The 67,551-nt window shown below is 32.8% G+C and overlaps 5 protein-coding genes, 1 long non-coding RNA gene and 1 pseudogene across 6 annotated transcripts; 4 read left to right on the top strand and 3 right to left on the bottom strand.

Moving 5' to 3' along the window:
• Nucleotides 1-7,663: 7,663 nt before the first annotated feature.
• Nucleotides 7,664-10,476, bottom strand: LOC133195050 (ficolin-1-like). Its single transcript, XM_061330934.1, has 4 exons — nt 9,961-10,476; nt 9,396-9,495; nt 8,230-8,394; nt 7,664-7,914 (listed from the first exon to the last, which is right to left on the bottom strand). The coding sequence occupies exons 1-4, from the start codon at nt 10,474-10,476 to the stop codon at nt 7,664-7,666; spliced, it is 1,032 nt and encodes a 343-aa protein (XP_061186918.1).
• Nucleotides 10,477-21,768: 11,292 nt separating this feature from the next.
• On the bottom strand, nt 21,769-27,869 carry LOC133195049 (ficolin-2-like). Its single transcript, XM_061330933.1, has 7 exons — nt 27,841-27,869; nt 27,336-27,615; nt 26,862-26,916; nt 26,099-26,259; nt 23,259-23,358; nt 22,800-22,967; nt 21,769-22,321 (listed from the first exon to the last, which is right to left on the bottom strand). Exons 1-7 carry the CDS (start codon nt 27,867-27,869, stop codon nt 22,077-22,079), a joined length of 1,038 nt encoding a protein of 345 aa, XP_061186917.1. The 3' UTR covers nt 21,769-22,076.
• A 4,146-nt stretch (nt 27,870-32,015) lies between these two features.
• LOC133195048 (heat shock 70 kDa protein 12A-like) lies at nt 32,016-36,945 on the top strand (annotated as a pseudogene).
• Nucleotides 36,946-42,165: 5,220 nt separating this feature from the next.
• LOC133194872 (uncharacterized) lies at nt 42,166-43,713 on the top strand. The gene is made up of 3 exons (XR_009722199.1): nt 42,166-42,210; nt 43,402-43,506; nt 43,696-43,713. It is a non-coding gene; the product is annotated as an uncharacterized LOC133194872 (long non-coding RNA).
• A 369-nt stretch (nt 43,714-44,082) lies between these two features.
• On the top strand, nt 44,083-48,864 carry LOC133195047 (coadhesin-like). The gene is made up of 10 exons (XM_061330932.1): nt 44,083-44,089; nt 44,426-44,617; nt 45,346-45,537; nt 45,724-45,915; nt 46,022-46,213; nt 46,653-46,844; nt 47,333-47,524; nt 47,820-47,984; nt 48,351-48,557; nt 48,692-48,864. The coding sequence occupies exons 1-10, from the start codon at nt 44,083-44,085 to the stop codon at nt 48,862-48,864; spliced, it is 1,704 nt and encodes a 567-aa protein (XP_061186916.1).
• A 4,918-nt stretch (nt 48,865-53,782) lies between these two features.
• On the bottom strand, nt 53,783-58,569 carry LOC133195681 (thioredoxin-like protein 4B). The gene is made up of 3 exons (XM_061331586.1): nt 58,396-58,569; nt 56,599-56,750; nt 53,783-55,938 (listed from the first exon to the last, which is right to left on the bottom strand). Exons 1-3 carry the CDS (start codon nt 58,525-58,527, stop codon nt 55,773-55,775), a joined length of 450 nt encoding a protein of 149 aa, XP_061187570.1. The 5' UTR covers nt 58,528-58,569; the 3' UTR covers nt 53,783-55,772.
• On the top strand, nt 58,567-64,964 carry LOC133195680 (tRNA methyltransferase 10 homolog C-like). Its single transcript, XM_061331585.1, has 6 exons — nt 58,567-58,979; nt 60,103-60,174; nt 61,879-62,104; nt 63,001-63,074; nt 63,279-63,893; nt 64,552-64,964. The coding sequence occupies exons 2-6, from the start codon at nt 60,149-60,151 to the stop codon at nt 64,700-64,702; spliced, it is 1,092 nt and encodes a 363-aa protein (XP_061187569.1). The 5' UTR covers nt 58,567-58,979; nt 60,103-60,148; the 3' UTR covers nt 64,703-64,964.
• The last annotated feature ends 2,587 nt before the right edge of the window (nt 64,965-67,551 follow it).

Genomic DNA, 67,551 nt, shown 5'->3' with positions numbered 1-67,551 from the left:
ATAGACTAGAATTACTTTGTAACTTGAATTATACTTAAATGACCTTCGTTACACACCTTTTTAGTTGACCATAACTTCTCTATGGACAGTTTCTTTGAACCCTTATAGATCCATCTGATTAAAAAGTATATACAATTTACCATTAAATTGATTTTGTCCTACTTCCTGTATTTTCAAGTAAAAATAAAAAGGAAAGGAAAATGTTTTTACAAAGAAACTCAATGGATTTTTTTTCTTTTATATCTCAAATCCTGACTTAAACTGTACGTTATGATCAATTATTTTTTTTTTATTTAGACATGTTTTATTCATTGTAATCAGCATTCTTTCTAAGTAATATCAATTTAAAACTGCATAAATTCATATACCAACGCATTTTTTTTTAAATATTTATATGTTGTTTTCCCGTCATTTAGGGGAAAATGTGGATTCCCAAGTGAATTGCATTCAACGTATCCTAGACTATCATCGGCAAGAAGCTAGCGATCAAGGTGATGACGATAGTGGCCATAACTTAAATATTCCCGATTGGCAGAAAGGACTGGAACGAATTCGGGGTGGTCAAGATCGATATCAGTGTCGTCAATACATGGGCCCTACAAGAGGAAACCAGGGAAGCGTTCAAATCAAAAGTAGACGATCTGCAGAGAGCGGTAGACAACGTTGCGTCGGTTTTGGTGGCTTTGGTTGTAAATTTGAAAGACCTTGTTACAGTCTCTTTTAAATGCTTAAAAGAGAAACAAGAATGTTTTAGGAAAAATCTTTAATAAAATTTATTATGCAAGCAAAGTTGAAATTAACTTATTTGTCCTCTAAATCATTCAAAATTTTCACCGCAACTGAAGAATTATATTTGTTAAAAAAAAAAAAGTTTACAAATAATATAGAAGGTTGCTAACATTTACTTTTCTAAATACAATCTTCTCTTTTTTCTATAGTTTAGGCCATTAAACATTTGAGAATAATCATCTTTTTTCTTTTAGACATTCCTAAATCTGAAGTGATTATCGTTCCCAGTGATTTATATTTTGTAAACGGATATAACGAACTACGATTATAACGAAGCAAAGTTGTTCTTACCTGGCACTTTGTTATAGGCATGACGGTCAATGTAGCCTAGTGGTATGGCTCTGGCTTCGTGATCGGGAGGTCCGGGATTCGAATCTTGTTTGCCGCGCTGCGTCAAACCTAAGACGTAAACATAAGTAGTGGCTGTTCCTTCGCTAAGCGTCCGACACTAAGAAGTATTATGCCCAGATTCTGAAACCATTTTTTGTCACATTTAACTAATACATTTCTCTCATTTTTTAAAATTGAAATATATACTGTTTCCGAAGATCTAAACCATTACAGTAGCTCAGTCTGTAGAGCGCTTGCGGGTCCTTCGAACGAGATCTTAAAAATCGAGGCCCCGTGTCACAGTAGGTTTTGGCATGATAAAGAACCCTCACTGCTCAATGGCCCTGAGTGCCGAGTAAAGGTCTAAATTTGAAGCCCTTCATCGGCATACGTTGATGTCTCTGTATGAATGAAAAATTCTCAAATGGGACGTCAAACAACATAAATTCAATCAAGCAATCGTTAAACAGATGTTCTGCTATAGTAAAATTAACATAAGATTTTATATCTCTTTATTTACTCCACACTAAGATATAAACAGTAGTGAAGAAGAAACTTCAAGCGTACTCTGCAACAATATATTCGAGAAGTGGTGTAAATCAGATGTGGATACTTACAAATTCCAAGGAACTTTTGGAAAATTTGAAATCACAAGATTTTACCAAAATCAACAGCTAAATAACTTACGACTTTTCAACTTTATACACACCCATTCCCCACGATAAATTAAAGTCCAGGCTTTTTGATATCATTGACAGCTGCTTTTTCCATAAAAATGGAACTCGTAAATTTACTTCCCTTGTCATTGGTCATTTGCAAAATTATTTTGTTAAAAAACATTCTGATTGCTCACACAAGTACTCTGAAGTTGACATTAAAAAGATGCTTGAGTTTGTGATTGACAATATCTATGTGGGTTTTGGAGACTAGGTCTTCCAACAATCTATTGGAATATCCATGGGTACCAATTGCGCCTCGTTATTAGCAGACCTTTTTTTGTATTCATATTTTTGTATTTATATGCTGACTGACGTTTTTCATACTAATTGTTAGGCCATTATTTACACACTGAATTGTCGACAGATTTTTCCGTTATTTCCCGATCATGACAAGGAGCACACGGCGGGTGTGACCGGTCGGCAGGGGATGCTCACTCCTCCATGGCACCTGATCCCACCTCTGATGTTTGGAGGTCCGTGTTTGCTCTGCTCCTATTTTGTATTGTTTAATGGACTTTTGAGCTTGAATACTGTTCGTTATCTCCATATATTTCATGAAGCAGAATTTGTCCAAAATCTTATACATGAAAAGAAGAAAACACTTGATGTGGCCTTCAACTCGACATTTAGATATATCGACGACGTATTCTCAATTAACAATGGTTATTTCCATTATTACGTCGATACGATATATCCTGGTGAGCTTGAGATAAAAGATACCAGAGAGTCTGACACATTTGTTTCATATTTGGTTATTTTATTTGAAAAAGACTGTAATGGTAATCTAACAACCAAGCTTTATGATAAACGTGATGACTTTAAGTTTTCAGTCGTCAACTTCCCTTACTTATGCAGCAATATACCTTCATTACCTGCATACGGGGTTTATATCTCAAGATTCGAGTTGATTCGATAAGCAAGAGCATGCTCTACGTATGTACAATTTCTAAAACGAGGTAAATTATTGACAAACAAGTTGATGAAACAAGAATATCAGCAGTCTCGTTTAAAGTCATCATATCGTAAGTTCTATGGTCGATACAATGACCTTGTCAGCAAATATAATTTATCATTGAGTCAAATGCTTACTGACGTTTTTCATACCTATTGTTAGGCCATGATTTACACACCGAATTGTCGACGGATTTCTTCGTTATTTCCCGATCATGACAAGGAGCACACGGCAGGTGTGACCGGGTGGCAGGGGATGCTCACTCCTCCATGGCACCTGATCCCACCTCTGTTGTTTTGGAGGTCCTACAGGTTTCACCCCAGTAATTTCTGAAGATATATTACTTTTTTCTATCAGCCGTTTTCAATACAATTTTATAAATAATGCCAGATTTTTAAAATTCTATCTGCATCACCATTAACTCTCTGTAGCTTTTTACCATTTATCCTGTAGATTTAGATCCTGCACAAGTGTTTAAAGATAAGGTTATTTATTTTCTTGTAATTTCAAACGATGCATTTTATTCAGATTTTTCTGATCACCATAATCAATGTGTTTTCTATACCAGTCAAAACATATAGTCAGTATGATGTCAGGGATATTTGAACATAGAAATAAATTTATATTCATAGGTCATTAGCAACCTAGGAAATGCAAAGCAGAGATAGAGATCATAGAAAAAAATATGATTAACGTAATTTTGTAAATATCAGTAATACTGGACAATGGCCGACTCTGAGAAAACTCGTATTTGTAGCATGTATCAGTGTGCATTCCATTTAATGCATGTGTTTGCTACAACAGTTTCACATACAAGTGTATACACGATATGAAATTTCTATCATAAATATGAATTATTGTTATTTAAGTTACAGTTGATTTTTAACTCTTAATCGGTTACCGAGTCAAACGTTATGTCGATAAACTGATGACTAAACAATATGTTTTGAGTTTCCAGGAATTAGTTCATTTATTCATGCATTCATTCATGCTTCACTTGCAAATAGTGATAAACCTAGTATATATTTAGGTAAAAAAAAGGATAAAATTTTACTAAAATTGGCAGCAGAGTAAGATTCGACCTTATGTTCTGTAATGTAATTTGATATTCGTATTTTATCAGCATATAACTGATTAATACTTTCTATTTCCACCATGGAAGAGTATTTCTTAGTGCGCTCTTTTGAGAAAAGTCAGAAAATGTACAAATCTTGCGGGATTTCTTGGACAATCGTAACAACATGTAAACAATATGTTGATTGTTCCTGAAAAAAAGCCTAACAAATATGCAATTAAGACACTGTATTGTGTTGGACTTAATATGCTTCAGAAGTAGAAACGACAACGATATCAATTTATATCTACATGTATAATTACAGGAAGCTGTTGACAAGTGTTGACGGTCCATCTCCAATACAACGTACATGCCTCGGAAACTTCGTAATTTTTTTTTATCAATGAATGATAAATTCAGGGCTTTCGCACTATCACATATGTCTATTAGTTTTTCTCTATTGGGAATAACTAATACATTTTACATTCAAAATTGGATGGAGGTCGGCATGTTTTGGTTTCTCCGCTAAGTCATGGTTGTCCCAGTCAGACAACCAAACGCTACTCTAATTTGAAGAACCGAGGGAGAATTCGATACATTATACAGGTCTATTGTGTACAATAGCATGGACATGTTTTTATTACATGTACAGCTAGTCAATTTCACTGCCAAAAAGCTGGATATTGAGCAAGAGGTCTATGCCCTTAGTCAAACCGGAAGAGTATATGCTGAAATTCTTAAATTTAAGCCACAGCCGGAGAAGAATTTCAAACACATATTATAACTGGCTGTAGATTTGAGACCCGAGTTTTTGTTCATTAATTCTGGTAATCATATCCTTAAAGTTCAAACTTAATCAGATCATTAATTTTTTTATCTTGCTTTGAAATTCTTAGTGAATAAGTTCAATATAAAGAAAAAAAAATGACAACTACATGTAATTCAATGTTTCCTATTTTTGAAGTCTAATTTTATCTTCTGAAATAAAATTTGATTTTTTATCGAGAAGGGGGATAAAATGAAATATATAATAAAATAGCATTTAAAGGTGCCCAAACTCATATAGTTACATGACGTCTAGAATTTTCCATTTAACAATTGGCAACAAAATCGAAAATGATATGGATATTCCATAAGACTCAAAGAGATTTATGTTTTTAGACAATTTTTTTCTCCGACTAATCCTACAAATAGAAATGTTAGCCTAAGTTTTCTATTGTATATCAAATTCATATGGTTTTCCATGCAGGAAATCAGTTTCATAGTTTTCACCTAAATGAGTCAAGGGTTTATCTTTGTGTACTGCAAGGAGGGACATCTATTCTAAAAACCCTTTTTGGATGTTAGTTTCTGAACTTGATAGGAACGTGCAGGTGGAATTGTTGACAATTATTGCATCACAATAAATGGTTTGCTTGAAAATCTCAGTATTAATAATTATATCACAGTTTTCAATAACAAAAAATGTTCAAAAGTACATTTGATATTTGTTAAAAATAAGAAATTTTTTTTTGACGTTTTGAACATTAAGTTGATATAGGAAAATTACACCCCCTACGAATATAAGACAGAGAAGTTGCCTTATACACATGTATTTATATGCGGATTGAAAAACGATATCAAATTTCCATCATTGCAGCAGTTGCCTCCTCTACACACAGGTATAATTTATAATTTTTTTAAAATACTTGTGAAATTTTGCAAATTGTGGAAATTTTATGTTTAGTATATATTAACATTAACTGAAATATCAAAGAAAATTGTGTTATAATTGAGATTAAGATTTTCATTTTCTTGTTGAACCAGAGTCATTTTGCTCGGCTAGTTTACACAGTTCCCTTGTTTGGACGCTCGCTTCAAAGAAATCTACACGGTAGCTCAGTCGGTAGAGCGCTTGCTTCGTGATCGGGAGGTCGTGAGTTCGAATCTCGACCAAGAATGACCTAAGTCGATAAAAAATGGGTGGTAACTGTTCCTTCGCCATGCCCTCAGCACTTTGAAGTGAAAGTTGCGGGTCCTTCGGATGAGACCTTAAAAACCGAGGCCCCGTGTCACGGCAGGCGTTGGCACGATGAAGATCCCTCACTGCTCAAAGGCCCCGAGTCCCGAAAAAAGTTCAAAATTTGAAGCCCTTCACGGGTATATGGTGACGTCTCTATATGAGTGAAAAATTCTCAAATGGGACGTAAACAACATACAATCAATCAAAGAAATCTATACAGCTTTTTTTAATCACTTCCGAGGACATCATTGAAACATCTTAAAAAATAATTTAACAACGTGGATTATTCGTTGTGCATATACATGTATATATACATAGATTAAGAATATACGCTCGTGATTTTGAAGAAAAAGTATTATATAGGAAGTGGCCGTAAGTGCTGCATTTGCTTTAGTTTGAGTTATTAAAGGAATTATATACAGATATTTATTATTTTGTATTAATAAATATCTTAAAGAGATATATCGATGCATACAGCACTCAAGATATGGACAGGCAAGCACTCAAAACTTCAAATGTGAACCGTAAGTATATTTTCCATTATGTATAAAGACTTTTCAAATGTTAGTGCACAATGGGTTCGATTAGAATATTTAATAAAAAATACAGACATGCAATCACTAATAATTTCATGTACATGATGGGATGAAATATGGCATAACTTTAGAAGTGACTTAGCTCCTGTTTTTTCATGATCCTAAAACTCGATGAAATTTTAGTAAGAGTCTTTTATATGTTTTGTTTGGTTGTTTTTAAAAGTATTTCAACTGTAATATTGAAATATTCTTATGAAATTCAATCATTATGATTTGTCATTTTGATGAACAGGCAGTATATTGTTATGAAAACTGTGTCGGTTCCTCTGTAAGAGATATTGTTTTCACTAACCCAACAAAATTAAATGGTTTTAAAATGATGACATAGAGTTTTGATGTTGCTTGAAAAGTTTATGTTCTTGTCTAGTATTTGGAAACTGGGTTTTCTTACGCAAATACAATACCAAACATTTATTACAGGTATGTCAGATTCATTTAGGAGACAAAAATCAAACAGAAAAAAAGAAGGGGAGTAATGGATTTTTGCGAGACTTTTACAATGGATGGCTTATTTTTACACTAGGGCGGTATATGGAGAATCTTTTGCGATATAAATTTTAAGCTTCACAGTTAATTAAACGATACAATGTAACAATGGGCCCTTTCAAAGCACATATTACGTTGTCTAGGAAGGGAACGGCAACCACCCTACCCTTAACCCCCTCCTTTCCCATATTGACCAAACTCTTGCTTAGTTTTACTTCCAGAAAATTTTTATTCCTTATTTGATTCCTTCAGAAAATGAGAGTGAAAGGAGATACTAACCCTAACTAATAAATAATTTAAGCTATGTAATTCTGCCACCCATCATCTCTTGCGTTGATCCCATTCAAGTTAATCATGATAGGGTCCCAAACAAAATACCTATAACGGTACCACTGTTAAGGTTTTCTTATCTATTATCAATTCCGTACCTCCGCACAGAAAGCAGGTTTAAATGTCAAAGTTAGCCGTCGACTGTAAAAGTCAGTGCTTCTTGCAAAAGTCTACTAATTGATTTGACAGGAATACCAACAGTGTTTTAACAGTTAAAATGTTTCCTTTGATAATATTCGGTAGAAGAAAATAACAATATTTCAGTTGCTTCACAAACAATATTATACAGTATTTAATTTACTGTTTTAATTTGCTTCCTTCTAAGGTCCAATTAAGTTCTTATTTGCCATGAAATTGATACTTCATTTTTTTTCTCTCGCTGTATCTATACACGTTAGTTGTAGATCACGGTCTCCGAACTTTCATTTCGACAACAGAAAGGCTCACGAATCCATTCCAGTTTATTCCGTGCAAATAATCGGACTGTCCAAACTGTCCATTCAGATTTGACCTTTGGCACGCATTGTGCCACCACCCTCCGCCACTAAGCAAGGCACAGTTATGAGCATTGTCCAAATCATTGTCACGGTCCCTGGTTGTAAATTTCATTCCATCTGCGCACTCCGTGCAACTTCCGGTAGAGATGAAAGGATCTCCTGTATGGAAAAATATAATTAACGTTGCGTCCGATCTTGTCTTGGCTTCATGCCAAAAAGATTGAAATAAGGAATTTTGGGTGTTTTTTGGTAAAGAAAAGGTTGGGAGAAAGAAGAATATGAAGACTTCTGAACCAACGAATATACTCAGAATTTCAAGCATGCATTTCAAAATGTTTTAGTGCATGAAAGATCGTTTGTACAACCTATATCCTATACATGGATCACAAATTAGACATGACAAAAGCCTCAAAAATTTAGTCATTATCATTTTTTATTTTATTTTTTTATTTGTTTTGTTTTATTGTTACTCACCCATCATCCCGACATAGTTAGAGGTGTGCAGGGTATAATTTTGTGAGGCATCGTCGATATAGAATGTGTATTCTACAAAGCCTGATTTACCCTGGGCTGTGGTCATATCAATGCGTAGATGTGTGTTACCATACAACGACGTCAACTCGTGTAGATACTTATTACCTACCAATAAATTAAATTCCAACAGATAACAAAAAAAACAGCAACGTCTGATTAAGCAACCATCTTTTTTTATTTCATGTCATGACATCATAATGTTATGAAAGTACAAACAATAAGTATACTAGTATCACATAAGAACGAATATAACCAGTATTTCAAAGTTTGTTTTCTTTAATTCCAGACAAAAATTATGTTTTATATGTGTAACTCCTATCTAATGACAATAATGATAATAGTACAAATAGGACGATGTGGGCTGCAATTCGACCAATTATGTAGGCATCATACTATAATGTACCATCAAACTTATAAATGTTGCACAAGGACAGAGATCTTCTGAAGCATAATCAGCTGCATTTCCTATTAAGAGTTCAACCAAGTACATGTATTTGTATAAAGAACTTTGTCCAAAAAAATTCGAAAGTTAGTTTTCAAATCTATACGTGTCAATACAACGAATTGTCAATTAAACATTGTTACAATAATTTGAAAGCAGTGAAAAAATTGCTTATAAATAACTTTCATGTAAAATACTTTTTGAATCTGAATCATTAAGAAACATAAAAATATTACGCTCTTAATGATGAAACCACGCCTTCCAGCGTGATAGAAAATAGCAACAGTCAAACATTGCTTGACAACAGATGATAGTCAAAAAATGCTGACTGCGCATAATTTATGTGTGCACTGTTCACGGTTATATGTATTGTATAAAACACTCAGTATAATAATTTAATACATATTGCATATAGTTGAAAGTGACATTAAAAATGTTAATGCCTCGTTTGACAATGGTGTTCCTGCGGTGAAATTTTTCAACTTTACTCTCAGCTACCACCTACGTGCAATATTTATGCAATATAATGTTCATTAAGAACAAAGTAAACTATTCGAGTGGGATCAATAGAAACTGCCCTGTGTTACTTCTTTATCAAAGTACAAAGTTCTATGCTATCAAGAATGAATATATTTATCCATCATAATAGTTTCTGTAGCCATACCAATCCAAAATTCTGTATTCAAAGACCCGAAACCGTTTTCGTAGTCTGACCAATTCTTGTCGAAACTCTGACCCCCAGGAGAGGACCGCCTTTGAATGATCTGAAATATAAATTTTACCAATCGAAAAAAAATCTCATCTCTCATCTCAAAGTCTCATCTCTAGTGAATTTCAGGTCAGAGATGAAACGGAAACACTTCGATTTGGACACGTAATCGTATTTTTTTTCTAAATGAATGTTTTGTTTCATTTCCATATTTCTTGATTTTTTTTTAAAAGGGGGTGTTTATCAACCTTTACCTGTCAAACAATATTATTCAACATATTTTTTTCGTTTATCGTATATTTGTAGATGAAGTAAAACATTATATCACCTCAGAATAGCTTTGGTTTGAGTGGGAAGAAAATGCATAGATATTCTGTTGCCTTTGACTAGTATTCTCTGAATATTTACTATCTAAAGCTAATCACCTAACAACCATACAGCGAACCTATTATGGGCAATAACATAGGATTTTTGAACCCAGGCTTCTAGTTACATTCCTCAAATGACATACATTACTTACCGTCCATTTATGACTATTTACTGTATCCATGACACAGAGGACAGTTTTGTTGTTACCTAGCAAGAACATCCCCATCGTCACACTCGAAGTATTTAATGCACAATTGCAGTCAAAACACACGTTTCCACCTTGTGTTTTTGTGGTTTGTGTTGTGGTTGTTGTCTCTGGTGTTGTTGTAGAGATTGCGTTTGTTAATGTGGTGGAGATGGCATCTGTCATGGTTGGCTCTGATGTTATTATGGTTGTGGAGACACTGTCTTTAGTTGTTAGCTCTGCTGCTGTTGTGGTTGTGGTAATGATATCGGTTGTTGCTGACCGAATTGTTGTTGTCATTGTGGAAATAGTGTTTGTGGTTGGGCTAGTTGTTAATGCTGTTGTTGTTGTTGTGATTCTTTCTGTGGTTGGTGCAATTGTTGTCGTCATTGTGAAAATGGTGTCTGTTGTTGCTGGCTCTGTTGTTGTTGTGGTGGTGATTATTGCGCCTGTAAAATTCTGATATAAGATATTCGTATTCATGTTGCCGTTCAGGGGTTTCTCCCTTATGCAGCTTGTGGGTCTCCCAAGTCTGTATATTGGACAAAAGAACTCTAAGTCAGGATTAAAATGTATAAAAATTTATTATTTCTTGTTGTATTTAATTTGCAATATCTCTTTGAATGATTATCCCTATTTCTTGCTCCCGTAGAAATATTATTTCTCTTATTCTTATTATATCTCTCCCAATTAGAAATGGGAATAAATATTCTCAAATGGGAGAATTAAGTTTTAGGGAATTATAAATAAATTTACAAAAGTATTTAAGTATTTCCCAAAATACTGGGAGTCCCTTCACAATACAATTGATAGTTATGGGAGAGTTATTTCACCTCCCAATAATTTCCTCCCAAAGAACAATTCAATATAATTATTAAAAGTAAAAATAAAATATTATCCCAAAATTCATCAACTCCCACTAATCAACTAATGTTCAATAGTAATTACCCAGCGGCTCTCGCTCCCAGACATGCTGGCGATACGAGTTGTAAAGCCCCTCTGACAAACTGGCTATCTGCTCTGGTTTAAATTGACGTCGGGCTCAATTGTCATGACGTCACGACAGAGTGAAAATACCCGCCATCTTTGTTAGAGCAAAGAAGCCATGTTATGCTGCCATGCCGATTGGATCGACGAAAGAAAACATGCACCCTAGGGCGCGGATAATCGGCAACTACTATCGAAAACATTTGTTACTACGGCTGATTGAACTTTGTATACACAAATATAATCGTTAAGAGATGATACGTAATCTGGGAATGATATCTATGTAAGATACCGAGGAATTTCGGGTAACGCTAATTACCGACCTCATCCCAATAATGAACATGGTAAATATACTGGTTTATCATCATAAGATATATACAATTAATAGAACATATTATTTGTCGTCCTAAAGTCCCATATGTTGTAGGGAGTGTGATTTAACTTGTACTACGTATTTCCACAGAAAGTATAACCCATATGTGACTGGAATAATTAGGGGAACCGTAACATTCATTTGTTTGGATTATTTGTAACATATATACATATTTGTAACATTTATATACATGTAAATGATTTTTTTTTTATTCTAAGAGTTCTAGAACGTGCTTGGATTGACGAATGGGTGACAATGCTAGACATATGTACAAGATGTACAAAATAATGAATTATCATCAGAATTCACTGAAGTAGGTGATGTTTCTTCTCAAAAACCATATATAGAGAGGTTTTCAAAAATAACAAATCACTAAAACCAATTCTGAGTTATAAATAAAGATTGATGATATTGTATTAAAAAAATTCATACTTATGTAAAATTTATATCGCTAATCGAAGTACGGATCGGGTGGCGTTGGGAAGAAGGGATCATTAGATTTTATACAATTATGGACTCTTTAGGTGGTTAATAGGGTTTGATATTCAACAGAAAAATAAATTATCAATATTTACCGAAGCTTTCAGGTGAATATCAAACCTTATTAACAACCTAAAGAGTCCATAATTGTTTAATTATACATAGTTGAATATTGATTGATTGTTGTTTAACGTCCTATTCGAGAATTTTTCAGTCATATACAGAGCACCGTATGCCGGTGGGGGGCTTCAAATTTAGACCTTTACTCTGCACCCAGAGCCATTGAGCGATGAGGGTTCTTTTCTGTGCTAACGCCTACATTGACATGGAAACTTGGTATATACGGTTTCATTCGAAAGACCATTAACTTTCACTTCTAATGCCAGGCTCTTGGCAAAGGAACAGTCACTATCCCAGGATAAAACTCTGCCATTCAGTCAACTGAATGGTCACTGAAAGGTCTGGAAAGGTGACTGAATTGAAAAGTGCTGCCATTCCGTTACTTTTCAGTAAACATTCAGTCACCTTTCAGAGTTTCATCCTATGTACCTTTGTTTACATGTACGTCGTAGGTCTGAACGGCGAACGAGAATCGAACTCGGGCCTCCCGATCACGAAGCGAACGGTCCGGTATTGAATAAATAACATATAGAAGGCTACATTGTGACACCATTTTGATGGCCATATTGTGACACCATTTTCATTAACGAACTTCCATCGCATAAAGATTTTATATGTTAAGATTACAATTGATGTCCTCCGTGTTTTCCTTCGGTTATGTAAGTCTTCATTTCCCTTTGAATTGTTTATATAATAATTCAATCTTGCAAAATGTTTTTCCTGAGTATATGACAGACACCTGTACAGTGTATTTATGTATAGGAGGATAAGAATTTTCGCTCTATGGCTTTATTTCCTACTTATTGATAAAAAATTAGGTGCTTGTGTTCAGCTGGCTCCAACTGTCACAACCCTTGTTTACAAGGTTGTTTGAGTCTTAGTTTATGACGTCACAATCGCTGATGCACTCGCAGTACCCTCCGATGAATACAACCTCAAGTGAGATGAATATTATACAATTATGGACTCTTTCTCTTCGCCCCCGTGGTGCAGTGGTTAGAGCCTTTGCTCTAGAGTCACAGAGTAAGGAGTTGATCCTTACGTCGCGGGTTCGAATCCCAGTGCGGGACGTGGAGACCGGTCCTTCGGATGAGACCGTATAATTTGAGGTCATGTGTCGCTGTAGGTGCTGGCTAGAAAAAGATCCCTTGCTGCTCAAATGTCGAAAGTGACGAGTACAGGTCTAAATTTGTAGCCCTCCAGCGGCAACTGATGGCGTCTGAGTGAAAAATCTTCGAATGGGCGTTATACAGACTAACAAACAAACTCTTTCTGTGCTTAACATGGTTTGATATTCACAAAAAAAATATATCAATATTGACCGAGGCAGAGCCTCACTGACGCTCCGCGCACTGTCCTTCGGTGAATACGGCTTCAAATCCACATAATATGAAGTGTTTGAACTGTTTGAATTTGTATAGATTATCTAAGGACAATTAATAGACTACATAATAAATAGTGTCATGAAGTGTTTGCGCTTGTATAGATTATATAAAGGCTGTAAATAGACTACGTAATGAAATGTTTAATAAGATATAATTTTACTTACCCACATTACACGTACTTTGCATTCTATTCCAATATCCTTGTGTACAGGGGTTATCCTGAAAATACAGACCAGGGATAATAGTATTTATGACAAATAAGATTCTTTCTATAAGATATCAAATTTCAAATAGAAAAAGGAATCTGACTATATAAGTATTTACTCTTTTCTTGAATTAGAAAGAGCAAAAAAATTACGCTATCAAATATATATGTAATAAACAGTTTTCAATTGCTGTTTTATACAGCGTTTCATTTTTTTTAATTTCTATTTGGTCAAGGACCAAAGCTAGAGCTTAAGGAAGGGCATGGTGTCTGTCGACCATCCCTCTAGCTCTATATATGTTTGTATGTTTGTCAGTAAACTTTTTTCAAGTGCTACTTCCTATACATATTAAGTCCGAGCTCAGTGGAACTTGGTAAAATGCACACTAGACTTAGATACATTATTCGTTGTTTTGGTTTTTAATTTCAACGAACTATGGTATCTAAAATAGAACTCTCTGCTAAATTCTTTCAAAACCCTTTCTTCACATATTTGTTCTGATTTTAGTAACAGTTGAAACAAAGGTATACTATACTAAGATACATAAAAATATTGTTTAAAATGGTTCATGAAATTTAACATGTGAAATAAGATTCTTTCAAAACGCTACAAATACTACTTGGGTTGATTTATAATAAAACCATGTATACAAGTTTACTTAACTAAAACAAGTCATTAAATTTTTCGGTTGAATACCTTGTAATAAAATTTGTTATTTTTTTCCAGAATGTTTTCTTCCTTCAGTTTTAAATTAAGTTTTAGAATTTAAAATTTAGTGATTTGATTGTAGCACAATTTTTTTCAAGTTTTTAAAACATCAGATACATAGATCAGTAAATGTAGTTCTGTAAATTTAAAGATAAAACAAGAGGCTCGTGGGCCACAATGTTCACCTGAGCAAAGATGGCCCTTCTTGTTCTTCATCAGCAGATTTTTTCCTAAATATTCCAATGTAAAAGTTTGATCAACAAATTGTAGCCCCACCTTAAATTCTTTGATACGCCCAAGGGGTCATGATTTGAACAAACATGTACTTACACTATCTAAGGATGCTTCCGTATAAATATGACTAATCATGACTTTGCTGTCCTTCAGAAGATGATTTTTGCAGATTTTCCCAATGTACTCCTATGTAAGACTTTGATTGCCCATAGAGGCCCCACCCTACTCCTGGGGCGGAGGGGGGGGGGGGTCATGATTTGAGCAATTTGAATAAAAACTATTTGACGATTATGACTGATTATGGCTCTGCTGTTCTTGAGTTTGGTTGAAATTGGCTCTAGAGAAGATGAAATTGTAAAAATGTTACGACGATGACAACATCATCGACAGAAAACAGATAAATTTTGATCAGAAAAGCTCACATGAGCCTTTGGCTTGGGTGAGCTAAAAATTTTCAAATCCAGATGCTACTTTTTTCCCTTTTATGCATGTCTGCAGATCCGTAGAGGTACAGTCTCATCAGAGAATAATTTCTTTTGTTTGTATCTCTCTTCAGATCCAGTAAATACCATCAAATCTCATCACGCAGATGAAAATGAGCATTGTTACATTTTGCTTTTCTCTCTCTCTCTCTCTCTCTCTCTCTCTCTCTCTCTCTCTCTCTGATCTGAGTCTCGATAAAGCATTGGCATCAGTTATTATCAGAAACACATTGCATGACCTCTAAGCTCATATTCATGGAATGGTGTATACCTGAAATCAATAAATCTTTGCTGTATGGGTTTAATGGGCATGCAAATTTCATTGTGGTAGATCATGTCCAAGTTACAACAATCAGTTTACGGTGTCTTTAAAGCTTGCAATTTCAATATCACTTATTGATATCAATTAGAAACATTGGATTGGAAAGTCTATTTAGTGCATATTGGTCTCTGTCCTAAAAATCTCTACGAAAACAACAGGAAGTTTAATGCTTTATTCATTTTTATGTTTTTTTTTTTTACTGAGAGAAATTGTTTTATTTATTTTTATTCAATGAACAATTAAAATAAATGAACAATTAATAGCCACTTGAAAACCATCATTATTTTTCTGCGGTAAGACCAAAAATGATTAATTTTCTGACAATTTAGTTATCTTTTCCCAAATTTATACAACATTAGCCCTTTTAACAATATGCAGTTTTATAGATTATATGAGTTTTATGCCATCAGAGCAGACACAATTAAGTAACACGTAAACACTTCTGCATATCTTCTTGATTTAGAAATTTGCATTTTAATAAAAATAGTAAAAGAAAACTGTTAGAAGATTTTTGTTTTTTTTTTTTCTACTACGATTAAAGTTTTAATGAGTGTTTACGCAATAAATCTCATTATCAAAACTGATTTTTTTTTTTTCGAGTCTCTGATAGAAAGGAAATGCATAGAAATATAACGCAGATCTAGTAAATTTTCATCGCCAATATGAAAGCAATAATGTTGAACGCGAGGAGGTAAATCATGTTTTCCCTGCATACAAAATGTTCATCCGATCGCTGAAAACTTAAAAAGTGTTTTTGTTTTTCCTTTGCGAAACGGATTCTTCAAAAATCATCACCATATAATAATTTGTTAATATTTAGGACACATTATTGCCGAAAATTGGTATTTTGTAAGCAAGTGGATAACTTAAAAAAAAAAAAAACGTGATGGACGACCATTATATTTTCTCATGCTTTACGTTTTAGGCCTATTCATTTAAAGCAAACAATTGTTGCACATCTATTAAATTTGCAAAAGAAAAGTCAATTTCATCAGTGATACAGTGATTTTTGCTTTTCAATAATACACGTACATCATCAGTAGCATAATAAGACGTTATAGAAGAACACGAGGTATCAAACATTGTACGGATAAAAGGAAAGCCTAATAAAGTAAACAGCAAAAAGGAAATCGCGAAGTTCAGAAACTGTTTACTTTTCTTACAGAATAATCAAATATCAGAGACAAATGATAGCGGAAAATATAAGTTTCGACAAATGAAACCAGACATTGCAAAGTTTAACAGAGAAAATAACAAACGTACACAAGTTCTTGAAAAAAACATTTTAAACACATACACATAAACTACCACTCGATAACTAAACCAGAAGTCTCTGATGAGACTGTAGCTCTACTGGTCTGTTTGTATAACAAAAGAAAAGTAGCACTTGGATTTGAAACATTGCAACATGCAACAATAAATAGAATTATGTATCTTAATGTAGTCTACTTTTGTGACAAGTTATATTGAAATCAAATGAAAACTAGGAGTAGTAGCGTTTTGAAAGTATTTCACGGAAATATTTTTAGTAACCATGACAACACCATTCACCCAAATAAAAAAAAACAGAAATACATATTATGTATCGTAGTGTATTCTAACTGTGTGCCAAATTAGATTGAAATCAGACCAAAATTGTAGGAGGAGTAACGTTTTAAAGGAATTTCAAAGAAATTTCTATTTTAAGTAACCATGGCAACACTGTTCATCGAATTCAAAAACCAATGCAATAAATTATGTATCTTAGTATAGTCTTCTTGTATGCCTAATTATATTAGAAGCAGACTAAAACTGTAGCAGGAGTAGTGATTTAAAGGAATTTCACAGAAATTTCTATTTTTAGTAACCATGGCAACACTGTTCATCGAATTCAAAAACCGATGCAATAAATTATGTATCTTAGTGTAGTCTACTTGTGTGCCAAATTATATTGAAATCGGACCAAAACTGTAGGAGGAGTAGCGTTTTAAAGGAATTTCACAGAAATTTATATTTTTAGTAACCATGGCAACACCGTCCATCGAAATCAAAAACCAATGCACTAAATTGTGTATCGTAGTGTAGTCTACTTGTGTGCCAAGTTATATTGAAATCGGACCAAAACTGTAGGAGGAGTAGCGTTTTAAAGAAATTTCACAGAAATTTCTATTTTTAGTAACCATGGCAACACCGTCCATCGAAATCAAAAACCGATGCACTAATTTATGTATCTTAGTGTAGTCTACTTGTGTGCCAAGTTATATTGAAATCGGACCAAAACTGTAGGAGGAGTAGCATTTTAAAGGAATTTCACAGAAATTTCTATTTTTAGTAACCATGGCAACACCGTCCATCGAAATCAAAAACCGATGCACTAAATTGTGTATCGTAGTGTAGTCTACTTGTGTGCCAAGTTATATTGAAATCGGACCAAAACTGTAGAAGTAGCGTTTTAAAGAAATTTCACAGAAATTTCTATTTTTAGTAACCATGGCAACACCGTCCATCGAAATCAAAAACCGATGCACTAATTTATGTATCTTAGTGTAGTCTACTTGTGTGCCAAGTTATATTGAAATCGGACCAAAACTGTAGGAGGAGTGGCGTTTTAAAGGAATTTCACAGAAATTTCTATTTTTAGTAACCATGGCAACACCGTCCATCGAAATCAAAAACCGATGCACTAAATTGTGTATCGTAGTGTAGTCTACTTGTGTGCCAAGTTATATTGAAATCGGACCAAAACTGTAGGAGTAGCGTTTTAAAGAAATTTCACAGAAATTTCTATTTTTAGTAACTATGGCAACACCGTCCATCGAAATCAAAAACCGATGCACTAAATTGTGTATCTTAGTGTAGTCTACTTGTGTGCCAAATTATATTGAAATCGGACCAAAACTGTAGGAGGAGTAGCGTTTTAAAGGAATTTCACAGAAATTTCTATTTTTAGTAACCATGGCAACACCGTCCATCGAAATCAAAAACCGATGCACTAAATTATGTATCTTAGTGTAGTCTACTTGTGTGCCAAGTTATATTGAAATCGGACCAAAACTGTAGGAGGAGTAGCGTTTTAAAGGAATTTCACAGAAATTTCTATTTCTAGTAACCATGGCAACACCGTCCATCGAAATCAAAAACCAATGCACTAATTTATGTATCTTAGTGTAGTCTACTTGGCACACAAGTTATATTGAAATCGGACCAAAACTGTAGGAGGAGTAGCGTTTTAAAGGAATTTCACAGAATTTTCTATTTTTAGTAACCATGGCAACACCGTCCATCGAAATCAAAAACCGATGCACTAATTTATGTATCTTAGTGTAGTCTACTTGTGTGCCAAGTTATATTGAAATCGGACCAAAACTGTAGGAGGAGAAGCGTTTTAAAGGAATTTCACAGAAATTTCTATTTTTAGTAACCATGGCAACACCGTCCATCGAAATCAAAAACCGATGCACTAATTTATGTATCTTAGTGTAGTCTACTTGTGTGCCAAGTTATATTGAAATCGGACCAAAACTGTAGGAGGAGTAGCGTTTTAAAGGAATTTCACAGAAATTTCTATTTTTAGTAACCATGGCAACACCGTCCATCGAAATCAAAAACCGATGCACTAAATTATGTATCTTAGTGTAGTCTACTTGTGTGCCAAGTTATATTGAAATCGGACCAAAACTGTAGGAGGAGTAGCGTTTTGAAAAATTGTTTACAGACAGACGGACAGACAGACAGACAGACAGACAGACAGACGGACGGACGACGGACACCTTACTATCGCATAAGCTCTTCTGGTCTCTGACCAGTAGAGCTAAAAAACTACATAAATGATATATGTTGAAATCAGCATATGCAAAATTTTAAACATTTGTGCGGGAGGGGGATTACTTAATATATTAATTTTTACTTGAAAGTATTTTATAAAGCATAATGTTATAGCAATCACTAGTGACTACGAATTTTTTTTTATCAATATTTTCGTAGTTCGTATCATCAGCTAGTGCATTGTTATCCATTATTTTCTTAACATATAGTGTTCATGATTTATTTATGATCTTACATCTAAACATTGACTTATGTAATTAACATGCAGTGTGTGTTACATGGAATTTGCTACCCTTTAAATAATTTTTTGTGCTAGGTGAACATCGAACATCTATCATGGTAAATATTAATTACTGTTCATAAATTATTTATTGGACCATATCTGGAATTACGTTTACTCAAAATTTCAAATTTAGGATTTCTAGTACGTTTTTATCATGAAGACCATGAATAAGTATTGTTCTAATCCACTTGTTTGCTGTATAGTGATTGTGTATTGAGGTAGAATTTATTTGTTTAAAAGAAGAATTCAAAAGATTCTATTAACGCACAATTTTGAAATCTGTTTGGAGCCTGACCAAAACTTATAATTTCATATATGATGGCATGATGTCGCTGCCAATATAGTGACAAAATGAAGCTTTTCAGGAGATAAAGATTTTAAATCATTTTCTGAACTAAAGAAAACATTGATACTTTATATACTTTATGCCTGTGCCCCTCAATAATAATGTCTTATGTTCCTTTTTACTGAAATTTCTTCCTACGTGCCTCGTATGAACTTGCTACGTATTCTTAAAAGGTTGATTTTTAAATTCTTCACCCTTATTTGCTTTGTGAAAAAAATAAATTACTGTTTCCATTCCAGTTCTACATTAATGGATTTGGAAATAGTCCATATTTTATCAAGCTATTTTCACAAATGTTTTGATAAAAGTGAGGCCAGTGTCAAAATAAATAATTCTAGAATGAAATTATTAATTCTTTGTTTACATATTCTAAATCATCGCATGCATTTCTAAATAGGATAACAGACATGGCAAAAAAAAAATCTTAAAACAAGCATAGAAGGTTATTATCCAGTTGATTCAGTATTTTTGAATACGAGTATTGAAAAATCAAAACACGAGAAGGAAAAAAATCACAAATCGTAATGTATATATTTTTATAGATAAATTTATATACAATTAACATTTTTTCTTCAAAATATTTTATAACCTTACCAGTTCATATCGTTGGCATATGCCTTTAGAGAAATTTAACGACATTCCTGGTCCACTTCCGGCAGTCAGTCGACATTCCGGACTTTGCGCACAAATTTCTATTGCATTGCATTCTGAATCCTGCAAACATTTTGCTGCACAGACACTTTTTGACTTTGTCGATGTTTGATATTTAACGTGAGCAGAATTGTCCTTTGAAACGTCACCAGCGAAATAGAAATGACCATGTTCCATATATCCGCATTTGACAGAAACTAACTGAATGACAATAATTAAAACTGAAAATGAAGAAATCATGTTCTGCTCCCACAATTTATCCCAAAAATTGAAAAAAATATTTCGAGGCGTTATTTCATTTAAAAATGCACTTTAACGCCGATTTTACATCCAATATTTACTTTCATTGGAAGTGCTGAGTAAATCAGTAAATATATATATATATATATAAAAATGACGAACTTGGTAGATTTTAGATATTGTTTTTAAAGGATATTGCCCATTGATTTTAAAGAAAGTTATTCAGAATCAATTCATTCCCAGCGTGTGATGTAAGAGAAATGATCCAAATGCGATTGGCTTTATAGATTTCTATACACAAAGCATGCAAATGACATTTCAAGAACGTCATCTGGAAATACATTTACACCAAAAAATGTTCTGACATTGCAAATAGCTTTCTTTTATCTTTCCTTGAAAATTTGCATTCTAATTACATTACTTAAATTCTGAACAATTGGGTTCTAATTTTTTTCTAACATAAGTGATTATTGAATAGTGTTGCAATGTATATCGAAACATTGTAAATGGAAAAAAAAAAACGTTTTTCTTAATTCAAGTTCATTCATTTATCCATATTGTCATAATCTTGTAAAATTATCATTGGGAAAGGTACATTGTACATGTATACAATACGCTCATGTCGTGTACGTTGCTTATGACCTTAATGGATATGAATATAACATACAAATCTATATCAAAAAAATTATTTTATGGTAAATTATTTGAAACTCAATAAAAGGAAATAAAAATGAGGGTAATTTTTCTTTAATATTTTCCATTTTCCAAAACTATCATTATCTAAAGTTTAAAATTAACATGATATCTGCTATATCTTATTGATAAATAGTGTTGAAATAATAATTTTAAAAAGATTATTTCGTAATTATACCTTTCCGTAAAAATTCATTATCAGTAATTCCTATATCTCTCTCTCGTCATCTATCTTTTAGTTTATTTCTCTACATCTTTGTCCATATATGGAACTGTGTCCTTTCCCTATAAACAAGTTTTAAAACACTCCCTTCAAGAAATTGCATTCAAGTTACTATTATTTTTACTTAATTTACTGATGGTCATTTCTAATCAACTTCCCCTGGAAAATGAATTTAACACTAATCTTTAAACATACATGTATTTCAAAACAAAAGTTTTGAGACTTATGAGTGCTAGCATAACAAATGTCGCACAAAACGGGCATGGCAAAAGAGATGTGACTCATAAAGTTTATACATATTTTACACGTGTACTCACTACCGCAAATTTTGCATTCCTTGAATTTTTACTGTGAACAGACACGACTAAGAAAAACTTTACCATACACAGACCATTTTGACAGGAACATTGCTTTAAACAGTACACTGTAGCTGATCTGTTACGAAAGCGTCAATATGATAATATATAAAATAGTATAAAGTAGTAGAAGTTCAAATCGTTAACATCTTGCGATCTCAAAAATAGTATTTCTAAAATGTCTGCCAGGTCAAGGATTCCTAACCCTCATTTCGACATAACGAAGGTTAGTGATGGTATCCCAATTTACGCCGAGCCGATAGTCAGATTCACCAAATCGTCCATTCAGGTTTGACTTTTGACAAGAGTTATGCCACCAACCGCCTTTGCTTACTTCTGCGCAGTTTCCGGTTCCGTTATTATCGTTGTCCCTATCTTTTGTTGTGAATTTCATCCCGTTCGCGCATTCTAGACAGACTGGTGTAAATGGGTCCCCTGACAAAGATTGAAAATATATTTTGTTACACTTTTGCACAAAAATTTTCTTTTGATTTTCTCTCATGCACAAAAGAAAGTGCTGACATATCAAGGGACGTGTCAAAAAACAACAGAAAATCAATAGGCAAATTCAGAAAACATTAATTTAAAACTGTTTGATAAAAGTTTATATCAGACGAAGTATTACAATATCAAATTTACATCTTAAAAAAAACTCCATATGCATTTTGTAAGTTAAATATTATATTATTTTGCCAAATAGGAAAAAAAAAATCACTAGTAACTGTATATGCCATAGACTAAGAATATTTTGAAAACGTGTTCCTGCTTATTATAGAAAAGAGTCGTTGTTAATTTCAAAGTTTGAATAAACAATACAATTTTGAAAATTGTTTTTTGATTTCCTACCAGAAAAATTGTTTAAGCAATATTGAAATAATTTCTTGTAAAAAAAAATGTTTAATTGCTATCTTACCTATCCCAAAACTGCCTTGAAAATTAGAAACTTGGAGCATGTAGTTGTTTGACTCTGAATCAATAGAGAATGAGTACTCAACGTTCAGTGAATAACCATTTGTCTTGATCATCTTAATCTGCAGAAGAGTGTTTCCGTTGTTTGTTAGATGATGTATGACGTCATTTCCTGAAGAACAATTATATGCTGTGTAAGCACATCAACTGGAACTTACTCATACATAGACGTCATTTTGCATATTATCTACTCTGAAGATGGTTTAAGTTTTCAAAATTTTTACTGATATTTCTTTAAATTGAATATAATAAAATATGGGAAGAAATTGAACATTTAAGCTTTAAAATGTAATTTAGGGTATTGATTGAACATCAAACACATTTCTGTTATATGGAAGCAAAATCTTTGTTTTCGGGATTATATAACAACAATGAAGAAAGAGAAGATATAATAAAACTTTACCTATCCAGAAATCTGACGTCACTGATCCGAATCCATGTTTGTATTCATTCCAGTCCTTATCAAAATCAACGGATCCGCCTATTTGATGTCTCTGGATTATCTGCATCACAGTTTTTACGAAATAAGGTATTAATACGTATACAGAATGATAAATCTAAGTTAAGATTAAATAATTGCAGACTCATATATACATTTTTGGGGAAGAATAGAATGTGATACTTAGATACGTTGATTTACTGTGTACATGCAAGTCAACAGCAAGATTTGTCCGTTTTCAAAAGTACTTGTATACTTAATCCTCTGTGATTTATAGTTTTTAAACATCAATTCAGAAATTTCAACAGAGTAGACCAAAATATCTTTAATAAACAAGTCTTATCATTAGTCCAAATGATGACAAAGACCATTAAATTCTAAAATCGAGAGCAAGGTCAAAAGAGTTGAAAAGGCAAAAAGATCTATTGGAGCCAAAGTATTCCACGAGAGAGCTTTTTTCCAACAAGTAATTTTTTTTTTACTCAAAGGGTAATGATCCCTGATATTACAGTACTTTTTATTACTGCCTGCATAACCATCGCCTTGTCGCCTAGCTTAATTGTCAGCAGATCTTACTTTCGGACCCTAATATTGCACAGCCCTTCGATCAAATATACCCATGACTGTTATATTAATGAGCTCAGTCCCTAAACACTCACATTCTGCTCATAAACTCTTTTAATTTTAATTTTCTTTTTAATTTTTATTGTTTATTAATTCCTAGAAACATTAATAGTAAAACTGCATCTCCATACAGAAAGCTTTTATCACTAAGTATCAAAGGTCAATTCTGATCAATTCCATTTTAAAACAATTTGCCATAGAACATAGTACGAACATATTAATATTTCAGCCTGTTCTGTAAAGATAAATATTGTTCATAGAATAATAATCCTCTTTCCATTTATGAAGTCATTGTTTTTGGTACACAATTGATGCCCATTTTTGTTTTTATAAACTTGTATTTTATCTAATTGACACTGTTAATTTTACTTTTGAAAATGGATTAAAATAAATATACATTGTACATTAAAATGTTAAGGTTCAAGTAAAATAACGGTTCTTTATCCTATCGGTTTAAATATGATCATTTACATTCTTCGAGTTACTTTATCAAAGTATCTTTACTTTGAACATCTTTTGGATTTTATTTTAAGCTGCAATATTTCCAGAATATTACAAAAACTGTACATTGTACTATTATCACACGTAATATCATTTTACAATAAATACATTGCCCTACCTGTGAAAAACTAAATGTTGATGCAAATATAACGATATGACATTAATTTAGAATGTATATTTTGATTTACTAAATGGATTAGTCTTAATACTATAATTTGAAGTATGTTATTCAATTAACAATCATTCATGGTAAACTTTGTGTTCTATCCTTAGCCTTAATTACAAACACTCAATGTAGCCGATTATGATATTAAATTATTTGTGATTTTTTTTTCTACGCAATGTATTTTATTCAGTATACTTGTTAAAACAGGAGACATATTGTCAGATTGGTGACGAAATGGCGTAAAAAAAATTACGTAAAATTGCTTTCAGAAATTGACTCATGATTACAGAGAATTACAGAATTAATGGTGAGGGTCCAAAAAAAAAACTTTTTGTAGGATAAATTCTTATAATTTATGTTCGATCTAACGATAGACATCCAAAATTTATTTTAAAAATGTAGTATTGTCAATAATGCATCAATCATTGCAAAGACTCGTCGTCGTTCCTACTCCATTGGCAAATTTTAAAACGTTCACCGTTCTTGGTATTCAATTAATGACCTTGGATTTCGTGGACCATTTTTGATCCATTCTAAAACTCTGTACTCGGTTAGGTGAAGACTGAACTTTATGACCCAATTAAAACAACCACAATTTACAAAACTTCAAGTACATAATATTCATTCATGATTTGAATAAAAATTTGTTGCAAACCTTTTAGTGCAAGTTTACAATTTCGGAAGGTAAAAAAAAGATAATTGACTAACCTAGTATTTAAAAAGCTGTCCATTGTCCTCTGCAGAGCATTTAAAGGTATTTGATTATTATCTGAATTGCTTTTACCATAAAACATATATTTTTCAAAAGAATGGGGAATAAAACAGGTTAGAGTAACATAAAATCATTTTTTTATTCAAAATAGGTCATTTTTTTTAAATCAGAAAAGCTTCTGACTATTCAAATACCTCATACTTCCTTGTAAATCACTTTCACATAATAAAAACCCATTATCAGATTATTTACAGAGATGATCAATAACTAGTAATGCTATAATTTTAACTGATCTTAAAAGGAATTTGTTTTTTTATATGTGGTCACATAAACTATTTTTAAACACAGTGACGTTGTATAGGATTCTATTCATTGCACTAATACTTATCAAACAATATGAATAATATACTAAGGATACGGGTGCACATAGCTATCGCGCTGGAAAGTAATAATTTTTCTTGTACCTTACTTAGAGTAAAATATCCTACTTTAGATTTCTAAGATAACAAAATTTCACTACATTGTTTTCTTTCTTTAAACTAGATAATGTTAGAAAATAAAATAAAATATAAAACTCCTTTTCATGGGGGAGGGAAATGTTTGGTTGCCTTTAATTGTGTAAATATTGTTAATTATTTAAATATTTTTTCACTATTAATTAAGATTTGAACGATGGTCTGTTACACGACAGAAAAAGATTTTTATTTGTTTGTGTTGTGTTCGGTTTTTTTTTTTTCCTTTTAGTATTAAGAATTCATTTTATTTAACAATATTTATAACTCACGATCATCTTGCCCTTACCGTCCATTTGTATGTCGTCAATAACCCTAACTCTAAATCGCAGAGAAGAGTTTTTCCGCTAGACAGAGTATATGTAGTTTCTCCACCCAGAAGCATGGACAATAGCCCCAACAAACAGTGACAGTCAACGCAGTTATTTGTAGGGATGGCATTAGTATTATCTAGAAAAAATAATTGGACTTTGATTATATTTGTAAGAGACTTAATATCTTAGATATTATGACAGAATCTGAAAGACAGCATACAAAAGGCATATTATATTGTTGTAATGACCTAACATTACATGTATAATCATATTTCATGATTTGTTCAGAAAATTAAGGAAAATACAAAGTATTGCCTTAAAAAGAATGGTTTCTGCAATAATCAAAAACTAAAAGTAATGACATTACTGATATTGTCTTCAAGAGTTCGAAATAAATGTTTATTCTACTTTGCAAATATATAGCTAATGTATTGAAAGAGGAAGAATAATAGTTTGTATAATATGTAGAGGAAATTTTTGTAAACAGAAAAAGAAATCATGCAGAGAAAGTAAAATACAATTCTCTTCATATAAAATACAAATAAAATAAAATAAAATAAAATAACATAAAATACAATTCAACTACAGCTGACGTTCAGTAAAGATACGTGTATGTTTAGAAAAACTCCAAAATGAAAATTTTGTAGTAGACTTATTACCAAAGTAAAACTTATTGATGTATAATTAATTTTATCGACAATTACATGTATTGTGCTACTAAAAAGCTTGTTTTCTTACTTTGAACACATTTTTCCTGGACTCTATCCCAATGCCCGGTTTCACAGTTGTTTACCTATGGGAAGGAAGATGGCAAACTACATGTTAATTTAATGAAATAAATATTTTATTATGCAAAATCAAATCACATAAATGGATTGGATATCAGGCATAGCCTATATAAGTCCTCTCCAATGTTCATTGTAATTTTCATCAGCTACAACTATCTCACTTCCTAATATTTGACTGTACATTTGCCTTAACAGATCTACAAATTTGAAATTTAAAAAAATATCAATCCATTTGAAATAATTTCTTTACTAACAAAAAAGTATAAATTTAATTAACTTATATAGAACTATAATGTTCATACATGCATTTAGAAACAATGTTATCCAAAAATATAAAATCATTTCGTTACTTAGTCTAACAAACTCCAATCTCCTACTTTTACCGCGATAAATATATTAGACCAATTAATTAACAAAATCTCACCATGTAAAATAACTGACATCTTGGATGAGAAGAATTGTGAGCTTGTATTGGAGTCTCCCCGGTTGTAAGTCGACATTCTGGGGGATCATCTGTACACATCTCAAATGCCTGACATCTATCATTTTCCCGACATGAGGCAGCACAACGACTTTTAGAAATTGTAGAATACTGACCTATCACATGAGAGCCTTCATTTTTGAAAACTTCTCCATAAAATTTGAAATGAGTTTGCTGAATCTCCCCGTTTACACAAAGCAGTGTTAAAAATAAAAACAAAATGCTGTCGAATCATGGCATTAAAGGATCCTGTTATTGAAGATTTTTGGTTTGAGTGGAGGTCTGCATTTATAGTGCGACAATTTTCATCAATATTTACGTAGTTTCTCTGAAAAAAAGAGAGGTGTGAAGACAAAAGATATTTAAATCAGCGAAGAAAAGATGTATTTTCTGCATAAAAATTTCTCCATTTTTGGAATAAATATAACAATATAAATTAATTCCAAACTCTAGGACATGATGATTACATAATAACATGAAGTGCATGCAAATGTCAGATTAAATGTTAAATGTATTCAGATATAACAATATGGCTCCGTTTTCTATAAAGCGCGTTACAAAGCACACAGTGGGTATTTCCGAAAAATTCAAATCATCTAGTAAAACCTTTAATTATTTTCGTTTTAAATTCATTTATTGTCAGAAATATCCAATTTTTCCTGAGAACAAAGCGGGCACGAGTCTTTTATTACCATCACAAAAAAGAAAACTGATAAAAACTCTTAATGTATCAAGATCTCCCAGTCTGCATATGATTTATTTAATCAATATGCCTGAAGTAGATCCTAAATGGTTTTTATTATCGCTTTTGTGAATGATACTATAAAGTCTTGTTTGTAAATGCTAATAGAAACAAATGTTGAATCCTATATCGGAACCAATTGTCACAATAATGAATATGCACTATCGTTATTTTTATGCACTCATTTAGTCTATATATTAAAATATTAGTTTGGTGGAATTCATAAAGTAACACATAAATGATTGTACTAAAAGCGAGTCCCACAGGAATAAATCAAGAAACAGTTTATTCATACTATGTATGTTTATTGTTTAACGTTCCTCTCGAGAATTTCTCACTCATATGGAGACGCCACCACTTGCCCGGTGGAGAGCTACAAATTTTGACCTATACTCGGAACTCAGGGCCATTAAGCAGTGAGGGATCTTTTTCGTGCCAGCACCTACTGCGACACGGGACCTCGGTTTATACGGTCTCATCAGAAGGACCGTTCTCCACGTCCCACAGTGGGATTCGAACCCGCGACGTAAGGATCGACTCCTTACTCCGCGACTCTAGAGCAGAAGCTCTAACCACTGCGCCACGCGGCCGACGTTTATTCCTAGTCTCATAAACTCTAGGAACTCATAAAACTTTCTCTGTTTTGAATACAGTATATATTTGGATATTCAGGGAAGTTTTAAATCATTTTAGATTTTTACAAAATTCAAAAAAAATCATATCCTTATTGTTCACGGACTTTATTTTGCAAATTGTTCTCATGAGTTTTTAGCAAAAAGAAAAAAAAGAGGAAAATGAATTATAAGTTGAAATGCATCATGTCAATTTGACAAGATATGATTTTTTTTTATGCGGGATAAATACACATGTATTATGAAAATTTAGTACAGCATTGTAAACATTCTTTTTAAAGCATTTAACCCCCACCCCAAACAGCACATCCTCCCGGCCCCGCACAAGGCAAAACGATATTATAAGAGTTAATTTAAATATAGCTAAAAGATTAAAATAAGTCTGTGCAGGCGAAAATATAAAACAAAATTTGAGTTTTAAATATTATCAAAATGCACTAATTTACACTGCTTCAGATCTGTGAAATATCAATATATGTACGGTCGATGGTTATATGGTTTGTTGATCAACAAAGGTTAAAGTTAAATTTCCAAATCTGATACACTCCTGGCGTCAATATCAATTGGCAGGATAAAACATGTCTGAAGAAATCAATTGATCAAATCCGGAAGATAAATTTCGCTGAAAGAAATCGGAATTTCATCATGCAGTCAATGTACTTGGCCAAGGAAATTTTACGTTAATTTTTTTTTAAGATTAATTGTGATTTTGGAGGAGAATATGTCAAATAAGTATATTAAAATGTAAGTACGCGAAGTTTAATTGTTCTAACCAAAAAAAATTTTAAAAACTGTTATTGTTGAACTGGATATTGAAATTATGTTAAAGATGAAATGTAATGCAAATGAAACCAAATATTTCATTGAAAAGCTTTATACTTCAAAAAGGAAAATATTATTGATTGTTCAACATTTACTTTCGTTTTCCCTAAGAAAGAAACTATCTTCAAAAGTCCTCTATTTCTTTTCCATAGGTTAAGTGAAATTTAACGCAAAAATGGATGCAACATACTCCCTATCAGAAACCCAGGACATATTTGTCGTGGCAATAGATTTCGGGACTTCTTACACTGGATATATATGCTTACTCACAGAAAGGACCCACTGCGTATCATGGGTATGAGGATTGGGGCAACCAACAATCAGGTACGCATAAACTAGTCATACCTGTAAATTTGCACAACAATAAGTTATTAATTGATTTCGTTCTATTGGTTTGTATTTCTCATTAGAAATTGCTTTTATCATCAGATGTTCACAGAAGCATAAACTCCTAAGGGGCTAACCGTCTGAAGAGGATTTCTGTGTGGTCAAAGTTCCATTTGATTTTATATAGAAAACCAATCTATTTCTCTATGATCATCAGATAGAATTTTGATATGTCAAAATATCACCATAAGGATCATAGAATTATTTAATTACTTCAGGGAAATAAATGATAACGTTGTTTACATTTCCATAAAGGTGCATTTTCTGGGTTGCATTATAGTTATGTTATTTTGACCTTTCAGAACCTTTATCAATCATGAGAGATGAATAAATAAGTCTAATAATGTACATAAACTGCTATTCTGTGCTGTTATTCTATTCAATCATCAAAATCTTTCTATCTGGAAAAATTTTGAAAAATTTTGATATTTCGAAACTTGTTCACAATAATTGTGAGAAAGCTTACAAATTATTTTTTTTCCTCCATGCTTAAATGATTAATAGGGAAGTAGTAGCATACATCCAAGTCCTGTCGCAAGCATGTTCAAAGACCACATGGTATGGCTAAAAATTATTACACATTGTTAACAAATGAGTACTTTAAGATAAATTGTTTGAAATTCGTTTTTGTAAAATAAATTCGACGCTCTCATAATTCAGATCTGACAATGTATCTCAGTGAAATTTTTTTAATGAAGTTCATTAGTTCATTAAATACATGTATACCCTGTATCACTTTCGACTCAATTGAACTATTATCGAATCATTTTATTTTTTGACATTTTAATATTTTTTTTTTTGTATCTATCTATCTATCTATCTATCTATCTAGATAGATAGATAGATAGATAGATAGATAGATAGATAGGTTTTATTTTTTATGATGATTGATGATGACAGTGTTTTTAAAATGATCATTATAATGAAAAATAGAAAAAAATAATGTATATAATGATAAATACTATTTCAGATGTAGGCCCTATAACATGTGCGAATTAGTTTCCGGTTTTTCTCTAACTTGAGTTCCTTATTTTTTTAATTGTTAATATTACGCAGCACAAAATGACGTCGTAATAGGTGTTCTTTTACACGTTAGGGAACTAGAAAAAACCTTACACGGGAATGATGAAACATATAGCGGTAATAAGAAAACCCTTTTTATACCACGACTTTAAGCAGCCATTTCTTATTTGAGCGAAAAAAAATTTAAAATTCTCGATCAACAAAAGAGTTTAAAGAGAGTTATAAGAAAAAGTAGATTTTTTTAAAGTTTTCTTTTTAAGAAAAACGTAAACATAATTTTCATTTTACTTACCAAGGACTGTCTCAATCTTTTTTATATCGTGGTTCCTTTCTCCAGAAAACGTGGATTCTGTGTCGCTGATTTCGTAAATATCCACTTATATACTATTCTTGTGTTGTTCCTGCATTCATAACAGATATGCATCCAAATGAGAATATAATCAATACATTGTATGATTGTGATATACGGTAATCGCATTAATCAGACTCGAAATCAAATGTACAATATTAATATTGGTATCCCAACAATTATTTCATAAAATTTGCAATTATGCCTTTATTCAATTATTTATTGATAAATTGATGGAATGCCACCTTGATATTTCAAATAAATATAAAACCTCTCAATTTACTAAAACTCCTAAATTGCAATAAGTCTGTGTTCTGGATCTTCAGAAGTAAGGAAATGGTACCGTAAAATCACATATTTTCGTGGGGTCAGATTTTCGTGGTTTGAGGAAAAAATATGAGTTCGTGGGGATTTGATTTGGTGGATAAAGAATAGTTGTGTTGTTATAGATAAGATTTTACATTTCGTGGTGGACATGAATTCGTGGGTCTCTTCATACCTCGAAAACAACGAAATTTAAACCCCCACGACACTTAGTGATTTCACAGTATACAGCATTTTAAATATTTAATCAACTTAATCCAGCTATTGTGCCTGTACTACATAAATATACATGTTAATTGTAAGCTATGTTTCCTTTACCAAATGGTACTCTCTTTTTCCTAGATATGTACGAAAAATTCCACAGTTTGGTAAAGGGATCTGATACAGCCCGCCATCTACGAAGCGATCATTAATCTCGCCCTCCCCCCTCCCCGTGTAACATTATTTTCTTAATTCTAAACGACATGAAATTATGAAAATAGAAAGAATATTACAAATACAAGGTCGTACCGACCAAAATTGGAAAGCTTCAGTGCTACAAAAACATTAAAGAAACTGCTGTTGGTCGTCCACCAATCGCCTAAATTCATTCAATGTTTAATTATTGTTTGAAAAATAAATCCAAATACAGGTATTTTTACGAAGTCGGCGTAAAATATAGCAGAAGAATTTATAATAATCAAAGATCTAAAAGTTGACACGACTGAAATTGTTCGTTATATAATTAATGTATATGTAAAGTTAAAGAACCAGCAATTAATTTTTGATATTTTTTAAAAGGTGTTGGGAAAGGAACCAACTTCTTTCTTGTTAACTCCGAGTGATGAGTTCCATGCCTTCGGGAAAGCGGCTGAAGATACGTACGCAGAAAAGTGCAGCAATGGTGAAACCGGATGGCGACTCTTTAAAAATTTCAAAATGAACCTTTGTAATACAAAAGACAAGGTTTGATTTTCAAAATTATCTGGTAATTGGAAATGGGTTTCAATTTACCTACCTTCATTTTTCTTTGAAAAATGAGATCCGTTTAGACACTTTAATTTTCATTAACTAATTAAAATTCTGGAATTAGTAGCTCGTGTGGAAGTGAGACGAATCAATGAACATCCATTTATTTTCAATCATATAATAATTCCATGATTCATAATTTAAGTAATTTAGTAAGAACAATTTTTTTATGCAGATGTTCAATCAAATGTTCAACACTAAAATATATTTTAAAGAAAACCAATCTAGAGATGATAATTGAAGATTGCAAAGGAGTTCTGATTTCAGCAATGACGGTATTTACAATGATGTTAGGCTATCTTAAAGAAACATTTACTAAACAACTGGAAGAATCTATGAAAGGTATTACAGATGAATTTATTAGATGGGTTATCACCGTACCAGCTATTTGGGATGATTCGGCCAAACAGTTTATGCGAGAAGCTGCAGAGAAGGTTGGTGTTAATGCTCTAAACATGCATTGATTTTTTTTATTATAATTTGAAAAATGCCTTGAAGATTTTTATTCGCTAGTGTTTTGTTGATTATAAATATATCAGTGAAATCGGGCGTAATGCTTTCATTACTGCATCACACCACTTAAGAAATAAACAACAATGTTAAAAAGTTCTCTGGGAAATGAACTTGGTTGGTCACGTGATCAAATCCTGTGAAGCCCGAAGGGCTTCTCAGAAGATTTGATCACGTACCAACCAAGTTCATTTCCCAGTGAACTTTTTAACATTGTTGTTTATTACTTTTATTTACATTTGAGACGAATATTCTGAGTAGAACTGCATTTATTACACAAACGGCCCGCCGTATTGCTATGTTGTGACGCGCAATGACCTAGAAGCTGTTTGGTCTTGAGAGTTCGCCTCGCTCCAACATTTGAATATTTACATGGATGTTAAGCCGTCCAGTTCAGGAAATATATGTTCGTAATGAAAAAACAATGATCGCTACTGAGAATAATCTTACTGTTCTTGTATGAGTTCTTTATATATGAAGTCAAAAGCGGTGGTATATCGTCTTCAGTTTACATACCTTCAAAGGAATTTCGGGTTAAAAAGGTAAGCGTGATTTTAGGCTAATTAGAAACATTCTTCACACCGAAGAAAGATATAATGATCATTTGTTGAACGAAAAAAAAATATATGTTTCAATAATTTTATCTTTTTCATCGCTTTAACGGCTCAGAAGTTCCGAAACTGTGTCACTGTGACAGAAATATGTAGACAAGATATCGTCTCGCTGTGTGATTCGGTCACGCCATGACCTCTGACCCCCTAATAAGTTCATACAGAATTGAACATATTTTCTTTTCAATAGGTTCATCTAAGAAAAATATTTGCAAATGTAAATAAATAAATATAATACATTATGAGAAAATTATTTATTGCAGCACCATATTTCGAACTCCATTGTGAGAAAGTCAATCATTGCTCGAAATCAAAACTGAAAAAAATATTTCTTTAGTGAATTGTATTTTATTACTTTTTTAATTAATTATTTTTTAATTAATTAATCAATGGATTTCTTATAATTTCAAACATTTTGACATTAAATAGGCCGGTATGAAGAAATGAAAAATAATTCTTGCCCTTGAGCCTGAATGTGCTGCAATGTATTGTGGCACAAAAGCTCTACAACTGAGACCTACTCTACGGAAAGGTGTACAACAATCCATAGGTCCTGGTTCAAGATATGTCCTGCTAGATATCGGAGGTAATTTATAGGTTTCTTTCATAATGATATCATTTGGAAAATAATCATAGTTTACGTTTAAAATTTGTTGAAAACAGGTTCAGTGCGTGTATATAAAATATTTTTATATTTTTGTGATCACGATTTAGAGAAATGATTTTTTAAGTTAATGAACTTAAGATGTGAAGTAAATTCTTGAATATAACAAACTGATTAAAATCAGATCTTTTGATCAGCTCACGTTGACCACTTCTCAAGAGGAGGATCTACGTGAGCGGATTAAAGGATCTGATTTTAATTAGATTGTCATATTTAAGAATTTACTTTACATCTAAAGTTTATTAACTTTTCAAAAAATCATTTTCTTAAACCATGAACACAGGATTGTGATTTTACAAACAATGAAACTTAGATGTAAAGAAAACTCCTGATTATAAGAATGATAATCTTTAGAGGAAAGTGAAACTCCTGAAAATAAAAGCAATAAAATTAAGATTTGTCCCATCCTCAAGCCAGTACGTCATGTCCCGCCCTCGAGCCAGTACGTCATGTCCCGCTCTCGAGCCAGTACGTCACATGAGTTTTTTTTTTCAGGATAGCATTTAAAACATGCTATGTTTTATCTGCCTTGCGTCATGCATCATTTGTAAACTTTTGAACTTACAAAGCATTTATGGGTAAAGTGGAGAAATGGTCAATTTGAAAGACACTGCCCCCTGACCTGAAAGGGTGTGGCCAAACCATCAGCATTTATCCAGTTATTAAAAATCTTCCTTTTTACCCCCTGGACACCAAGCATTCAAACTGATGGTGTGGTTATGTGGTCATAATTTAAAATACATTACACATATGAAAATCACTCACATGTAGCTGAAAAACTCTTTGTAAATATGAAAACGCTTTTCATCAGGCCCGTATTAACATTTTTGAAAGGGAGAGGTAGCCCCCCCCCCCCCCTTAAACGATTTGTAACGATTAGCCCTCTACGAAAATTATAAATGCCTGGTCCTGTCCCACTGTTCTGGCTTGAGGGTGGGCTAATTAAATTATGCATTAAAAATATACAACATCTTCAATAATCTTCTACAGCTATTCATGGACACTTCTAAGAAAAATTGTTTGCGCGAATATAATAAGAAGCAACAAGCTCTCTAAAAATAAAATTTGAAATTCATGTTTGATGCTTCTATAAGCCAGGCCTAAGGTGGATCAAAGTTGGTCAAATATTGAAATACATGATATAGCTAATCTTTCTTATTCCTAACCCCAAGGAGGCTAGTTCTACGAACATGATAACAATTTTAAAGTCCTCAATAAACTTTTTAATGTTTTTTGGTTGTTAATGAGTCAAGAGTTCCAGTTCCAGGTGGGGCAGAAATTCTTGATACTCAATTGACCGTCAAAGCCCTTGGGCCCTTGTAGTTATTTGTTTCACTTATTCTCAATGTATTTGCAGGAGGAACAATTGACATAACAGCTCATGAGGTCAATGATGATTTCCTTTACGATGAATTATTTGCTGCTAACGGTGGACCATGGGGAGGAGAGAATGTCAATTTAGCCTTTCATGAGTATCTTTGTAAGATTTTCACAAGGGAAAATTTTCTGCAGTTCTGTCATAATTCACCAGACGGACTGAACGACCTTGAAACAGACTTTGAGAGAAAGAAGAGGATATTTGGTGGCAAAAAGGATGTGGGTAATAAATATGTTGTCATAAAATTGCCATTTTCACTTTTCAAGGATTTTCCCATCGATACACCACAAGATTTGGCGGTCATTGAAAACGATAAGTTTAAGATACCTGTTGATCATATGCAGGCATTTTTCGAAACCACCCTAGGTAAAATGTCAACCCATATCCGAGAAAAATGAGGAACAAAGAGATAGAAAACATAAACAAAATCATTATGGTGGGTGGCTTCAGCGTTGCAAACATTGTCAAAGAGCATTTGAAATCAATATTTCAAGAGGATACAAAATTCCTATGTCCTGAAAACTCAGAAATAGCTACTCTTCTAGGTGCAGTGATTTATGGACAAACTCAAATCTACAGATCAAGTCCGCAAAATATTCAAAAGTCAAAACCTCGAATATCCACTCCAATGATCAATTCAAGAAGATGTCGGTTCAGTTATGGCATCGATTCGCATATACGTTTTAACCCGAAAAAGCATCCAGTCAGTAAGAAATTCAAAGATGGAAAAGAAGAATTCTGCAAAGACGTTTTCTGGGTTTTCCTAAGGGCTGTTTCAATTTTATACCCAACCATGAAAGGTCGAATGACGACGTTTACCGTCGACAGGAATGCCGAAACGTTAGACGTTGTTATATATAGAACAGAAAACAAAGATCCTAGATTTGTTGACGAGCCTGGATGTTTTAAGTTAGGTACTCTGGTTGTGGACATGAGTGGAGATATAGGCACTCAAAACAGAGAAATCAAGATTGGACTTCAGTATAATGACACAGAACTAAGTGTTTATGCTATCAATAACAAGGACGATATAATCCAAGCTACCTTCGATTCTTTAGGTACTGTGTAATACATAACTTACATGAAGCGTTTCTGAGACTATTTAAGTGCTGGTTATAAAGTGTACATTGACACTTGACTGCATTATATCATTAGACCTGTTTGGGTGTAACGTTATACTTGACGTTTATAGTAATCATCAAATCGGAGTCATACTTTTGGAAACATAAATGGAAATGTCTAGAATTTTCCTGGACGTCATAGTACGTAAATACGGATATACATGTAACGTGATTTTCTTGGTCATTAATGAGCAAGTGATTAGAATACATTGTAGAAAGATAACGCTTTTATCATTGACAATAGAATCCCATGTATGAGAGGTGAAATTGCATTCAGTATACAAGTTAAAATTTCAAATTATGCTCAATAATTATTGTATTTAATGTAAATAATTACCTTTTATATATATATATATATATATATATATATATATATATATATATATATATATATATATATATATATTAGTATATGATATTGGTCAGTAAACTTGCAATATTTACAAAGTTTATATATATATTTATGGTCTTTTTAAAGGAAAGTATATTTAAAGATCTTCATAAATAAAAACCGAAAAATGGATATTGTTCATTCCTTTGTCACTTACCAACTCAACCTGATGTTCTATTCGTCGTATTATATCTGCAAAATATTTTTGTGCACTTTTAAAAACTGTCTTAGACTGAATGAGGAGCAGACACGTAGAACTTGCCCCTCCCCACCCCTTTTTTCCAACAAAACCATATACTGTTGAAAATTGAAAGGCCAGTTGCCCGTCCCCTTTTATAGCTACAGTATAGTCAAATCGATAATCGACCCTTGCTTTTGCATTAATAAAGTTAGAATTTGAAAACAGTTGGATCCCCCCCCCCCCCGACGAAAAATGATTAGGATTTTCGAGTTTTGTCAACTCACTTTTTTAGTTATTTTCTATGAAAACCTTTAAGGATCAATTCATGGAGGGATAAAATTTAAAAGGCCTTATTATGCAAAGTGTGAAAAGGCGTAATAACGCGAGGGGAAAAGACAATATTACGCGAAAAAAGAGTTATAATAATAATGCCTTTTAAAACGGCGCCGGTATTACGTCTTTTCAAAAACCGTTCTTCGGCCTTCAAAAATATGTTATTACACCTTTCAAAGAAGCATTTTTAAGCCTTCTCCAAAGGCATTATTACACTTTTAAAAAGGCTGTATCAGGCCTTTTCTAAAGACGATATTAAGCCTTTTATTTTCAGTACACGATTAACATAGCCCACCCAGGGAGCTGAGATGTTGACACTCGGGACATGAATTCCACAGTTTAGTATAGGGCTATTTTCTCAAATAAAATTATTTAAACAGATTGTAATTATATTACCAGGAAAAAGATTTTATATTTTCCATGTTAAAACAACTAAGTCCTTCTCTGATATCAGACGCCTGGACCAAGGGTCATGGATTTCACAATTTTGGTTGAAGGCTAATTGCTCATTTTACCCAAGCAAATAGTATGTCTGCTTTTTAGCAAGAGAAAAGAAAAGATTTTCAAATGTGAAATAATTTTTTTTAATATATGACTAGCAAAGCCCCAGGCTGCATCTGCCTAAATCCTGGATTTTCAGAAGTAGAATGTTGACTTCTTTTAACACTTATGCCAACCGTTGTCTGCGAGATGTGCAGGAGTATAGAATTTATTTTTTTAATATTGCATGAATAAAGATGGTTTTGATTCCACAATTCGTATTTACTAACATAAAAAATAACTCCTTTCCATTTTCCGATTCGCTATAATGTCTATTCAAACAGGCCGGTAGTACAAGGGGGACCTCATCCCACATTTTGGTATAAAAATCTTGCTTGTATTTTTTTTTTTTTTTAATTCATTTATAGGTTGCTTGGCCCATGTACATTTTGTTGCAAAATCGTCGACCTCTTGGAAATTATTGCATTAAAAAAGTTTAACCGAAACGTTAGAAAAATATTCCATTCACCTACACCACTACCCCCCCCCCTTCCCGGAGTTCCCCCGGAAATAGGATTTTCGACTAAAGACAGTTTAATTTTTTTTCTTGTTTTGTTTTGTGTTGGTGTTGTTTTTAAGGGGGGGGGGGGGGCTACCTCTCCCTTTCAAAAATGTTAATACGGGCCTGATGAAAAGCGTAACAATGGCTTTTAAACAGACTTAATACGCCTTTTCGAAAGGCAAAATAACGCGTTTTTGAAAGGTGTAATAAAACCTTTTCGAAAGGCGTAATTATGCCTTTTGAAAAGCGTATTTGCGCATTTTGAAAAGGCGTAATAACGCCTTCCTGAAAAGCGTAATAACGCCTTTTCAAAGGACTTAATAACGCTTTTTTCGCGTTATTGCGCCTTTATTGGAGTTTTAACGCCTTTTCACTTCGGTTACATGTATAAAGCCTTATTCGCGTAATTATGCCTTTTCAACAGGTGTCAAAAAGCCTTTTTAAAGGCGTTTTAACGCGAAGTGAAAAGGCGACATAACGCATTTTTATCGCGTTATTATGCCTTTATTGGCTTATAACACTTTCTACTTCGTGTTATTTCACCTTTTTTGCGTTAATACGCCTTTTGAAAAGACGTTATTACGCCTTTTAATTTTTTTCATCCTTAATTGATCATAATAGGCTTTCGAAATTTTCGGGTAAGTTGTAAAATTTTTTCTGGCTGGCCCCGGTCACACTTTCAAAAAAGTGGGGAGGACACGTTTGAAAAGCTTGGTCCTCCAGCAAGTTTTACCATTTATCGGAACGTTGTTGCGATATTTCGAGGTTTTTTCAATAACATTTTTATCTCTGTTTGCCTGCATGTTCTTCTTCTGAGCTATATTTCGTTGAATGTGTCCATCATAGAGAGAATTTTCCTTTTTACATAGAAGAAAAACAATCATATTGCAACATACAAGATCATTTTTCAATAATGTGAGATTTCAGTTTTGTTAACATCAACTTAACTTTTGGCTGAGACAAAAAAAAAAAAAAAACAGATGCTGTTCTTTTCTTATTCCAAGAATTTTTCTTCAAAGGAAATTAAAAGTTAATTGTATCACTTACGAAAATCCGTGTTCATGTGTGTTCTTTACGCCGCAAAAATATAACAGATAAAAGGCTGCGTTTTAATTTAATTCTGTTTGTTCAAGTTACCTCTTAGTTTCTCTTAATATCTCGAGTACATTGAATACATTTCTAGAATATATCGAAGCTCTTTGCCCTGTATTTTATGTCCCAAGCTAGACATATGGATAACTCATCACAAGGTATTTCTTTAAAAATGTTTCTTCTTTTGCATGTGATGTGTCAAATCAAATTATACGACCAACCTTCTACAGAAACGATTAAATCCCTTTTTTCAAATGCAAATCTTCTTCCAAATTGCCACAAACTGAAAGTATAACAACATTCATTTTTAATTTAAGTAAAATGACAACTGCACCTCAATTTTATACATCATTCCTTTCGAAACCTCATAAAGTGTGTTTTTAAGATTCCCTTTCCCTTTCAATTATTTTGTTTCATCTTATCCTTGATTTAGTTTACTGTTACAATGACAAATATGTCATGTTAAATTTTTGATTCACAAACATCGATTATAACGTTTTAGATTCAAAGATTGATAAATCAGTAATTAAATCATCATTGCATATGTCTAATAAGCGATGACATTTGAAAGTATATCTTCAAGCGGTTAAATAAATAGCTAAACGTAGTTGACAAAACATATTTAGAGTAGAAGTTTATTCTCTCCATTTTCAAATATTTGTAAGTTGTGCCGAATTAGACGAAAAATCCGTCAACTGAACAAAGAAAGTAAAAGAGAAGCATTTGAAAGGGTGTTAAATTTCGTACCACTACCAATTCCAAGTTTATTTAATGGCGTGCATATATTTGTTAATGGAATTTAATCTAGAATAACTTTCAGAGTGAAAATCAGAAATAAATATTCTAAGCATAACTTGATACTATATAAATAACATGTACCTGGGATATAGGGTAGATTTATGTTAGATCCCAGGGTACCAATAAGAATATTTGTTTGTAATATGGGCGCTGATTTGACCTGTTCAAAACGTTATTCGAAGAGAATTGATGTTCTTCACCATTTCAAAATTTGGTAATTCAAAACCTGTTCATAAACAATCTTTAAGTTGGTAAAATAAATTTTATGTTAATGGACTATTAATGTTCCTCTTAGTTTATTGTTTGCATTTACGACTTTTTTTTAAATATTTCTATATTCACTATTTGTTTTTCAGATAACAAACGCTGTGTTTCGTTCGCAACTCCCGTGCAATTTTTATTCAGAAACATGTTTATATATTGTATCAGTTATGTCTTAATAAATGATCAAAAAATAAAAAGTTGCAAGTGAAGTTCTCAGAGGCATTAAATTTTTTTATGTTTATTTCCCAAAATTTTGTGTTTCTTTCAGACAAACAGTTAATTAGATCACGGAAGTTTATTAAAATTATTGTCGAAAATAAATTTAGGACTATCTAGAGATAAATAATTCAGTAAATATATCAGCAACTTCGTCTATTGAATATTATATGTAACATAAACAAAAACTGCTTTAACCGTCTTTTTACTTTTTCGTGCCATTTCTTTCTGTGTACGGGTTATTTTCAATATTTTGTGCATTTGAATAATACGAGCAGGTCTCAAACACTACCCCCTTCCCTATCAACTGTTTCCCCCATTTCAAATTTAATATAAAATTAAATATGCATTATAATTGACAAATATAGATGAATCCTGATCAAGAAAATACATGCCAATGTCTGTAACGGTTAAAAAATTCTTTTTGCAAGATTAACTCAAATGGTTTTAAAATTTGTAAATGCACTGAATTTGAGGTATACGATTTTTTTTTTAATAAATGACGAATTCCAACTCGATATTAAATTGTATCTTACATGTATTTGTCAAAAAATACATCGTCAATTTATTTAAACAAATTGTTCCTAAATAGAATCAAAATAAAAACAGAAAATGGCACCAAAACAGCAAAACCTTGCAATGTTCTTCCAGTGATGTCATGAAAATTCACGTGTTCTAGTACATAGTTTATATGTAAATAAATAAATAAACATTTGACCGCTATGTCAAGAACAGAGTTACTGTGCTAGTTTTTCGGTTTCAGTAGATTTTCACGAGAAGTCGAAGAACTTCTTTAAGTCAATATTTGGTGGGTATAAAAGAGTTAGGAATAGAACTGGCTTTAAACTGGCGGTGCTTATACAAGGAGTACAGGATGTCGGTAATCAGAATTATCCTTGTCTCTACCCTCTGTGTGGGATTAGTGCTGGGGTTAGTTTTTTAATTTACTTTTTCAATTTGCAATTTATTCAGTTGTTTCTGTATGTAAAAATTAGACAAATAAGTATAAATACAAAAGTATTTATACTTATATATAACTTTTCTACCGACTGATAAAGGAAATTACTCTTTTCTCTATAATTTAAGGTACCAATTAGTTATAGTAATTCTATATATTTATTTCTTAACTTTGAACCATTGAAGTAAAAAAAATTCGATACTTTTAATGTATGATTAATTTTACACACTGTAATACATTTGTTACATTGAAAAAAAAAAATACGCAATTTTGAAAGTTTGGGTATGAATTTATAATTTATAATTTAAACTCAAAAGATTAATTAATATTTTGAGCTGAAATTTTAATTTTTTGCTATACTCTTTTTGTTATAATTACATACACTGAATTAAGAATACTATTAGTTTGATTTTGTGAAGAAAGAGCCAGTTCAAAGACACAGTGCTAGCGTATGTGAAATTTCTGACAAACCAAATAAATTTCATAATCAAAATACATGTTTCAGTATAATTAATTTTTTTCCTAACATTCGACACTGCGCGAAATGAAAATTTACAAATGAATCGTGGAAAGTAAAACAGTAAAATGCTTTCTTTGGTTGTTAGTACGGGAATTAATGTTGCAGCTGTTGCAGAAAAATGCAAAACGCCTAAGCGGGTTATTCTATTTTTTCCGCAATGGCTGTAAGTTAATGGAAGAGCCACCGCTCAAGAAATTTATGTACAGGTGGCTTGCCAAGCTCCGTTAAAGTATTGATAAACAACCGTGGTTTTCTGAAGAAATAAAGGAGACAATATCCAGTGGATGTAAATATATTACAGTTAAACGCAATTGACCCAGAAGCGACATAATGTACTGGTATATCCATAAAATGTGTGAATAAATAATATCAAATTGAAATTTTGAAAGGGAAAATAACGTGCAAGAACAAATTTTTTTCCCTCATAAAATAATTCTCTATTCCTATTTTTACGAGATGCATAATTAAGCAGGCTATGTGCAGCCTATGTTGTGCAAATTTGTTAAATTACAACATCAGCAGTGCGCTAAATATTCAAGTTCTTAGATTTGAATAAGTTAAAATAAGAGCAAAGATACGTCACTGAAATAACAGCAATTTCTATATCAAAGAAAGGACATGAACACATGTTATGAATTAACAGAGCCTGTGATCCAAAAACTGGAATCGAGACCAAGCAGTGTTCCCAGAGGGAGAGTTACACCATATCCTGTGGGTTTTTGAATTGGTCCAGATGTAACCGATACAGGTGAGAACAATTGCACGAGTTTTCAATGTAGATTACAATTAACATTAACTTGCCGTTTATATCAAAGAGTTCAAATTTAAAGTAATTTATCAGATTTTTTGCCATGCATGAATATGGCAGCCATTATGATTGTTAAACCTTTTACCAACGTTTGTGCTAAGAGCCTATATATTTATTTTTCCTTCACAGAACCAGCTACAAAACTTGCACTGCAACATGTCGAGGTACGTTTATATTTGAATATTTACATATTTACAATTGTTTTATGTCAGAGATAAAACTACAAATAAGGATATAGCTTTATATCTTCATAAAGCAATTTGCTCCGCAGAATTCCATGCTTTTTCGCCGTGTTGTCTAGTAATACACTGGGCGGGACCTGCAGAGATTTCTCATCATTGAATTTTTTTCGATTGAATCAATGATCAGGTGAAAATGTAAATAAAAAGGGAAAACTGTCTGATTTTTTGGTTTTATGAAGATGATCAATCAGTTTGCTTGCGAGATAATTTCATGCATAACTAGGTAGTTATTCCTTAAATATGATTATTATATTTTTCATTCCAGATTTACTGGATGGAATGTATAATATAATTGTATAATATTGATCTTTGTCCGGTAAAATAATGCTCAATTTTCATACCGAAGGATAAACTTTTTTCTGGCAGTGGTACGGTCTCCCTCCAATATTTCAAATCAAAATACATGTAGATACAAATTGTATGACCAACCTGCTTAATTAAATACGAAGTTTGTGTTACATGTACCTACCATGTTTGATATATTTTAGCCTTAATATATTATCTCGTGCAGGTGCATGTATATATGAATATATCAAACACTTTATAAGTAAATTTTAACTCGAAATGTATAATAAAAGTAAATATCGGCCATTGTTCTCATATTTATTGGATAATAGTTAATGGTGGATGGTCTAACTGGGGAAGCTACGGGTCATGGTCCACCTGCAGTAAAACTTGTGGGTCCGGGACTCAGTTACGGTCCAGAATTCGCTCCTGTAACAACCCCCTCCCTCGTAATGGTGGCTCCTATTGCTCAGGGTCCAGTGTTAGTACAGACCGAAGGTCATGCAACACACAAGGATGTCCAGGTGGGAAATTTTATATTTTTTCTTAAGAAGAATATGACTGTTTGCTTCGTTTAGTCGTTCATATTTTGGCGCTTATGGTTAAGTACGCTTGCATGATCACCAATACGATATACTTTTTAAATATGTATGATATATCATTATATATATATATTTATACGAGTTCTCTGTACGATTATAATTAATTGCAACAAATTATCGCTGACAATTACGATTGCAAACTGTAAAGCTGTTTTATTTTTCCAATCACGCACTAGTATAATTTTGGCAAAATTAATTTTATATGGCACAATCTCGAATTTGCAAAACCAAATTTATGCGTGCTCCAAATATGAAAAAAGGCTTTTCTATTCAAGAAACTTTTTTATATAAATATACAAACCATTTACTACGTTGATAATTTATAATTTTCTTCCGTTTTGATTTTTGCAATTCACGTTTTGTCATAAAAATAGCGAAAATTAGATCAACCAGTATACAACAGTAGTTATACATTGCAACTTCTTTCCTTTAAATTAGTTTACTTCAAAACTATTTATTCAAAATCTTTCAATCAAAATGAAAATAGTACAAAATATTTTCTATTCAATTTGCTTGCATTCGAAATTCCTGAAATCGATGTTTTTAGGGTGAGACAACTCTTGTCCCTGTTTTTTTTTTTTTTTTTTTTTTTTTTTTTTTTTTTTTTGAATATTATTAAGTATTTATTTCAATCATCTTCTGGGTTTTAGTAAATGGTGGATGGTCTAGCTACGGTGCATACACGGCTTGGACGCCATGCTCCGCCTCTTGTGGAGGTGGCACACGATCGAGGTCCCAGACCCGCACCTGCAGCAACCCAGCACCTGCCAATGGGGGCAAATCTTGCTCCGGAAGTAGCACTAAGACCGAGACTCAGAGCTGCAACACCCAACACTGCCCAAGTAATACTTTCCTACAGAAATGAGCAGCTTTCGTATCAATTTTCTCATTTCTTTCCTCGATTTTTGTTTTTCTTTCTAGGAATATTCCTTTTACTTTTTTAAAAAAAATTCTAAAATACACTCTTTACCAAGAAAAGTCATCCTTTTACTGCATTTCATGAATGAGACTTCAATATTCTAATCCAGTTCACGGAGGGTGGTCAACATATGGCACTTTCAGTAAATGGAGCGAATGCACTGTATCCTGCGGCGGTGGCAAAACGCAGAGATCACAAACACGCACGTGCACTAACCCATCACCACAATATGGTGGAAACTCGTGTTCGGGAAGCAACATTAATACAGAGACAAAAGATTGCAATACTCACAATTGCCCAAGTATGTATAAGAAAATTCAAGCTATCCAAAATTTTATTCATTTTCTCAGAGAAAACCTCTTTTTGTTAAAAATTAAAAAGGTCCTTTCTCTTCTTTCGTTCTACAGTTGACGGTGGTTGGTCTGCTTATGGGGCATTCACTGACTGGAATGAGTGTTCAGTTTCTTGTGGTGGTGGACAACAAAAAAGATCGCAAACACGCACGTGCACAAACCCAGCTCCTCAGTATGGCGGGAAAAGGTGCGGTACAAATAACATCAACATCGAACAACGGGACTGCAACACTCATCCCTGCCCAAGTATGCAACATCATTTTCAAACTTTCTTATAATACTCAAAGAGAAGGAGAATTCAGTGTATATAGTATTGTTCAGAAAATTTTATTGATTGGGTTTTTTTGTATTTTGAAGTGAAACTAATCGTATTCTAAATTAAAATTCCTCGATGAAATTCAGAAAATCACGACAGTATTTTTAAAAGGCTTTTGCAAATATTCTAATGACTTCATGACAAAGTAACTTTTACATCTGCAATTTGTTAAATTACATGTATATATTTCAAAATACGTGGTGAAAATTAAATCGTAATTCGTTCCAAGTAATTTATTGGTGATTACTGAACATGAAACTCTAGCGGACAAATGAAGAGCCTTGCAAACCTTAAAAAAAATAATAAAATAATAATAATAATAAAAAAACATTGAAATGAATAAAAACATTGGCATTTTGTTTCATTAAGTTGATGGTGGGTGGTCTGCTTATGGAGACTTCAGTGAATGGGGTACATGCACTGTGTCCTGCGGTGGCGGTATGCAAGAGAGGTCACAGACACGCACGTGCACCAATCCAGCTCCGCAATATGGCGGCAAAACTTGCGAAGGAGAAAGCATCAACACCGAGGAACAGGAATGCAATACACATCACTGTCCAAGTAGGACGTATACTTGATTTGCATACATTAACAAATTCTTTAAGAAAATGTAGCGGGAAAGAACAAGGCAAGGCAAGGACAAAATTGACCCTTTAATTAATATAATAATCAAGTCATGGCATAAACCTGTGTTTGTATATAAAACCTAAGATGATGCCTAGTTCAAACCCAGCATCAAGTCTGACATACTTAAAGGCCGTAGGAGGGTATGCCCTCAGGAAATAGTTCCTGTCGCGGGGATGATAAAAGAGCTATCCCACTCACAGCCAGTAAAAAAGTGTATACTACATTCTGAATGTCATCCAAGAAAGCCGCAAAATCGTTCTATCTTTATTTTATTCTTTATCCTTTATTTTAGATTTAGCTTCTACATGTATATTTGCAAGTAGTTGTCTAAACAATTGAAATGTATTAATTTTATTCTTCCAGGACAACCTGGTTGAAAAATGACTTTGAACTAACATAGATCCCTTTTCTGTTTCTTAAAGTCGATGGTGGATGGTCGGAGTTTGGGGCGTGGGATGAGTGGGGAGTTTGCACTGTGACGTGTGATGGGGGGTCTCAGTCACGTGACAGAAGGCGCACCTGTACTCAACCAGAACCACAATATGGCGGGAAACCTTGCGACGGAAGTGAAACCGAAACCGACACACGTGAATGCAACACATTCAAATGTCCTCGTAAGTGGTTGGTTATGCTAAAGGTGTCAGATCATCCTGTGAAACATTTTAGCCGATATCTTCCAGGCTTCTGTTCTGACCAGTATATATATTCCCTATGTGGAATACCAAAATATATTTCTAGAAGATATATCTTAGCTAGTATACAAATCAAATTTTGTCTTATTCAGTGAAAATTCAAATTCATGCTATTGAAATTTGAATTTTGATTTGACTTCATTTCTTTCTTTCTTTTTATTATTTATTTATTTATTTATTTATTTATTTATTTATTTATTTATTTATTTGTATACAGAGACAATTTGTAACGAGGCAGTGACAGGATACAGGGCTCACCCTACCGATCCCAATCGCTACCTTCATTGCGTTGACAGTCGTCTTTACATTGTCAACTGTTCTGATCCGCGTCTGCAATGGAGTGACCACAGTCAGACTTGCAACTTCGCCAGCAGTGTAGGAAGTAAGATTATATTTCTAAGAAACGAAAGAGAACTAACAAAGTTTTGCAGACCTTTGCTGTGATCTTTCTGTTTTGATCATTCCTATTCATAAGAATAAAGTACGTGTATAGCTTTGTTGTACAGTAAGGCTCCGGAATATTTTGATTACACTGTATTACAAAATTTAGAAGAACACGTTGTTTGCACAGTAAGATTTTGGAATACCTAACTTACAACTGTATCGAGAAAAATAAAGTTAACGTTTTCATATCTGTCATGTGATTAAATTCAATACTAGTTGCAATGGTACAAACTGCTACATAATTCGATGTACGTACTTGATATGATTACGACATTTTCACTAAAGAGTAATATACCGTCCACAGGTTGCAATGAAGGGGAGTACTTCCCTCACTCCACGGACTGCACTAAATTCATCCAGTGTACGAACCGTGTAGGAATTGTCCAATCATGTCCATTCGGAACACGTTGGGACAACGACAAGAAACCTGCTCCTGCATGCGTAAACGAGGCTGAAGTTGCATGCGCATCAGATATAGAGGAAGAGGAAGATGAACCCTCCAATGACACTGGTAAAAAAAATTAATTTATCAAAGTGAATTGAATTTTTCTTCTGTCTTTGCTAGCCAAGTATCCAACTCCCTTACTCTCATTTCATTAGATGAGAGTAATAAATATAATAAATATATCTTCATGTATTTTCTAGATACTTTCACTTGTCCGAGCAACTTCGGTTACTTTCCACACCCAAAGGACTGCACGAAGTATTATCAATGTTCCTGGTCTACCCCCACAGAACTACAGTGTCCAGACAACATGGGATGGGACGTATCTGTTACTAATTGTAACTGGAAGGCATCCCTCAGCAATTGTGATTAAGCGGTGACACTATGGATAGTTATTCAACAAGTTTTAAACATTTAATGTCTAGCTTCATGTACCTATAATCTGATAAGTTCCTTATAAATCTGTTAATTATTCGGATTTTTGTTATTTACGTGAATAACCCATGCTTGTTTGTTATAATTTCTTGCTGTTACATAAAGGACATTACAAATAATTGTTAATGCTGATGTCTATCTGTATAGCTTTTGTTTCTATTAAATTTACAATTTCCATAGGCAGGAGTCAATTTCATGTAATACAAATTAATTCTCTGCATTTCCACATACAAATTCTTCAGAACGAGATCGAGCTATTGAAAAATTATGTGTGCAGACAGGAAAATGCCCAAAAGAGTCTAAAATGTTTTTAAATGTTGTTTCGTATTACCTACACGTATCTAGGACCAAAATGTTCAAAAGGTAGTAGCTTTTTAAGATTGAAAGAATTGACAATTTGATTATCAACTCCTGTGATACCCCAAAACCCCAAAATCGCACGGACGTTGCTCCTATGGATTTTGCATTGTTTCCATACATGTACCTGATCGCTTAACTGCGTCGACATTAATTTTAGGATCTCTCTAATATCCGATACGCCACAAAAGACATTTAAAAAAAAAGTGACATGTCTTCATATAGTTATTAAATTTTTGAGTAGGAAAAAGACATGAAAAATCTACAGAAATGAAAGATATTTTCAACTTTGATAAAGATTGACAAGTTTGGAGTTAGGTTAACGCGTCAACACGTCAAGTGATTGCTCCGTGTGTATGACCACACAGTGAAAATCATTGTATATTTTAAAATTTTAGTAAACGCAGCTAGGTTAAGGACGCCAATGAAATATACGCCTTAATATATTCAGGGAAAATGAATACAATTTTTAATATTTTTTAAATAGCATTAGATTTCATAAATATGAATTGTGGTGTTTGCACTTATATTTATCGGGTCTCTGCTAAGTTCGGCCAAAGCGACATCGCTTACATTAGCTGTTTGTCACGTGACAGGATTAAAATTAGACCATATATGTACTGTTACATAGATCGTAAAAGTTCAACGGTATACGGGCATCTTTCCGCTATAAAATTTATTCTGTTTTCTTTGAGACAAATTCCTTAACACGAAAAGTGCTGGGAGCAACTTCCTCATGCTCGGGAATTGCCTAAAATTAAGCCGTCTTTCCATAAACTCCAGTCAAAAATGTAAGACGCATTGAAATAATGTTACATTACGGAATAAATAAACAATACACAACCAGCTCCCAGCACTTTTCAGAATAGTAGGAATAATACCTACTCGTGTTTAAAAATTCATTATTCATAGTGAAGCGGATATCGTTGAACTTTTGATATTTTCGAGGGACTGAACCTCTCATTCTAGCACGTTACTGTACAAATATGCTCCCTACGGCTTTATATAAAGTCTACACATTATCAATTAAGTTTGACAATAAAATGTGGATTGATATAGTTCAGAATATGTCTTTCTTTTGGTCGGATTACGCGTGTTTCGTATTTATTTTTATTTTTACATACTATGATAAAAACTTGATCCACGCCTCAAGTACAGAGAAACTGCGTGTCAAACTAAGAATTGACGTCATCTCAGTAAGTACAGCGAGATCAAGCTGGCTTTCATTCTACATATGCTAAGTGCTATTATGGCAAGATAAGTTGCACATCCATTTATCTTTATAATATTTATTAGAAACGAAAGTATTTAGAGTGGTTTAAAAAGAACATATAGTATTTATTCATCGAGATTCATTTGTATTGTTTTAACGTGACGTCATGATAGCTTTCCCGAACCTCTGCATAGGCTGACGTATATATGGGAGTCCTTAACCTAGCTGCGAATGGACCTGATTTTTTACATACTAATAAACAAAAAATAAGAATTTAATCAGACAAAGTCATTCTTCAAATTACACAATAAATTTGCCGCAAATCAATGTGTACGCGAACTTCTCTAACAACCTTCGTGTATAAGAGATTTCTCACAAAAGCTAATCGCTGAAATTAATTCCCCTGAATGATTCGAGACAATTGATGGCAACAGCTTTGAGATATTGCATCTCGTGCAGTTTCATTTCCAAATTATCATGAGTCCAGCGATGACAAAATTTGTAAGGATACATTAGGAATACATCGACCAATCATGTTTCGGTTGAACTGAGACTTGAAGTTAATCTATAAAGAAGATGGGTGAAAAAGGCGTGCAGAATGCCTATATCTTCAGATATTAAAATAATCATATTCAATTTGTGAATTAAGTATTTAAAGTCAAGTTCTCATTATTGAAATTTATGAAATTATGATCAACAAAACTTTTCTGAGAAAAAAAGATCTCGTATTCTTTTATTAAAAAAACGCTAACCACTACGCTACACAGCTCCGTGTGATTAGTGGCTTTTAAATCATGTTTTTGATATGACCCTTGACAATAAATGGACTTCAAGTATTTCTCGGAAAGATGCGAATGCTTTGTCACAAAAGTGTACTTTTAAGGTATAGTGGGTCTTTGTTCCATGTTTTTGTAAACCAAAAAATGTATATAGTAAATGTATATTTTTATGCAAACTTTTAGGATTAACTTTCAAAAAAATGGAGAGAAGACCCACTCATATCGAAAAATTTTGTTAAAGTATGAGAAATGAACCTTGTTGTCCTCTTTAGTGTGTGTATGCTATTTCGTAGGCAAATAATTTCAGTCTTTGTAAGATTTTTGTAAATTGTAGAGATTTTATATAAAGTATACTTTAACGTAAGATGAAATATCAAAGAAAATTTTGATATACATGTAATTGAGATTTTATTTTTCACTTCATGTTTGTCGCACTATAGGCACTTCGCCCGCCTTGTTCACCCATCTTCTTAATCAAGTTAACTAAAAGCTATTCTCCTAAGCATTTGGATTCCAATTAAAGTGACAGGATTAATATCTTTCAAAATGTGTGTTTAATAAGCATCTTTATATTCATGAAATATTGTATATGCTTGTATAACAACCTAACAAAATGTTATTAAAAGACAGCAAGTCAAGATGCATTTTAAAGGAGTTTTCGTGGGAACTATTTTTTTTCTTGCGAAAGGATTTCTAACAAGAAATGCATAGAAATTTGCTTATTTTAATCGTATTGTACCATTTAACATTTCCTAATCAAGTAATTCGTTATGCACAACTTTTTTCTCAGACATCAGACAAACAGTAGAGACTTATATCTAACATATGTAATTTGAAATTAAGCCATTCAATGTTTTATTAATATATATAAAATATATTAGGCTTACATTCACGAAAGCTCTTGAAAAATAACTTTTAAATTTTCATAAAAATTTTATTTACAACCTTAATAACTTGAAAAAATAAGGTATGGCCCAATGTTTTTGTGTTAGATATACAAAATAGAAAACCTAGCAGTAATATTCATGCAAAATTTTTGTATTTTTGAAATGGCATTACAACTTCATTAACTTAGGTCACAGGGTTACTGACCTTTTTAAATTGCCCGAAGACATTCCATGAAAATTTGTTACATGGATCCCCTGATTTTATTTTATAGTATCTGAAAATTTTATAAAATTTGCCTGCATCGTTTTCATGTAAGTAACTCCCAAACATACCATTGTTTTCGCAACCTTTTTAACGTTATTCTATTGATTTATATAGAGAAAACGTATTTTTTTAAAACTCTTTTCGGACAAGACTTGATATAAAAAAATATCAATATCTATTAAATAGCGCGAACTATCTTTAAGTGCAAAAAGGTGACGATTCACGTTTTAGACTTTAAGGATATTTTTCTGACAAAAAACTGAAATCATGTGTTTAGCTTTTTAGAATCTAGATGTAGCATAATTTTGACAATTAAATACTGTACACATTCTTTGAGTGCAAAAAGGTCGCATAATTGATCATGCGAAGTAATATGGATTTTTTTTCTATGCGCGCGAGCTTCACCTTTATATAAAACATTATGTTTTATAATAAATACTGCATGTATCTGAGGTAACATTGAAAATTTTCACCCAAGAAAACCATTGTCAACCGAGGCACAGTAGAGGGTAACAACTTACATTGAAAATTTTCGGTGGACAATGGTTTTCTTGGGGTGCATCTCGATTGACAATGGTTTTTTGGGGGGTTAAAATGTTCAGTGTTACCCTCAACTACAGGCAGTATTTATATATTATGTAAAAATTTCTTATTAATCATTTCTATGCTGTTTTATATTTTTTACCAACTATTTTCAATTTTGCACTAGTGACCTTGACCTTTGGGGTATGATCTTGAAAACCAATAGGGACCTTCCTCATAACATACATGTAAGCATCATAACTGAAAATCAAATAGATAAATTAAAAAATCCAGATATTATTCAAAAACAAATGTTTTATGTCCATATTGTGGTGCCCTTGACCTCTGACCTTGCAAAACAGTAATAATCTTTCTCACATGGTGTGGTACTACTTGTAAATTATGTACTCAACTGAGTAAAGCACTCAAGAGTTATAATCCTTAAACCAGTACAAAGTCTGTCCATCCTCCAGCCTGTCAGGCCATCAACAGTACAACAAACCCCAAAATTTTGTAAAGTTGGTAGAAAAATGCATGAAGATTTGTCCTCGTAGAAGTGAGAAAAAATCCATAAAAACCTTCATGAATTTCTTGCATCTTATTTTGTATAAAAACTGGGAAGAAACCGCCCAAACTAACTGAATGTCAAATTCCAATGTGACACTAAATGTCTGGATCCTTCTAAGAAATAACTAATTGTTTCAGAATCAGATATATTTTTATTGTACTAACAGTTACAAGTATTTAATCCCAATAACAGGTTTAATAAAACACGTATAGATTTTTTGTGTAAACACTTTTCCAAAATAAAAAAAAAAACAAACAAACGAACATAATTTTAATTATGTTTTATTTTCACTGAAATAATTAAGATCAGACAAAGCGCCTTTATTACTAGAATTTGATAACATCGTTACGAACAAGAGGCCCACGGGCCTTATAGGTCACCTGAGTATCATGCAACAACTTTCCAACAATTGAATTTGGTTCATGTTTTAACCAGAGGCCATGAAATTCACAATTCTGAAAGAGGCACAACTGATAATCATAACTATACACTTAGAATGCTTATTTTGATTACTTAATACCCAGAGGCAGATCAGAGGAACAAAGAAAAATGCATTTCCACTATATAACCAGTAGTGCCACATCCCACAGGAACCACTGACCCTGGGGCCACATACTTCACAATTTTCGAAAAGGCATCTTTGCTCATCATAAATGGTTGATTAATACCAAACAGCAGTTTTCAAAGCATTAATTCATTTTCAGTATATGATCATTAGAGCTCCCCCCCCCCCCCCTATGGTACCCCTGACCAAGGGGCCATAAAATTCATCATTTTGGAAGAGGCACCATTCCTCATTATAACTATGTACTTAGATCATCAGCATAATTCCCAGGAGCAGAGGAGAAGATTTTCAAAGAATTAATGCATTTTCACTATATAATCATTAGAGCCCTGCCTAACACCAGAATCCCTGACCCAGGGACCTTGAAATTCTAAATTCTTGAAGAAGCACCATTGCTCATTATAACTATGTAATTAGATCATTGGCATTATACCCAGGAGCAGAGGGGATTTTCAAGAATTAATGCATTTTCACTATATATAATCATTAAAGCCCCACCCTAACACCAGAATCCCTGACCCAGGGGCCTTGAAATTCTAAATTCATGAAGAAGCACCATTGCTCATCATAACTATGTAATTAGATCATTGGCATTATACCCAGGAGCAGAGGAGGAGATTTTCAAAAATTAATACATTTTCACTATATTTAATCATTAAAGCCCCGCCCTAACACCAGAACCCCTGATCCAGGGGCCGTGAAATTCACAATTTTGGAAGAGGCATCATTCCTAATCATTACTATCTAAATAGTTTATCAGCTTAATACCCAGAAGCAGAGGAGAAGATTTTTAAAGAAATAATATATTTTCACAATATATTCAACAGAGCCCCGCCCTAGCACCAGAACCCCTGACCCTGGGGCCATGAATTTCACAATTTTGGTAGAGGGCTCATTGCTTATTACAATCATGCCAACAGTTTGACTGCTTGATGTCCAGGAGTAAAGAAGAAGATTTTTAAAGATTGCACTAATTTTAGTGGTTTTGGCCCCACCCCTCAGGCCCCCAGGGGGGCAGGGACCATGAAATTCATAAATTTTGTTTCTCTTCACCCATAGATGCCATATGCAAAAATTGGTTGAAATTGGTTGAGTGGTTTGAGAGAAGAAGCTGAAAATGTTCAAATGTTAACACACGACGGACGACTGACGACACACGCCGACGGACGAAAACAGATAGCAATAGGTCACCTGAGTGACTCAGGTGACCTACATATGCAGGCCTTATGTGCTCAAAGCACAAAGAGGACTAAGTAAAGTAAGCATTACAAAAAATGATTCCGTCTTAATCTGTCTTGCATCCAGAATGGTGTCAAATTTTTAAGTATAAATTTCATATGGATGTTGAAAAAAAAAAACAACAACTGTGAACTGGAAGTCATAATAGTCCTGAATGAATGAAGAGCATGCAAAAGAATCACCAAGTTAAATCTTGGCACAAACAATTCAAGGATTTCATTGCAAATTAATTTTTCAGATTTCAGATTTAAGTATGAGCCAATTAATGGTCAGCCCCCCAACACAGTCACACTCCTGACCATTGACTGAAAAAAGCAATCCAATCAGTGTATAGATCTACATAAATTGCATTGAAGGAAATGCATGAATTTGATCATCTTGATCCATATTAGGCAATACCCATGTAGTGCACATCTTGGCAAATGTACATAACTAAGCAGATTAAAGACCATCAAATGTCCTTGTAAATAAGCTCATATTTTGGGACGTTGGCCGGGTCCAGAGGGCTTGTAACAATAACCTTGCCCTTCATTGCTCCTCTGTATATAACTTCTACCACATCTATTAAGTCCTGCTTGTTTCTGAAACTGCCTATGAATTTGGTGTGGTCTGGGGTACTACAATAAACATCAAACAAGAAATGAATGTAAAATACATAGGACAATGTGTCCTATCCAACCTCAGAGCGGGCCACCTTATCTTTACATGCTTAGAAATGTCTACTTTGCGTTTATTATAATGCTTACATTGGTAATAATTGTTAAGCTTAGATACAATTCTTTCCATATCATGTGAAATAAAATAATCCTGGAATTTTAGAAAATTAACAAGAATATGAATAAACTTTATTTTGATACTTACCCCCCCCCCCCCCCCCCCCCCCCCCGTCAACCTTTATGTGCTGAGCATTGAAGAAGAATATGAATAAACTCTATTTTGATACTTACCCCCAGTCAACCTTTATGTGCTGAGCATTGAAGAAGAATATGAGTAAAATTTATTGTGATACTTACCCCCAGTCAACCTTTATGTGCTGAGCATTGAAGAAGAATATGAGTAAAGTTTATTTTGATACTTACCCCCAGTCAACCTTTATGTGTTGAGCATTGAAGAAGAATATGAGTAAAGTTTATTTTGATACTTACCCCCAGTCAACCTTTATGTGTTGAGCATTGAAGAAGAATATGAGTAAACTTTACTTTGATACTTACCCCCAGTCAACCTTTGTGTGCTGAGCATTGAAGAAGAATATGAGTAAAGTTTATTTTGATACTTACCCCCAGTCAACCTTTATGTGCTGAGCATTGAAGAAGAATATGGTAGATGGTATCAGGGTAATATCGAAGTATTTGGTGTAAACTGGAACTTTATCAACATCAACAATGTAGATTTTAGCCATATTCGCCAATTCTTGAGAACATTTGGCAAGCTGAAGTAAGAAAAGCAGTGGTGACATTATGACAAAAAGTGGAATATGTTTCTATAAGAGTTTTTATGACTGTATAAAATGAACAAAAGCTTTCAGAAAGTTCAACCTTAAGTTTATGGGCAATCCCATACTCAAAAATTAATAGTGGCATACAACATTACAAAATATCATATGCAGTTCATTTTAGAAGCATACTTGCCAACCTCCAACATGTAAAAATCTGGTCATGACCAGATTTGGAAAGTAAAAAATCTGGTCATAACACGTAACGGCATATTTATCATGATTAAATTATATAATTATATATATATAGGTATTTGTATAAATTGAGAATTCTTTTATTAAAAATAGGCTTTAACTTACAATGACAAAAAATTTATATATATTGATTAAATTTACATGTTAAAAAAGAGCAAGGAAGGTTTCATTATTCAGTATTGACCTAAATTAAGTGTGCATTTTTTTTTTAAAAGAAAGCCTTTTCAGAATCTGCATTGCTGATTTGAAGCACATGTTCGTGCTAAATTTGAAAGTATTCCAATATTGGTTTTGATGTTACCCCCCCCCCCCCCCCCCCACAAATTAATTTAATTAACAAGTACAATATGTATTAAATGTACAGTTAGGCCTATACTATCTTCGATCACTTTATTTTATCTGATGAGAGTTGTTTTCCAAGATTTCTTGATATGTACATATTAAATATCGTTTCTCTTTTTTTCTTGGTTCAATGTGTTCCTGCTGGCCCTTATAACGGTCTAGTTCTATCGGAAGCCATTTTAAATTGACTTCAATCTTTGTCTTGTCAAAACAACTCCCAGGTAATTGTTTATACCTGCACTGATAATTGCCATCGACATTGTGATTGTTTACGTATATCCAAGCTTGGGTTGTAACTAGAAGTTAAAAGTGCAATCTAATTTACGAACCAAATCCGGAAATCGGTGTTCGGCAAAAAATCGGGTGAAAAGCATGACCCGCCGTGTCATAAAAAATAACCGGGTTAAGGGTCGAAAAATCGGGTGTAACCCGACGAAATCGGGTGAGTTGGCAACTATGTTTAGAAGTAAGTCTTTCAATGTTGAATTTGTTTGATGAATCACTGCTGAAACCCTAAGATTCACTGTGTGTGTTTGAAAAAGGGGGAGACTAGAAATTGTTTCAAGTTTAATACGCTGTACATCCTAAAGTATAGATCGATTAGTGAATTTCATTATGGATATCTACCAAGCACAGTACAGAGGGTACTGTATCTAAGTCGCAGCAATATTGTAATCACGTTTTTCTACAACTAGGCCTACAACAAAGTAGATAGAACGTTCTATCGTTAAATTGATATTGCCCTACGGACCCGGTTTAAGGCTGTGATGAGGGCTTGTCCTGAGACACAGTTAGATTATTCTAACTAACAACAAAGCTGCCATACATTAATAGGGTATTAAATTATAAGTAATGCGCCCCAGACAAGATTAGTCAAATGAACGAAAAAAATCGCTTTGAGGACCCTACAGATGAGAATGCCTGGTCTGATCATTGAAAGTAGTTTTATTCAAAATGCAAATCAACCGAACTCTGATCATCTGTTGATTAACTTTAAACAACGGGTTGGTGGTGGCAATAAAAACTTAGTATAATGCAATCTTACCAAATGATCTAGTTGTAAGCATGTTGAATCTTGGTCTCTACCAAATCTCAGTAATAAAACAACGTCCGTGGTCTTTGAAATAGCTCTGTCTACGTCTTCTTTGGTCTCCAATGACTCAAGCAAGTAACTCATGATAAAATGAAAGTAGAAAATTTTACTTGATTCTTGAGCCCGAGTCATTCCAGTATCCCAAGGTGGATGATTGTATTCCAACTAATGAGGTGTCGTCATGTAATTGGGACTTTATAAATGTTATATAATCGATTCTGCTTGTTTAAGAAACCGTTTATGAAGTTAGAATCACTATTTAGTGAGTAGAGAACAAAAGTACATTATCCCGAATTGTCTCGATATATAGCACACGTGTTCAGATGACTGTGAGATTTTCATCGTTCTTCTGACTTTGTCTTGGTGGAAAGACTCATTTCATACGGAGATTTTTGATATGCCAAAGTAGTTTTATATCTCCTCTTCCTATACAGAGTTGGACATGCGTATCTTTGGCAAAGATTCTTTGTGCAGACAATGAGACATGTACAGACCTTGCTACAGTGCAGGCTGAATAAGTAGATAATGACATTGATGTAAGTATTTTAAGGAGGGATTCTTGTCTGGTTTCTGACTAGATGAAATATTCAAAGTATATTGGCTTATATGTTTTGTATATTCAGATGCATCAGATTTAAAAGATCATATTTTTCTTTCCTCATCACAATTGTGCAACTTTAAAGGGAAATGTTAAACTGAGTTTGAAATCTAGCAGGGACTATATTTTTGGCGGAATGGCAGTGTATGAAAATAACTTCTATTCTGCCTCTCAAAATAATTATAGAACAATGAATTTAGTTATAATTTTTACACAATCAAAGACTTGGAGAAAATGTTTAAATGTAAGTTAAATTAATAATAAGAGACTAAAGTTTTAAAATATATCAAATAAATATGATTTTCCAAACAAACTACAATTGTGTTAGCTTTTAAAAGCTCCAATCTAAGTTCAGATTTGAGCCAACAATCCGTAAAAAGTGTTTTTTCTCTCTTAGTAAACAGTCAAAACTTTTTGTTTTTGTATCATTTTGTATCTTTATGTGACAACTTTACCATATGTGAAAATAAGAAAAATTTAAATATAGGAAGCATATAAAAATAACTAAAATATCTTAAAATTTAAAGAAAAATAGAGAAAATTCGGATCAGCCAATATCCATTTTAGTTAAATTATGTCAATTTGGTAATATCATCTTATAGACCCTATATGGTAATATCTCTTTATGCAAAAAGAAAAACATTTAATTTATTGAAATAAAGTAGGCATCGCATTATAGGCATCAGTAATTTTTTATTCTAGACTTAATGTCCAGGGAAAAGGTACTGACCTTGACCTGACCTTGCCTCTAATAAAAAACGGTCAAATTTAATCTAACTGATACCGTCACTTAGTGATATTGTCTTCTTGATTCTGTGAAAATTTCATTGATTTCTAAATATAAGAAATAAGTGTTCTTATGAGAAGAATCCCTCCTTAAAAGAAAAAATGATATAAAAGCAGAATTTTCAGTATGTTAGCAATATTTAGTTCTTGACATTTTTAATTGATGATTTGTTGGATATTGTTTTTGACATTTTTAATTGATAATTTGTTGGATAATTTGTTCAGATGTTTTTTAGATATTTATTATTTGTATATGTATAATATTTGTATTCTAGGTTGATTGGGGAAACTCAAAGGTGATACTTAATTTTCCAGCAAAGAATGTCCTCCATAAAGTTATTAGGGAGGTAAATATAAATTAATTATACCTGTATGTATTTATTAATTAAATAGACTTTTTATTTATATTATTTAATTTTATTTATTTATATATTTTTATTTTTATTGACTTAAAGAATTATCCTTGGATAAGAATACACTGACCTAAAAGTTACTTGCACATGTTATTGTACCCTATATTTTGGGGTCAATTTTTTTTTAAAGTATACAATTAAGTCATGCAACTATCTTTAACATGTTTAACAATGTTTAAGTTCATAGAGTATGGAAGTGGTTTTTTTTTTTTGTTTTTTTGTTGTCAGCAATTGAAAATAAACTTCAGTTGCAGTTAAATATGGTGAATTATGAGTCAGAATACAAAGTCAATAATACATGTAATTGTTGATAACATGTGTGTACAGTAAAACTCGGTTATAACGAAGTCACTGGGACCTATGAAATTACTTTGCTATATCCATAGTTCGTTATATCCGTATAAGAAGTTTGTTAAATTTGTATAGCTGGGGATCCAAGAAAAATTTGCTATACATGCCTGAATTCGCTGTATCAGTGTTCGTACTAAATGAGTTTTACTGTAATTGGAACATTATTTGTTTGTCTGGTTTAAGAGATTACGGAGCAGTGTTTAAAACTCACCGTAAAATTAGCCAGACATGCAGGGCTGACTGTTAGTAAAAGTTAGCAGCCCTGCCAAAGATCTACTACTATACAATTATTGTTGGTTTTTGAGGTCAGTAAGATGATTTAGACACCTGATGAGTACAATATTCACTGAGCCTGAAGGGCGAGGTTAATATTGTACTTCAAAGGTGGCTAAATCATCGTATTGACCAAAAAAACAGCAATAATTGTTTTATTATATGATTTACTGAGTAAACAACATACACTCATTAAGCAATCCATGCCATCTTACTTGTTACTGAAGTACTAGCCGAACATAATGAGAGAAACAGGGTTACATTGAAAGGAGAAAAAATGACAACCTACCTGAAAACAAATCTTTGACTAGCACCCCTCCCCCCCCCCCCCCCCCCCAAAAAAAAAAGGGAAAGAATTCTCCCAACTCCAGATTTTATTTGGTGGGATGTAAAGGTCCAAAAAAGAGGGGAGGGGGCTTTCATTGAAAATTTCTATCTTTAAAGTTTAATTTAAAACTTTACATTCTCAAAAGGTAGGGAGAGGGACAGACCTCCTGCAACCCCCACCCAACCCTCACCCAAGAATGTTATGTTCATATGAGTGGAAGTCAGGTGCAAATGAAATAACTTTCCAAAACTATTTGCATCAATTTGGAATTTCCCTATCTATTTTTGGTCCTATGTAGAATAAATAATTCCTTATATTGACCTGGAATGTCACGTGCAGGTCAATATAATGTAGTATTTTTCTAACATTGTTAGATTTCAGCCAATCAGAGAAATGGGAATTATTCAATCATATAATAAATGTAATTATTCTGAGACAATAATTGTCTTTTATAAATTTTTTTTTGATTATATAACTTGGACCAGGTCACCATAACTTCGGTCCCGAATCCATAGACAGAAAAATTCTTCCTCTTGGCTTGTTACACTTTGCTACCAATACTAAGTTGATTTGAGAGAGATTTATCATATATATTAATTGCGTCGATAGATGCAAAATTTGTGCACCTCGGGTGATCGGGTGCATGGTTATTTCAAACACTCTTACAGAGTAATTTTTTTCCTAAGATATTTCAGGAAACTCTCAGAAGCTAACTGCTACAGAAAACAAGATCAATGGAACCGGATGTTTTCCTCACCAAGTCAGTCAGTGAATGGGAAGCCAGTCTTTTATCCAACTGACCAGATCAAGAATTTGGAGGATTTTGAAAGATTTGCTAGTCCTGAAGAGAAAGAGCAGCTGCAGAAAATTCAGTCAGAGTACCAAACCCTCCGTAGAATGGGCAAATTGGAAGTGAGTTACTGGGAATGGTGCACAATCAGTCTTCATCCCAAATAAAGGAGAATTTTGGCTCAAAAAGATGTCAGGCAATTAAGCACACATTAGCCCTGTTCACAAAAAATCTTACAATTAATTTTCATTGTTAGAGAAATCTTACGATTTTACTCCTTTTCACAAATATTCTTACGGGATTCTTATGTGTAAAATTTGCTGTAACTTTAAGAGAGCTCTAACTTCTTAATTTAACAAAAAAATTCAAAGAATTGTGGTCCCCTGCTTTTGGTGTTTTAGTGTATGGGATGCGTATTGTAACTTAGTTATATCTAATTGTAACTGAATTCAGCCAAAGTTAAAATTTTTGATAGGTAGGTCAAACTTCTAGGTCATGGTCATTAGTTGCAAATAATGTACCTTTCTGAAAGGTGTTGTCATAGATATTGTAGATGTAAAATATGAAAGCCCCATATTTTCTTCAAAGGTTATAACCAATGTAAAAAAAAAAATTAAAAAAGAGTGTAGGTTGAGCTTAAAGGTCAAGGTCACGAGATCAAAAACTAAAGGCCCTAGTACATTTAGAAAAGTCTTGAAACAGGTAATGCACATGTCAAATATAAATGCCCTATCTTCTCTCATTTATAAGTTATCAACAATGTTAAAATTTTTGGAAATTAATACGTCAAACTTCAAGTCAAGGTAAGGGTTAAAACATAGTACATTTGGTAAAGTATTGATATCTCAAATACCATGGATATGTCAAAGTGATTTGGAAGTCCCAACCACAAATTCATAAAGTATTTAAGCCTCGATACATGTATCTCAAATCTTTGGATATTTTAAAGTCTTTTCTTGGTCCTATTGAGTTCAAGATAACCGAGTTTAACTGTAATTATGCAATCTTATATTTTCAGATAGAGCTTTCAGATCAACAGTGGTTGATTCTAATGAATCTGGACTCAGTTAAATCTAGAAGGAAAAAATTTAAGTATGTTTAAATTAAATATTTAGTACATTTAAAGCAAATATTTGTGCATTTAAAGTAAATATTTAGTGTGTTTAAAGTAAATATTGAGTGAGTTTAAAATAAGTGATTTTAGCTTAAAAATTCATACAAATGGTTTAATTTAATGGTTATGTTTGAAACAAATAATGTTTCCATAGAGATCTTTTTATAAACCACAAATTGTAGGATTTTTCAAATGAGGCAAAGGGAGACGACTAGGGAAAGAGAATATAAAGAGAAGGAAGAGTTTGTACCCGACAACACAGGCTTTTATAAGAGACTCTACACTACCACAGAAAAGATGCTCGTTAGGAGTCGCGTTGCCCAGGCAATGATGTTAGAGGACCCCATTCTGATAGACTTGGGGCTTACGGAGTCATTAGTTTACACAGAAATTCTAGAAGTGGCTAATAAGATTCAGTTATTGGTAGCTTCTATCAATGCATCTGCTTTTGAAGTATCGCCGACACTGAATATTATTTTGTGCAATGTTAAACCATCGTTGGAGGAGAACGAAGTGTTAAAAATTCTAAGAATGAAATATATGGCTAAAAACGCTCGATTAGAAGATCTTCCATTTTCCCTAGTGACAGAGAAAAGTTATCTAGAATTATTTCCGAGGGAAGATTTAACGTATTTATCGGGCGATGCCAGGAAGTATTATTATCCAGGGGAAGATGGGATACCAATCATAGGAGCCGTTGTAGATCAAAAACATTCGGAGAGCTGCAAATTGTCATTCAGCAAGGCATTTAAAGATGACATTAAAATCCGCAGGCTTCCGTTTGAATTTGACAAAACGTAAGTTAAAGAATGATTTCATTTTGTTTTCACCAGAGTAGACTTGTTGTGCATGATAATGATACAAAAATATGATTTTGGACTTAAAATCTTATCTTTTATTGAGGATAAAAGGATGACTGCACTTAAGGACAGGAAAAATTTGCGACAAAATAAATTTTCAAAACAAGCATTTTGAACATTCCTGCAATTTAAAAATGACTTGTAAGGTAGCATGTTTTCTGCTAACTAATACATTGTGTTCAAACAATTCGTGTTTGTTAATTTTTCGGGCATTGATTTAAAATCTTCATCTGTACTAACATGGATGTGGCCATATTGTTAATTTTATTTTGAAACCTTTGTAAATATTGTACATATGCCATACAGAATAGAGAGGGAGATGGGAAAGAGACATCACGTTTATATTTAGCTCTACTGGTCAGAGACCAGATGTCAAAACTAAATTTGAAATAATTCTTTTACACAGACATGAATTATTTTGATATCTTGAGTGTGATTGTATTTTATATATTATCAAATTGATATATTGACAAAAAAAGGAATTCTATAATATTCTAAAAAGCTGAATTTTATCCAAATAAACTATTATCTGAAAGTACAAATTTAATATGAATTTCAAAAATTCTAATATTTCCTTTTTTTTCTTTTCACACAGGAGAAGGAAGCCGCTGAGGTTATCACTGAACCAGATTGTGGAATATGTGGCAAAACTGAACTTTACGTGTGATCCGGTGCAAGCCGGTAGTGTTTTACCAACGAAAATAATTAAAAATGACGATGATATAGAAGATAATGGACATGACTAAATTTTCAAAATTTTAGAATAAATGTTTAAGACATAGCATTTGGGTTATATATTTGATGGGTGGTCTGATTGATTTTAACATCATTAATATACCAGATTATGGATGAAAAAATACTTTTTTTTAAAAGTTTATCCAATGGCCACTCTTAATAGTAATTCCATCTTCATTCAAATTGCTTTTTTTGATAAACATTAGATCAAAGGTCAACTTCACTGGCTTTCAGTTACATGTATCATCACTATCTAAATCCAGATTGATGGAAGGGGATGGGGATACAAAATAAAATTCATTATTCATCTGAATGCTTCTATATTTGTTTATATGATATGTAAAAATATGACTTCAGAAAATGCACAATAACCCATCAGAAGGTACCCAATTAAAAACAATTGTAACTCTGAGGAAGGGGTATCCCTCCCACAATCCCCTCTCCATTCAGAAACCTTGCAGGGCCCTGCAAATTTAAGGCCAAAAGCATGGAAATTTAGAAAATGTCTGATGCAATGATGATAGCATGTTACCTTGACCTTTGACCTTAAATTCACATAGAACCTTATAAAAATCTGCTGTGATTTTTCTAATGATCATTTGTTATATCTATCACCTTACTTTCTTTTAAGTTACCCGGGTTAACACCCCCTCCCCTTTTTTCAGCGCAATAGGGAGGAAGAATATCTTACAAGTCCTCGAATACAAATTTTGATTCAAACTTATAAAGTACTGAAGTCAAGGCCGTATGAAACTTTATATAGAATTAATTGATCTTGAAAAATAGCGATTTTCAGTATTGACAACCACGTTTCAAGAATATCAGGTAAAATCTCTTCTACGTATGCTTGGTAGGAATACACTCTCTTCCTCTGTAGTCCAAAAACACTATTCTCCCTTATTTTTGCTTCGTCCTCGGGCAATATCGGGTTGGCCTGCTTAGGTTTCCCGCCAATACAGCAAGACTAAGCGCATCTTTCATTTTACAGTCTAAAATTTTCCGAAAGTCAGCAAATCTTAAATCCCGGATATTAAGTGAGTTTTTATCATAAATCTCAATGTAGCGAAGTAATCTTCTTCTTGTTAACATTTTGCTGTCGCCATCTTGTGTCTTTTTGGGACATTGAGCTCAGTATCAAAGTTAAGGACAGACAATACGTTCTTTAATAAAATATAATTTTTTCAAAGATTTTAACATGGAAGTATTGCTACTTCAACATGTTTAATCACAAAAATTGAGGTACCTTACCAGACATTTGTGTAAGTTACCAGGGGATGGTTTTTCTTATATAATCCTTTTGAAACTACAATTAAATTGCCATTGAATATCAAAATTTTTAGAGTTTTGATTTTTTTAAGACAATTAGAAACTAGTTTAGATTTCACAAGTTTATTATAATTTTAAATATTTTTTATATAAATTATTACAAAAATATACAAAACAGATATTTGAGGAACGTATCGTCTGTCCTTAAAATCGAAGTTCGGTATTCCACTTTCATATCACACTTGCAAGCGACAGCAAAGGATCTTCTTGCTCCGATGTTTTAACTTCTTTCCACACTTGCGATAGCAAGAGGTCTTCTTGCTTCTATGTTCAAAACTCCATCACACATTTGCTATCGAGTCACTCGATAGCTCAGTCATCCTGCTCCGATGTTGGCAGTAGAAGGTCTACATCGATCAAGTTTGGGGTCTCAAACTCCATTGATTCCACGTCATTTTGCACAATTTGCATGATTTTAGTCACATGACTGGAATATTGTGAGTTTGGTTGTTTAATAATAAATAATCATTAGAAAATAACGTGTTCAAATGTAAATTACACTTTTAAAGTGGACCATGATACATTATTTATTTTGGTATATTCTGAGTTACATGTATTTGGACGAAGGCAGAGACTCTCGCTTCGCATTCGTCAACATCATTCGCCCAACTCAGGATACACTAAAATAAATATACTGTGACAATAACTATTGCTTTCATGTATTTTATAACTTCTGCTTAAACAGATAAGATCGTTATTTTTCGAAATTTTTAAGTTAGCATTCGGTGTGATGTACTTGGTTTAAAAATATGTTGTTTCTACCCACAATTACAGTAACTTTAACGAGGTTCGCTCCTGAGCTTTTGAGCAGATTTTTATCTTAACCTATATTTAAAAAATTCTCCATAATGTTTTAATTCTTACAATAAAATTGGATTCTACAATGCCAATTTAACTATACTCAGTTAAAACTCCATGATTAAATTCCATACCAAAAGCATTAAGTGAGGAACTATATTTTGTGGCGGAAGGTTTTTTAGAAGAAAATGATCATTTTTTCTCTTTCGAAGTGTTTAAAGTATGTTAAGTTTGGATTCCTATTTTTACATGCAGTCTGCACACATAGTTATTTTGTGCAGTGGACTGTTTTATACTGGTCCTATATTATCTATTAAATAAACTGTCATGAATTCTATCATCATATTTGATAAATATAGCAAATATATTGTGAAAATGAAGAAAAAAATAGCCCTAATTTTAGCTTAAAATTAGCACTTTTTTAGTAATATCTAAAAATTAACATCACAGACCCCCACTTTTAATTTTCTTTTCTGAATATATACGATATTTTTAACCATTCTTCTTAAATTCAGTAAAATGTCATTACTTTCAAATGATTTTTTTGCTTGTTAAATTTTTAATGCCAGAAAAATGAAAATGTTTGAGTGCAAAAAGGTCAAATAATTGAACATGCGGAGTAATTTGAAAATTTCTTCGTTGTCACAAATTTTAATGTGTCTATTTAAGCTTAGATAAGATTGCTTTTGTTCCCATAATTTATTTGAATAAAAAATATTGGAGGAAAAACTTTAAA

Source organism: Saccostrea echinata, unplaced genomic scaffold, assembly GCF_033153115.1.
Source record: "Saccostrea echinata isolate AGI-Se365-2 ecotype Australia unplaced genomic scaffold, CSIRO_AGI_Sech_v1 ptg000029l, whole genome shotgun sequence".
Taxonomy (NCBI): Eukaryota; Metazoa; Mollusca; class Bivalvia; order Ostreida; family Ostreidae; genus Saccostrea; species Saccostrea echinata.
The sequence above is the reverse complement of the archived record's forward strand: the minus strand, read 5'-3'. Positions and strand labels throughout refer to the sequence as shown.

What these genes read in the sequence shown, in the direction of transcription:
- LOC133195050 (XM_061330934.1), bottom strand. Translation starts at nt 10,476, where the DNA reads ATGAATACGAATATCTTATATCAGAATTTTACAGGCGCAATAATCACC. An exon ending in TAAATAGTCATAAATGGACG is followed by an intron (nt 9,496 to 9,960) that starts GTAAGTAATGTA and finishes TTTATATTTCAG; the next exon opens with ATCATTCAAAGGCGGTCCTC. An exon ending in TAACTATGTCGGGATGATGG is followed by an intron (nt 7,915 to 8,229) that starts GTGAGTAACAAT and finishes TTTTCCATACAG; the next exon opens with GAGATCCTTTCATCTCTACC.
- LOC133195047 (XM_061330932.1), top strand. An exon ending in CAATACACATCACTGTCCAA is followed by an intron (nt 46,845 to 47,332) that starts GTAGGACGTATA and finishes TGTTTCTTAAAG; the next exon opens with TCGATGGTGGATGGTCGGAG. An exon ending in CTTCGCCAGCAGTGTAGGAA is followed by an intron (nt 47,985 to 48,350) that starts GTAAGATTATAT and finishes TACCGTCCACAG; the next exon opens with GTTGCAATGAAGGGGAGTAC.
- LOC133195680 (XM_061331585.1), top strand. Translation starts at nt 60,149, where the DNA reads ATGTCCTCCATAAAGTTATTAGGGAG. An exon ending in GTAGAATGGGCAAATTGGAA is followed by an intron (nt 62,105 to 63,000) that starts GTGAGTTACTGG and finishes TTATATTTTCAG; the next exon opens with ATAGAGCTTTCAGATCAACA. An exon ending in TCTAGAAGGAAAAAATTTAA is followed by an intron (nt 63,075 to 63,278) that starts GTATGTTTAAAT and finishes CACAAATTGTAG; the next exon opens with GATTTTTCAAATGAGGCAAA.
- LOC133195681 (XM_061331586.1), bottom strand. Translation starts at nt 58,527, where the DNA reads ATGAGTTACTTGCTTGAGTCATTGGAGACCAAAGAAGACGTAGACAGA. An exon ending in GCTTACAACTAGATCATTTG is followed by an intron (nt 56,751 to 58,395) that starts GTAAGATTGCAT and finishes TTCTTACTTCAG; the next exon opens with CTTGCCAAATGTTCTCAAGA. An exon ending in CACATAAAGGTTGACTGGGG is followed by an intron (nt 55,939 to 56,598) that starts GTAAGTATCAAA and finishes TGTTTATTGTAG; the next exon opens with TACCCCAGACCACACCAAAT.
- LOC133195049 (XM_061330933.1), bottom strand. Translation starts at nt 27,869, where the DNA reads ATGTTATTATGTAATCATCATGTCCTAGA. An exon ending in GATGTCAGTTATTTTACATG is followed by an intron (nt 26,917 to 27,335) that starts GTGAGATTTTGT and finishes TCCTTCCCATAG; the next exon opens with GTAAACAACTGTGAAACCGG. An exon ending in TCAAGGCAGTTTTGGGATAG is followed by an intron (nt 22,322 to 22,799) that starts GTAAGATAGCAA and finishes AATCTTTGTCAG; the next exon opens with GGGACCCATTTACACCAGTC.